Source organism: Vombatus ursinus, unplaced genomic scaffold (assembly GCF_900497805.2).
Source record: "Vombatus ursinus unplaced genomic scaffold, bare-nosed wombat genome assembly UNPS02014793.1, whole genome shotgun sequence".
NCBI classification, from domain to species: Eukaryota; Metazoa; Chordata; class Mammalia; order Diprotodontia; family Vombatidae; genus Vombatus; species Vombatus ursinus.
In genome coordinates this window covers 23872470-23944558 of record NW_020954571.1, presented here as the reverse complement: position 1 = coordinate 23944558, position 72089 = coordinate 23872470, and the positions used below count along the sequence as shown (strand labels likewise).

At 41.3% G+C, this 72089-nt stretch overlaps 2 protein-coding genes across 5 annotated transcripts in view; one reads left to right on the top strand and one right to left on the bottom strand.

The window, feature by feature from the left end:
- Positions 1-50898: 50898 nt before the first annotated feature.
- On the bottom strand, positions 50899-60416 carry SNX20 (sorting nexin 20). Of its 2 annotated transcripts, none has more exons than XM_027869537.1 (4): positions 60199-60416; positions 57464-57691; positions 54099-54250; positions 50899-52119 (listed from the first exon to the last, which is right to left on the bottom strand). In XM_027869537.1, the coding sequence occupies exons 2-4, from the start codon at positions 57603-57605 to the stop codon at positions 51451-51453; spliced, it is 963 nt and encodes a 320-aa protein (XP_027725338.1). In that variant the 5' UTR covers positions 57606-57691; positions 60199-60416; the 3' UTR covers positions 50899-51450. The 2 variants fall into 2 exon arrangements, with proteins under 2 accessions (XP_027725338.1, XP_027725339.1); XM_027869538.1 differs by having other exon boundaries at positions 57464-57617.
- Positions 60417-66269: 5853 nt separating this feature from the next.
- The window catches only part of NOD2 (nucleotide binding oligomerization domain containing 2), a 41135-nt gene continuing 35315 nt past the window's right edge, over positions 66270-72089 (top strand). For 2 of the 3 annotated variants that reach the window (XM_027869577.1, XM_027869575.1), the window contains exon 1: positions 66270-66324. The gene's annotated coding sequence lies outside the window, so the exon portion shown is untranslated. Of the gene's footprint in view, positions 66380-72089 lie in introns of all 3 variants that reach the window. The other variant, XM_027869576.1, reaches the window with a different exon arrangement.

Genomic DNA, 72089 nt, shown 5'->3' with positions numbered 1-72089 from the left:
TTTGAGATAAAATAGAAGAGGCGATTAAGTTAATGAAGGATAATTTTGCCAGTTTGAAAACTATAATTAATAGGAATTAATTGTATATTTAGAAGTTTAGTGCTGCGATGCTAAAAGCCCAGAATCAAACATAATGATGTTGTAAGCCTGTATAATGAAGAAATGATCCAGATGTTCATAAAAGCTTATAAAGGAAAAATAGAAAAGGGGGCTCCAAGAAGAGGCTCTAATGATAAAAAGATGCCACTTGCTGTTCTGCTCTTCCTTTAACTACATCCTTTCTGAAACGATCATTATCATTTGCACTTTCATCTTAAGTTAAATAGCATATGGCTTTGGCTGATTAAAGCCCCCTCCTGGTATTAATCAGCGTCTCCGGATCGGGTTGCTAATGGCGGCAGCAGTTGCCCTGCTGGTACCGTAAGCTTTTAAACAACATCTAAGTCTGTGGGTCGAGGCGGCTGGCGAGAAGCGGGGCTTTGAGCTTCCGATGTACAAGTGTAGTTACTTCCAGGTGCATTTTCTGGGAGCTGGTCTGATGGGAGCAGGTCCAAGTGCCTCTGCTGGGGTGGAAAACTGAGAAAGGGTGGTCTGTTTGCAAACGTGTGTGTGTGTGTGTGTGTGTGTGTGTGTGTGTGTGTGTGTCTGTGTCTGTGTGTGTGTGTCTGTGTGTGTCTGTGTTTGGGGTGGGGAGTCAGAAGGGACCCGGAAGGCACAAACCTTAGATTCAATCGTCAGAGTCAAGGGGGAGGCTACAAGAACTGGCTCTCTCTCTTATGGAGAAAGCTTAAAAGGGAAATTTAAGGAGAAAAGGATCCCCTAAATCCAATGGAGAACAATTGGCCAGTTACCTTCTCCCCCATGCTGCCCTTTATAGCTTACGAGTTCCCACTCTGTTCCTGTTTCCTCCTCCAGCACGGGTGGTCAGATACAATGATGCCAGATCAACTGAGGCAGGGAGTGGGGGTGAAGCAGAGCAATCTCTGGGTTCTGTAACCTCTCTCTCCTCCCTCTGCTGCCTCCTGCTTGCCCCACCCCCACCCCACTAGGTTGCCTGTTCAAAGAGATCCAAGCCCAAGTCCTTTTTTTATAGTCAGGCTGTGTTTTCCAGTCATCCCCAGGAAATGTGCTCCTAGTTTTTTTTAAAAAAAATTCTGGGCAACTGATTCTGTCTACATATGTGTGTGGGGGGCCCCCCTTTCTAATGTTGAGGAAATGCTTGTCTTATGGAACATTTGTATGGGTTAGACTGTAAGACCAGCTGGGGAACTGGAAGTAATCTATCTGGGAATGGAAGAGAACCAGCTCTAGGTTTCTAACCTCCAACAACTTATTGTTTCTCCTCCTATTCCCAGGCTTCCCTTCACGAGAAAATTGGGAATTCTAAAAAGAGAGCAAGAATCAGCTCTCAGGGCTGAGTCCCAGAATCACTGGACTAGACTAGAGATGGAAGAAGAAGGGGGAACAGGGAAGATTTGGTCTCTAAATGCTTGCTGCCTGAACTAAGTAAATTCCAATAGCCATACCTTTCAGCATGAATTTGCTTGTAAACAACATTTATAGATATGTCATAGTTATATATGTTTATGTCATTCCCCCTTAAGATCGGAAACTTCATGACAGGAACTACGTGTGGCCCTTCCCCATCTGTCTTTCACAAGGCCCCCAGAAAACTAACCCAATTTTGAGAAATCTCATGAGTCAGTATACACTCAAAACCAAGGTTCACGAGCCCCCATCAATGTGTCAACTTTTACTAGGCCAAGTAAAGGACAGATTAGTTCAAAGCAAAGGACATTTATTCACACAAGGTAGCAAAATAAGTGATAACAAAGGTTCTTCCCTACCATATATACAAAGCACATATTCTTCCATAGGTTATCCTACCAACAATGGGGAAAGGGATACATGAAGGTAATGTGTGTAACTAAAGAACATACGTAGAGGGGCACACATATAGGAAAAATGTATAGGCAGGGACTATGTGTGAAGGACATACGTAGGCAGCATGTGTGGCCAGGGCCTAAAAATGGTAATAATTCACACCTCTGATGTTCTAAAGTGCCAACATCCTCTGGCAACATCATCAGACAAGCTGGTTCCTTAGCTAGATTGGAGTCCTCTGCCGCCCTGCTTGCTCTGCTATGCATCTCTTTTCTCTGCTGGGTGCTCCACTGAGCTGCTCTGTACTGCTGTCTCCTGGATTGCAGCTGCTATCTGAATTCTTCCCCACCAGGGGAGACTCTCTTTGGTTTATAGTCCTAGTGCTATCCTTAGCTCTTTTGTGATGTAGACCCCAGACAGCTATCTTCAGCCAACTAGTTAGAGAAGTTCTTATGCATTTTGAAGCATGTCCTTTGAACTCTTTTGCTTCTTTCTGGACTCAGGCTCTCTGATCATAGCCTCCCATCTGACTTGGGATTATAAAATTCCTTTCAACTCCTGTCATATCCTTAGTTTAGTCAGCATCCTTTCAAAACATCTCAGGAAACCCAATTAGCAAAATTGCGAAGGAGCTGTGGGGAGCTGAGGTGACAAGGTTCTTTTCAACCCCCATAATGCTTTTGGTTGCCATGCAGATTAACTTGGGGCAAGACTAAAAGGTCCAGGTTGAACTCATGGAGCTGGAGACCTCTATTCTAGTTCCTTTGTCCTGTGTCCCTACCTTTGCAATTCATTCCCACCAGCAACAGAATGTACTGCTCTATGTGGAGAGAGATTGTGTCCCAAAAGTCTTGGTGCAGTTTTAGGCTATTAAAGCTTTTAAGGCTTAAAATTGCAACAAGACTTTTTGGAACATCTTGTATATGTGCAGATACATAGTTAGACATACCAGTGATTTTGTAATATATATTATATATGTGTATGTGTGCCTTATTTAGATTTTATATTATTTAGGCACCTCTCACAGAGTAGTATGTAGTAGGTTCTGAATAAATATTTTTTAAATAATGAAAGCTAAATATTATCTGCAAGTGGAAAGAGAGAGATAGAGACAGAGAAAAAGACAGAGAGGGAGAAAGAGACAGAGAGAGAGGCAGAGAGACAGAGAGAGAGGAAGAGAGAGACAGAGAGACACAGTGACACAGAGACAGAGAGGGAGAGAGATGAAATTGCATGATAAGAAGAATTCTGTCACTTCTCTATCCTCCTAGGGATTATGTAGACTAGCCTCTTGTCTCCAGAAAAATCCTTCATTTCCAATTCTTGGAGGTGTCTAGAATTAAAATTAAGTTAATTCAATAGGCATTTGCTGTTTGTCCTGTGCTAGCACTATTCTAGGCATCGTGGGAGATATGTGCAGTATGAGGCAAGATCTCATCCACTGTTAAATAACAAGTCGGGTCCTCCTTTGGGTCTGCTAATCTTTCAGGTCTTCTCTCCAACCTTAATTTTTCTTGCTCCACCCTGTATTTCAGGGCATAGTGCCAAAGAATATTGTTTTATGTCTTCGAATCCCTGATTTGGACAGTTTTGTTGACCTACAAGTGGAAGGGTGAGAGTTCAAAGCAGCAGTGTCATGCCAAAGGGAGGATTATTTTCTCAAAAGTCCAATAAAACATTCCTAGTCAAGCCATTGAACCCGTCTCCTTTAAGCTGAACCCTCCTGACTTCCCAACAGATCCCCATGTAATCCAAAACAAGTTCTAATCCAAAACCCTGCTCCCTGCCTGCTGCTGCTGCCAGGGAGGAAAGTTTGACAGCTTGGGTCCAGCTGTCCATCAAATTACCCCAATTTTGCACATAAAAAGAAACCAAATCTGGTGTGACTGGGAGGATAAGGTTGCGAACCCAAAGGCAAATGTACTACAGAAACATAACTCAGTCTTACAAAAACAAGCCTTGCTCACCTCCCCACCAGGGCAAATTCCTTGACCCAAGCCCCAAAATGTTTCTAATTGTTGTTTTTATTAAATGGCACAGAAGGTATCAGGTTCTCCCAGGGCCTGTTCTCCTACAGCTACCCCTTAACCATCACAAACCCTATGTCCAGATTTGGCTCAGAGATGGTTAGTGACCCAGGGTAGCTCCCTGTTAGGTTGGTTAGCCATGGTTTGGGGTCCCTGATGTTCAGGGTACTAATGTGGGGAATTATCCCATTATCACTGGGGATCAAGGGATAATTTTACTTTGGAAAATGCTTTTCAGAAATCTGCGTTTCCTATGACTCCTCTTGAGCCTGTCCTTTATTACTATTCTCAAACCATCTTAACCTCAGAAAACCTCTTCTCCAACTGGTAGGGAAGATTTTCAGCACAAGGTACAAGGAGTTTACAATGCAATAGGAATTATAGAGTTGGAAGGCACCTTAAATATCACCTGGTCCAATGCCTTGAATTTATGAAAGGAAAAAGTGAGGAGGCAATGAAATGTGTGGAAAGTAGGCTGGTTCTGGAATCAGACAACCTGGGTTCAAACTCCATCTCTGATGCTACCTGTGTGGCCTTGGGAAGGGATGCAGGCAACATGCATTTATTTTGTGCTTACTATGTGTCAGTCACTGTGCTAAGCTCTGGGGATGCAAATAAAAGCAAAAAGGAAGACAGGCTCCTGCTTGAAAACTTCTGACTGCAAGGAGCTTGTATTCTAATGGGAGGGAAGACAACACACAAAATGGAACTGAAAAGCAGGGGAGAGGGGAGGCATGGTGGAAGAGTCCAGAATTCCAGAAGCATGAATGGGAGGGGAAAAAAAGCTGGTTGGCCTAGGCACATTTCCACATCCCTCCTCGCCTGTCCACCAAAAGGCAGGTCATCACACCCCCTGGGTCTCTGTTTCCTTATCTATCAAATAAAGGTGTTGGTCTCACTGGCCAATGAATTATCTTCCAGTTCTAGCACTATGGTCCCAGAGAGAGGAAGGAGCTTTACATAACCTCAGAACTGGATGGTCATTAAATCCAACCCACACTTGACAGGAATCCCCTTGGGAATGTTTCTCACGAATGTTCCACAAATTCCATTTGAATATCTCCACGAAGCAGGAAACTATGACCTATCAAGGTAGCTTGTTCCATTTTGGACTAGCTCTAAACACGGGGGAATGTTCTCTCTCATTGACCCCAAACCCATCTGTAACAGTTGGCCATTAATCCTAGTTCCTCCCTCTGCAACAAAGGAATTGAGATCTAAACCCTCCTCCACATGACATACCTTCATAGATCTGGACAACTATCATATTCCTGCTGAGACTTTTTTCTCAAAGTTAAGCTTGCCCAAGGTTGAGAGTAAATACTACAGTTAAGATTTGAACCCAGGTCCTCTGACTCCAAATACATTATTTTTTTTACTCAACCATAATGACTCTCTGCAACAATCTATCTCCCTGACTCTATGTCCTTCTCCATGAGTTCTTAATCTAGGGTCTGTGAATTTGGATTTTTTTTACATTTCAATAACTGTATTTCAATATGATTAATAATCATATATATTTATTTTATAAAATTTAAAAACATTCTTCTGACTCCATAGACTCCACTAGACTGCCAAAAGAATCCATGATACAAATAAGTTTCATAACACCTGTTATGACAAGTTAAGTGTACTTAGCACCTCTTCCTATAAGTTTTAGCTCCATCCTAAGCTTTAGGACCCAAACTAACCTCGGCAGTGGTAGGCATAAGGAGATGGTTTAATGAGTTGTCTGGTTTAGCAATGAGCAAATATAGCTTCTGGGTCCACCCTGCTAGTCTCCTAGTACCTAAAGTCCTAATCTTGGGATCCAGTTTCCCATTTGCCAAGCCCCTAATCCTGGATGTTCTAGGTCCTAACCTAATCCTGGATGTTCTAGGTCCTAAGGTTTGGACCCTGCTTTTGGACCTCCCTAAAATTTGTAGTTTGACTTATGCAGCTCTGTTCTCCTGCCAGAGAGGCAACAAGGCATAGTAGAAACAGCACTGGACTTGGAGCGAAGGGCAGCCTGAGCTTTAATCCTGGTTCTGACATTTAATAGCTGTGTAGCAACCCTGAGCAATTCACTTAGTGCACTTTAACCACAGTTTCCTCGTGGGAATCAGAGGATCATACGTTGAGAGTTAGAAAGGGGAACCTTATTGACCACCTACTCCAATCCTGTCATTTTATAGATGAGAAAACCAATGCCTAAGAGCACGGACCAGAGTAACTGGGAGACTATTGGTACCCCTGACAGAAATTGGTGAGTTTGGGTTGGGGGATTGTTTGCTTTTTAGTAGAGGAGAGATGATTTCCATTTGGGTCATGCTGTGTTTTAGGACATGGTAGGACATCCAGTTGGAGATGTCTTGTGAGCCACTTGAGATTGAAAGCAGGAGCTTAGGTAAGAGGTCTGTTCTGGTGATGTGGCTTTGAGAGTTTTCTTCTTTCCTTCCCCCCCGACCTCAGTATCATCTTTACTCTCTTCAGCACCTGGGATGGGCAAACCTAAGCACTGCTTGGGGACTCAGAAGGCAAAGTTAGAAGATAAAGTGCTAAGATGATTATTTTCAGAGTTGCCACCTGCCTGTTAGTCTCTGAGGGTAGGAATGTCTCTCAAACTCTGAAATTTGTCAGAGGCTGGACCAGAGCCTAAAGTGGGAATCAGTGTCAGAGCCTCCCCCTGGGGAAGAACAAGAGGCCTTGAGCTCCATACTTCACTTTTTAGGAGGCCTGAGATTTCCAGTGGAGGAAGCCATGGCATAGGTCTCTTTGCCTTGTCTCACAAAACAGCCTTTGCTGTCCATCACTTCCAAACAGAACAGTTAATCCAAGGAAGGACGGGCATTGTAGGCAGCTCTCTGGCTATCTATGAATGTTTGTGTGGGAGAGATTTTTCTCCAGAGGTGTGGTAGGAACAACATCTGCCTTGTGTAGAACATCTTAGTTTCTCCCTCAAATGACGAGGAAACCATCTTGGAATCTTAATTAGCCCAGGGCACTAGGACTCAAATCATTGACATAACCTTCCAGGTCCATGAGGGATAAAAAGTCCAGTCTATAAGAAGTCTAATCCCCTCCCCCACTCCAGGCTTGATGCACTGTTTATTAAATACACTCCCCTTACCCACCATCTCCCCATGGAGATGAGGGGAGCTGGGTCCATCTTAACTGATGCTACATCCTTGTTGAGTAATCTTTCAATGTCCTGGCTAAGTAAACAAAACTTTTTTTGTTAAATATTATGTGGTCTTTCAGTATCCCATTTTGTTTCCCTCTGAAGCTTGTCCAGGGTAAGACGTCCAGGAGATTTCAGTTAGCTTATATGATAAAAGAACATGTCCTTAATGTATACCAGGGGAGAACTTGAACACACTTTGGAAAAGTACCATAAGATGCTACGCTGTGATCAGAGAATCATAACCTTACAGCTGGAAGTAACTTAGAGGCCTAGTCCAACCCTCTCATTTTACAGATGAGGAAACTGAGGCCCAGAGAAATTGAGTGACTTAACCAAGGTCACAAAGATAGCATGTGGCAGAGCTGGGATACAAACTTGTGTCTTGGAGCTCAACGGCAGGTCTCTCTCCATGACACCACATTGCCCACACATCAACCAAATCTTAATTGTTGTAGTTGCTAATGAGAATACTCCCTGACTTTTGTATAGTACTTTCAATCTTGGGGGAGCCCTTTCTCATCTGTTCTGTCATCCTCAGAAGCTTGGTGAAAGACTGCTGATTCCCTCTCTTGCCTTTTCAGTAAGCCAAGGAGGATACAAGTATGCATCTCCATCTGAGGGACTAGGACCAAGGCAATGTCTGAGGGATGCAAAAGTAAAAGCATTTCTCATCTTAACCATTAGGGGCTCTACGAGTCAAAATCAACTCTGAGTTTAGAGATGGTTAGGCCATAATGTGTCAAGTGGTACCTATGTCTGAGCTATTTATGAACATCATCATCATCTCTGCCTTACCCAGTGGGGTAGGAAAAGGGGACATTTTGGTTAATAGAAAGATACTGTCTTTGAATCACCAGTGTTCAGAGCATTAGAATGCAATAAAGTATGCTTGGCCCTAAACCAAGACAAATAGATTTAATACTCTCTTTAATTCCAGAGACCTTTGGATCATCTTTATGAACATCAAGTCTCATTGCCCAGCAGATATGCAAAAATCCTGGTAGGCAAAGTTCTGGTGGATAGAATTACTACATTCTGCTATCAATCTAGAAGGTTTTCCTAATGGAAGTCTGTCACATCACTAGGAAATTTGTCTTAAGATGAAGAACTCTAAATCAATACTGCCTGCACTGTTTCAACACATTTTTAAAAAATAGCTTAACTAGTCAAGAAAAATAAAATGTGAATAATAGTAATTTTTGGAAGTTGCTGTTTTCTTGAACTTTCTTTATGCCACACCAGCCCCCTCTGGGAGAATAGTTCATCCTTGCCTCTGAGGAATACTACTCAGTATGTCTTCATTATGTTTTCAAAGCACATACAGGACATTTAGTATGATATGTCAGATTTGGAAAAGTGTGTCAGATTTGGAATCAGAGGTCTGGGTTCAGATCTTGGCCTTGTTACTTATTATCTGTGTGACTTTGGGCAAATTGCTCAAACTCTCCAGCATCTTATTCCTCATCTGTACGATGGGATGGAGGAATGTTGGGCTATATGATTTTTAAAGTGCCTTCTAATTCTAAATCTATAATTCTATGAAGTAGCCACGGTCAGGAGTTTCTCAATCTGTTTTCAATATTTAATAATTTGCTCTCTTTTAAAAATATTCTAAAAATGTTTTATTTGGCATGAGGCGCTGAAGACCTTATGGACCCTATTAGTCTGGTTGCTCCATAGTCCGGATGTGGGTGTCCCTGGCTGCCTGGGTTCACTTCCCATGAGGACAAGGCTTTTGGAGTGAGAAGAGAACCAATGTTCTGTGGAAACAAGTGACTGTCCCCAAAAAAGGCTAGCTTGGTCTTTTCCTAAAGAAAAGTTCCAGAAGAACATCTGCAGGTGTAGGCCAACTACTAGTATTAATCTCTTTAATGGTTCCAGAGAGGTCTCTTGCCAAAGATTAGTGCCTCGAGCAATGTCGACAATCTCATTTAGACTGATGTTTCCACTGTGTTTAATATTTTTCTTCTTCTTTCTGTCCTGAGGAAGTTCCTTTAGGGCTTTAGTGATCAAGGCTGAGGCAGAAGGCACAACTTCAATCTGGGCCTATCTGTTCAGAATGGTAAGTTTCACTGTGATCCTTAGTCCTTTCTTCTAAACATGTTTTTTTTTTTTTTAACAATACAGTCATTTGCTGAATTCTCTGAATATCCACATTAGTATTTTTAGCCTGATCTCTTTTACTCTATCAGAATAATTTGTGTTTGTGTCTTCAGAATTTTACTTCTGAGCATTTTCTAACCCTCTTCATCCATTTTTCTCTGTTGAATTTTAGGCCATTAGAAGTCTATCTATCCTTTTTCTGAATAACTTGAAAATCCACCCTTACAAAGTTTAGGATGTATGTCAGACTCTGCTTTCCTTCCCTCCTCTGTCATGAATTCTAAAATGAAGTGATCACTTCCTCTGAAAATTGCTATCAGTCCTACTTCAATTATTAATTCCTCCTTAATGATCAGAATCAGGCCTGGAATAGTATTTCCCCTCGTTGCTTCCTCAACATTTTTGAGAATAAAATTTTCAAAGGAACACCAAGAATTTATCAACTGCTCTATTCTGCAGAGACAGGGCTCCAGAAAACAGATTGGATAGCTAAAATTTCCCTAGCATCACTGTATCATACCGCCAGACTGGATATGTGATTTATTTCTTAAATTTTTATTTGATTTCCTCCTTCTGGCTGGGTGGTCTGTAGTAGAACTCCATGCCAATATCATGTTCATTTTCTCCTTCCCCTAATGCTAACGAAAATCTTCTCCATCATGTTTCTAAAGAAGCTAGGTTTCTTACTAGGTTTTAGTGTTGGGGAATCATAGTTTAGGGGGTTTTGCTTTTATTTCCCCTAAGTCTCTGTTTTTTGTCACAGGTTGGTATGTGATTTTGTAAGCAGAAGATCAGCTTGCATTTTGATAGTATTTTTTTTAACCTAGGGCTAGAGGATTAAACAAATACATTTATAAAGCAAAGGAATGCTTAGATGACCTTCAAAGTGCCACCTAGTTTTGGCGTTCTATGGTCCAAGCTCCATTCTTCTTCTGCCATCATACTCAGTTCAACTCCACAAACATTTATTAAGCTCCAACTATTTGAAAGGCACTTATGTTAGACTTCTTGTGGTAATAAAGAACTGAAAACAAAGTCTATGCCAATCAGTTGGAGGATGATGTAACAAGTTGTGGTACATGAATGTAAGGGAATGATAAATATGAAGAATTCAGAGAAAGATGGGAACATATATGAACTGATGCAGAGTAAAGTAAGCAGGACCAGGAAAACTCAATGACTACAATGTAAATAGAAAGAACTGCAGCAGCAGCAGCAACAAAGTAATTGAATATTGTTTAATTATAATGACTGACCTTGGAACTGGACAGCCATTGAAAAATATACCTCTTTCCCTTCATTGTAGAGATAGAAGGAACTATAGGAATGGAATGTCAATTTTGCTTTCAGACATTGTTGATAGGCTGGCTAATTTTGCTGAATATTTTTTATCTTTCTCCTTTATTACAAGGGCTGGTTCCCTGAATAAGGGAGTGGGAAGGGATATACTGTATTCAGGAATTAATGTGATATAAAAACAGAAAATATCCTTAAAAATAAGATTTTTTAGAAGGTGTTATACTAGGTGCTAAGGATACAAAGACAAAAACAAAATATCTCCCTCAAGGAATTTAATTCTCTAGGGGAATACATATACAGTAATAAATAAATATAAGGCAACTTAAGAAGGGAGAAAGCACCAACTACCAGGGGTGTGGGAATAGGCTTTATTTAGAAAGAGGCATCTGAGCTTAGCCTTAAAGGAAGACAAGAATTCTGAAAAGCAGAGATGAAGAAGGAACTCATTTCAGGCATGGGGGTGGCCTATGCAAATACATGGAGGTGAAAGGTATCTTATCGAATTCACAGAATGACCAGTTTGGCTGAAATCTAAAGTGCATGAAGAATTGTAATATGAAATGGGTCTGGAAAAGTAGATTAAAGATAGACTTGGGAATGTCTTAAATGCCAAGTTTATCCTAGAAAAGGGCCTTCCTTTTTAGGAAGATCATTTTGTCAGCTGTATGTAAGGTGAATTAATGAAGAGAGAGACTAGACTCAGAGTCCAATTAGGAGTTTATTACAATAGTTAAGGCAAAAGGTAGTAGGTGCTTGAACTGGAATGGTAAGGATGGTAGCTATTGAGTATAGACAAGGAGACAGATGTGAGAAATGTTATAGGGATGGAATTGCTAGAACGTGGCAACTGAATGGATATGAAGGGTGTGGGAGAAAGAGGGCTCAAGGATAACTCTGTGGAAATGAACTTAAATGACTGGCAAAGTAGTGGTGTCCTCAATTGAAATCAAGAGTGACAGGCTTAGGGTGGAGGCTCAACTCTTGTGTTTTAGACATATCATCTGATACACTGTCAGGACATACAAAAGAAAAAATCTAGCAGGGAAATGACAATGGAGGCCTCAGCATAGAAATGATGACAGAACCCATAGAAACTGAGAAGTAAGAATGTAGAGATGGAAGAGAAGAAGGCCTCGGACAGCGCCATTAAAGGGGCAGGAGATGGATGAAAATCTAAGAAAACTAAGATCAATCACAGAAAAGGGTAACAAAGAGAGAGAGAGAGAGAGAGAGAACAATGTCACAGAAGGAAAGGAGGAGACAATATTAGGAAGTAGAGGGAATAGACAGTGTCAATAACCACAGAGAGGTGACAAAGGATGAATGCAGAAAAATTGCTACTGGATTTAGCAGTTAGGAAGTTGCTGGTAACCTTGAAGAGAGCAGTTTCAGTTGAGTGATGGGGTCAGAGGTTGAGAAGTGAATAAGAGGGAGAGAAGAAAGGCACCAAGTAAAGGTAACGTTTTTCCTTAGGAAGTTAGGTATGGAAGGGAGGACTGAGGATAATAATTAAGAGGAAGACTGTGTCAGAATGGTTTTTTAAGGATTGGGGGAAACTTGGAATATTTGTAAGCAGCAGGGAAGGTGCCAGTCAAATAGGGAGAGATTGAAGAAGGGAGAGGGAATGAATGATTACTTGGGTCAGGCTCCTAGAGGGGATGGGAATGATTGGGATTAAAGGTGCAAATAGAGCTATTAGCCTTGGAAATGAGAAAAGTTAACTGTTTTTAGAGACTTGGAAAAAAAAGGAAGAGAAAATAGGGGGCAACATAGAGGAGTTTTGAGGTGTGGAAGATAGGAAGAAGGTGGTAGAAGAGGGATACAGCTTGAAGAGATTTGGAGCAGCTGATATGGAGGCTGTGATAGTGAGTCAATCAAGGTAGAATAAAAGTTTTTCCCTGAAGCAATGAAGCAATAAAGAATTGGTTGAAATTAGTTAACATGAATTTGTAGTAGACCTAGACAGTATGATTATATGACATCCCACAAAAATATTAAGCACAATAGTAGTATGAGAAGTAAAGACAAGATGGTAGGATGGCCTAGGGTTCAGGATTAGCAGACCAGAACAGTAGTGGAATAAGGGCTTGAGGGTTCAGAAGAACATAGAGTTGAGCTGGTTAACTGTAGGGTCAAGTCTATGAAGAGAGGAAAGTAAGATCAGAGCAGGGCTAACAGTCTGAGAGAATAGTGAGGAGAAGGAATAATGGAGCTCATGATGGGGATAAAGAATATGTTTAGGAGGAATGAGGCAGAGCAAAACTGAAAAGGAAGGAGGTTATGATCAGAGAACAGAATTTCAAAGGTCAAGATTGTGGACGTGGCATAGTGATGGGTGATGGGTGATCAAAGGTATGACCATCTCAGAGGTTGGCTTAGGTGGAGTGGAATTGTTTAGGTCATGTGGGTTGGGAAGGTTGATGAACCGAGAGGCAAAGATGTTCACAGGGACATCAAGGTATGTATTGAAGTCCCCAAGCATGAAGGCAAGGGTTGGGATGGAAAGGAACACAATGAGTCACATGTTGAACTCTCCGAGAAAAACAGAATAACCTTGAAGCCAATAGACTATGGCAATAGCTACAGGATACTATGACTGTAAGCCATCAATGGCTGATGCATCAGGCCCTATCCCTGGCTTTCTCTGATTCCAGAGCAGACTTTTCCCTACCCTTTTCCTCACTCACAACATTGAATGAATGAATGAATGAATGAATGAATGAATGAGTGCATTTATGTTCTAAAGTATTTTCAAGTTTGATTTAGACTTATAATTTGTAAATAGCTGCTTCTCCAAGAAAATTTGGGGATCTGCATTCAGGGGGCAAGTAAAGGTCAGTTGGTTGGTATCCAATGCACTTAGCTGTCTATTGGAGAGTTTGATGAGCTTAATATGCTAAACAAGCCAGTCCCTCAGCCTGGTTCTTTTCTGTGTTCAGGGACCAATATTGTTGCTGAGACTATTCCCTGAGTGCCCTTTCTTGCTTCTGCTGCTCTTTGATGCCTTGAAACCTGTCAGGTAGGCTGTGGAAGTATGTAAATGATGCCTCTTTTGAGCCCCTAGCTTTTAGATGGGCCCTGGAGTTTCTTTCCATAAGCATGGCCCATTCACTGAAATGTTCTTCACTCCAGTCTGGCACGATTTATTTTTATTTCTATGTCCTTTTCATGTCGCCAGCGGTGAAGCACTAATAGATACTTTTTGTGGATCCTGAGTCAAGGAGACAATGAAGTGGAGTAGAAATGCAAATAAGTACCTTCTTCCTCTTAGCAGCTTGGCTCCCAGGCATCTGTAATGTGTAGGGAAGGCACCAGAGCTAAACAATCCCTTGTCATAAGGCAGAGAATTCACAGGCTCTTCCAAGCCCTTCCCCTACGCCAAAGCTAGAGTGCATCGTAGCTAGCACTGGCAGAGGGAGACCGAAGATCCCTCAACCAACCTGACTCTTTATTGAAGAGTAGAGAACCCGAGTATCCTTCTCACACTGAGAGAGGCATGTAGGGTGGGGATCATTGATTCTGAGGTTCTTGAGGAAAGACATGAATCTATCAACTGATCAACAACTATATAATGAGCGCTTACTATGTGCCTGTCTTGTCTAGGCTCAATGCAGGATATAAGGTGGTACCTGCCCTCAAGGAGCTTATGGTAGAATTGGAAATTAAGAGAAGCCCCATCTTTTTTTGAGCTGGGTGGGCTGGTCTATGTTATTTTCCCTTCTTTTCCAGCACCTTGGTGAGCACAATTTTCCTGGAGAAAAGCCTTTAGGAACTACCAAGAAAATTCTTGTGCTATTCTTTAGAAGGAGTGATGAGAAAAAAAAAAAAAAACCAGAGCCCTACAGATAAAAAAGACCCCAGTACTGAAATGCTCAGTGATAGCATCTGTGCCCTCTCAGAAATACAGGGCTCACCTATTCTAGGTATGAGTCAAAGGCAGGATGTAGGCTGAATCCATACATACTGTCAACTGGGATCCAGGGCATATGCAAAGTGTTAGCTTAAGAACAAAGTTCGTCTTCAAGAATAAGCTAGGTATTAGAACTTGTGATAGATGGCATGTGTGTTATCTCAAATCCAGCCAGGCTATGTTTAGAGTAGCTGGTTATTAGGCCAACACAGGCCAATGACTTTTTTTTTATAAAAAACTTTAGCAGTTCTTAAATACCATCTACAAGGTTAAAACACCAGAAGGATAAGGCACATCATATGATACAAAAATTTTATTATAATCTCACTTTTAAATAAAAATTTTCATTCTATCTCTATTTTCTTTACCTTATTGATTAAAAAAATGTATTGTGTCAATTGACACAAATTTTTTTTTTAGATATTCTTAAATTTTGGTCCTAATAAAAAAGGTTTTTCAATCTGTTAGAGTAATTATAGATTTTTGATGATCTAAAACAATCTTTTAAATAAACTTTTTTATTACCTAAAAAAAGAGTGAGCTAGATCGTTTAGATCTTTAGTGTTGGCTGTGAGAATACACAGAGAAAACCAGTGACGAATGTGAAGCTAGTCTCAGAGAACAGGAGAACAAGGGACTGTAAAAGAAAGGACAAGAAATGTGAGGGGAGAGAGACAGAGTGTGAAACAGCAGAGAGAAAGGACCTGGCGTCTAAAAAAGTAAGAAGAGAGAGACACATTTCCCATTCTTGGTTTCTGGCCACCCAATTCTTTTTTTTTTTTTTTTTTTGGTGAGGCAATTGGGGTTAAGTGACTTGCTCAGGGTCACACAGCTAGTGTCAAGTGTCTGAGGCTGGATTTGAACTTAGATCCTCCTGACTCCAGGGCCTGTACTCTATCCACTGCACCACTTAATTACTCCCACCCAATTTTTTACAGAAAGTGCATGGCCATCCGAGAACAATGCAAGCAGATGTAGAACATAGGAAACAAGTCCAAAACCATATGGAGAGAGAGAGGGAAAGAAAAGAAAGAGAAAGAGAAGAGATGAATCCAACAAAAATGTAGCTTTAGAGAAATGGTGAGAAAAGTTTAAAATAAAACAGGAAAAAAACAGAAAAAAAACTAAAAACAAGAAATAAACAGGAGAAAAAAAAGAAAATTGGAAGCATGAGAATGGAAGTAGAGAAATTATGTCCTTCATCAACACTTCCTTTGTTGTTTCATCCTGGTAGGACCTGTAGTTTTCTTTACTCCTTGTTGCTGCACATTTGCCTTCTTAAGGCTCCCCTGATTAGAGGAGAGGGAAGGTAATGGGGAGAAGGAAAGGTTGTGTTATGAAACAGTCCTTTAATCACTTAGCCTGAGAAGTCCACTCTCCATTAGAATTTATGATTTAGAGCTAGAATGGATCCTTAGAGATGATCTAGTCCAACCTCCACATTTTGCAAGTGAGAAAGCTGAGATCCAGAGAGGTGAAGAGAATGGCAGAGCAATTATTTGAACCCAGGTTCTTCTTATAACTCAATCAACAAATCTACAAATATTCATTAAGCATTTACTCTGTGCCAGGAACTATGCTAAGTGCTGAAGATACAAGGGCAACAAAATGGCACAATGAATACAGTGCCAGGGCTGGAGTCAGGAAGTCCTGAGTTCAAATCCAGCCCAAGACACTTACTAGCTGTGTGATCCTGGGCAAGTCACTTAACCTCTGTTTGTATCAGTTTCCTCCCCTGTAAAATGGGGATAATAATAGCATCTACCTCCTAGGGTTGTTGTGAAGATAGAATGAGGTAAAAATTGTAAAGCACTTAACACAGTGCCCGGTACATAGTTGGTCCTATATAAATGTTAGCTATTATTATTATTATTATAAAAGTATGGTTCCTGGCCTCAGGGATCTCACATTCTAATAGGAAAAACAACATGTAAATAACTATTTATATATAAGATATATATAATTTATATGTAAGATAAATATATATATTTATATATAAAAACTATTTCTATATAAGATAGATATAAGATACATAAGATAACTATATATAAGCATAGAATGTTATCTCAGGGAGAAGAGGGGGGCACAACCAGGAAAGGTCTCTTACAAAAGGTGGGATTTGAGCTGATTCTTTTTTTTTTTTTGGCAAGGCAATTGGGGTTAAGTGACTTGCCCAGGGTCACATTGCTAGTAAGTGTCAAGTGCCTGAGGCAGGATTTGCACTCAGGTCCTCCTGACTCCATGGGCTGGTGCTCTATTCACTTCTTGAGCTGATTCTTAAAGCAAGCCAAGGAAGCTGAGAGACAGAGGTGAGGAAAGAGAGCATTTCAGGGATGGGGAACAGCCAGTACAAAGGCGTGGAGATGGTAGATGGATTATCCCGTGTAATGAACAAGTAGGCCAGTGTAGCAGGATTGAGGGCAGCTAGGTGGCACAGTGGATAAAGTGTTGGGCCTGGAGTCAGGAAGCCTCATCTTCTTGAGTTCAAATCTGACCTCAGATGCTTACTAGCTGTGTGGGCAAGTCACTTAAGCCTGTTTGCCTCAGTTTTCTCATTTATAAAATGATCTGGAGAAGGAGATGGCAAGTCATTCCAATGTCTATGCCAAGAAAACCTCAAATGGGGCCATGAAGAGTCAGACACATCTGAACAACAACAACAAAAAGTAAGATTGTAGTGTGTAGAGAGGAATAAAGTGTAAAAGCACTCGAAAGATAGGAAAGGAGCCAAATTGTGAAAGATCAACTTTAAATGTTAAACAATGGACTTTACATTTGATCTTCCAAGTAACAGGGAGCCACTGGAGTTTATTGAGAAGGAGAGCGACGTGGTCCGATCTTCCTATTAGGAAAAATCACTTTAGCAGCTGAGTGAAGGACAGAGGGCCAGTATTTTTTCCATTACACTAAATCAGTTGCTTTCTGCAAAGATCTCTTTGATTTAAATAGGAATTACTGCCCTGTCCCCGCCCTTCCCTTTGGGGCTGATTATATTGAAAGGTTTGGGGGACTGATATAGATAGGCATCTTTATGCACATGGCAAATCAGTGTGTATGTCAGTACTTGTCTCAATAGCTAACATCTGCACTGAAGAAGAAATGAAATGTTTATGAATCATAGCATTTTTTTTTTAGGCAATTGGGGTTAAGTGACTTGCCCAGGGTCACAGAGCTAGTAAGTGTCAAGTGTTTGGTCTGAGGCCGGATTTGAACTCAGGCCCTCCTGACGTCAGGGCTGATGCTCTATCCACTGCGCCACCTAGCTGACCCATCATAGCACTTTTTAAAAAATTTATGTTGTCAAGGCTAATTATTTGTTAGCAAGTATGGTTTCATCTCCAGTTGCAGGTCACATTGCAGACTGTACTTGATGTCTTAGGAGACAAGCTTTAATAACCTGCAGCCTATGCAGGCCCCTAAAATTACAGTGTGTACTATAAAGCCTCACCACCTGCAGAAACAAAAGATTACCCTGACAATGCCCTGAGTCACTCCAACCTAGGGTCAAACTGGATGTGGGTAGCTGGTTCATCCAGCAGGTGGAGCTATAGAACAGAGGCTTACTGGGCGGCAGGTGGCGTTACAACAGGTGTGGACAGGTGGAACCAGGAGTCATACCAGGAATCAGTAATGGGCAGCCAGGGACTGTACTAGGTACAGAACTGAATATAAGAATGTTATAGCAAGAAGAAACCCCTTCATTTTACAGATAAGGAAAATAAAGTTAGTAGCTGAAATGATTTTTCTGAGTTCACACAAATATTAAATGACAGATGTCCTACTTCCACGGCCAGTGTTCTTTGCATGAAACTTGAAGGAAGGCAGAGGTTGGCAGAGGTAATTCTACAGCAAGGATGAAGGGTCAGGTGGGATAAATAGGCTGGAGTCAGCTAACATACCTTGAGGGTCAATTTTTTAAAAATAATATATTTTTTTAAAATTTAAGTTCTAAATTCTCTCCCTCCTTCCTGCCCTTCCCCATTCACTGAGAAAGCAAACAACATGATATAATTGATGTGTGTGAAATCATGCAAAACATTTCCATAGTAGCCATATCACACACATACACACAAAAAACCCCAAGAAAAATGAAGAAAGTGAAAAAAAAACTATACTTCAATTTGCACTCAGAGTTCATCAGTTCTTTCTTTGTAGGTGGACAATATTTTTCATCATGAGTCCTTTGGATTTTCTCAAATCATTGTATTGATTAAAGCAGCTAAGTCTTTCACAGTTGATCACCATTACAATATTGCTGTTACTATGTACAGTGATCTTGTGGTTTTGCTTATTTCACTTTGCATCAGTTCATAAATGTCTTTCCATGTTTTTCTGAAACCATCTTCCTTGTCATTTCTTAAAGCTCAACAGTATTCCAACTCAATCATATTCCACAACTTGTTCAGCGATTCCCCAATTGATGAGCATCCCTTCAATTTTCAATTCCTTGCCATCACAAAAAGAGCTGCTATAAATATTTTTGTACATATAGGTCCTCTTCCTTTTTCTTTGATCTCTTTGGGATACAGACTTAATAGTCTCAGCACCTAGGTCAAAGAGTATGCACAAAGAGTATGCCCTTTGGGCATAGCTCCAGATTGTTCTCCAGAATGATTGGACTGATTCACAACTCCACCAACAGCTCATTAGTGTACCTATTTTCCCTTATCCCTTCCAGCATTTGTCATTTCTGAAAGATGTGAGGTAGTACCTCAGAGTTGTTTTAATATGCATTTCTCTAATCAATAGGAATTTAAAGCATTTTTATGTGACTATAGATAGCTTTGATTTCTTCTTTTGAAAAAATATGTTGACAATTTATCAGCTGGGGAATGGGTCTAATTTTTTTTTTAGAATTTTGGCTCAGTTCTCTGTAAATTTGAGAAAAGAGGCCTTTATCAGAGAAATTTGCTGTAAAAATTTTTGGTATTGATTCATTATTTATAGTACCTTCTATTGAAATGTAGTTTCCATGATTATCTCTTTTAATTAGGTCTATTTTTGTTTTTGCTTTGTTTATGATCATGATTGCTAACCCTGTCATTTTTATGTCAGCTGAAGCATAATAGATTCTGCTCTATTTCCTTATTTTAACTCTCAGCATGTGCGTCTTTCTGTTTTGAGTGTCTCTCTTGTAAACAACATATTGATGTATTCTGGTTTCTAATCCATTCTGCTATCCACTTCCATTTTATGGGTCATTCCATTCACATTCACAATAATGATTACTGTGAATTACTCTCCATTCTATTTTCTTCTGTTTATCCTTCTCTCTCTCTCTTTTTATCCTGTCTCCCCTCTTATCCTGTCTCTCCTCAAAAGTTTGTTTTGCATCTGACTAGTGCCTCCTTTAATCTGCCCTTCCTTTTAGCATCCCTCTCCCTTTCTTTTATTCCTTTCCCTCCTATTTATCTTTTGGGTAAGATAGATTTCTATACCCAAATGAATACAAATATTTGTGTTCTTTGCATGAAACTTGAAGGAAGGCAGAGGTTGGCAGAGGTAATTCTAAAGCAAGGATGAAGGGTGAGGTGGGATAAATAGACTGGAGTCAGCTAACAGGCAAGCCTGTCTCAGCAAGATACCTTGGGGGTCAATTTTTTTGAAATAATATTTTTTTTTAAATTTAAGTTCTAAATTCTCTCCCTCCTTCCTGCCCTTCCCCATTCACTGAGAAAGCAAACAATATGATATAATTGATGTGTGTGAACACATCACACACGTGTGTGTGTATGTATATGTATATACAGCATATGTTTGTATACACATACACACATATTCTTCCTTTTTGGAACCAATTCTGATGAGTGATATTCAAGCATTGCCTGCCACTCCCCTCATTTCCCCTTCCACTGTGAAAGCTCTTTATTGTGTGACTCTTTTATCTGAGATAATTTTCCCCATTCTACTTCTCCCTTACTCCTTCTCCCAGTGCATCCCTCTTTCTTACCCCTTTATTTTATTATTTTTAAAGATCATTCCAACATAATCGACTCATACCCAAGCTCTCTATCTATATAGACTCCTTCTAAATGCCCTAATAATGATAAAGTTCCTAGGAATTATATGTATTATCTTTCTATACAGGAATATATTGAGATTTCTCTTTCATGTCTAACTTTTTATACTTCTCTTGAGTCTTGTGTTTGTATGTCAGATTTTCTATTCTTCTCTGGTCTTTTCATCAGGAATGCTTGAAAGTCCTTTATTTCATTAAATATCCATTTTCTCCCCTGAAGTATTATATTCAATTTTGCTGGATAGGTATTCTTGGTTGTAATTCTAGCTCCTTTGCCTTCTGGAATATCATATTCAAAGTCCTCCACTCCTGCATTGTGGAAGATGCTAAATCTTATGTGGTACTGCCTGTGGCTCCATGATACTTGAATTGTTTCTTTCCGGCTGCTTGCAATTTTTGTCCTTGACTTGGGAGCTCTGGAATTTGGCTATAGTATTCCTGAGAGTTTTAAATATTTCGCTCTCTTTTAGGAGGTGATCAGTAGATTCTTTCAATTTCTATTTTATCCTCTAGACCTGAAGTATCAGGGCAATTTTCCTTGATAATTTCTTGGAAGATGATGTCTAGGCTTTTTTTTTGATCATGGCTTTCAAGTGTCTAGTAATTCTTAAATTAATCTCTCCTCAATCTATTTTCCAAGTCAATTATTTTTCTGTTGAAATATTTCAAATTTTCCTTTTTTTAATTTTTGACTTTGTTTTATTATTTCTTGAAATTTCATGGAGTCATTAGCTTATACTTGCCCAATTTTAATTTTTAGGGTATTGTTTTCTTCAAATGAACTTTTGTAGAACTTTTCCAATTTGGTCTATTCTGCTTTTTAAGGAGTTTTTTTCTTCATTGAATTCTTGTGCTTCTTTTATCATTAGGCCATTTTTTTATGGTCAAGCACAGTTTTATTTAAAAAAAAATCTGAACTTAAAATTTATCTAAGTTCATTCCTACAAACTAAAGTGGTTTTCTGGAACAGAAGGCATCTAAACACTTCTAAACACTAAGTTCTTTCAACAGTCACCTCCTTACCTGAACTACTCCCTTCCCCTAACTAGTTGAACCCTCAACCTTCCCCTGTACTCCTAATAAACCCAAGTAACAAGCCTCTAGGCTGCTATTAAAACCACCAGGTACAGGGGCAGCTAGGTGGTGCAGTGGATAGAGCACCAGCCCTGAAGTCAGGAGGATCTGAGTTCAAATCCAGTCTCAGACCAAACACTTGACACTTACTAGCTGTGTGACCTTGGGCAAGTCCCTTAACCCCAATTGCCTAAAAATTAAAAAAAAAATTAATAAACTACCAGGTTCTAGGTAATAATAAACAAAAGAGAGTTCAAATTCAATGAAGACTACAATAGAGTAATGTATAAATGGGGCAATCCAAAGGGTAAGATAGATTTCCATACCCAATTGAGTGTGTATGGTATTCCCTCCTTAAGCCAAATCCTATGAGAATAAGATTCACTCATTCCCTCTCACCTTCCCCCATTTCCCTTCCACTGTAAAAGCCTTTTCTTGTCTATTTTATATGAGATAATTTACTCCATTCTACCACTCCATTTCTCCTTCTCCCAGTGTAATCTTCTCTCACCCCTTAATTTTATTCTCCAGATATCACCCATTCATCTTCAACTCACCCTGTGCTCTCTATCTATCTATCTATCTACCTATCTATCTATCTATCTATCTACACATACATATAATTTTTCCCCTCAAACTATCCTAATACTGACAAAGGTCTCATGAGTTACAACTATAATCTTTCCATGCAGGAATGTAAACAGTTCAACCTTAATAAGTCCCTTATGATTTCTCTTTCTTGTTTACCTCTTCGTGTTTCTCTTGAGTCTTGTATTTGAAAGTCAAATTTTCTATTCAGCTCTGGTCTTTTCATTAAGAATGCTTGAAAGTCCTCTATTTCACTGAATGTCCATTTTTTCCCCTGAAGGCTTATACTCAGTTTTGCTGGGTAGGTGATTCTTGGCTGTAATCCTATCTCCTTTGCCCTCTGGAATATTATATTCTAAGCCTTCTGGTCTCTTAATGTAGAAGCTGCTAAATCTTGTGTTATCCTGATTATGTTTCCACAATACTTGAATTGTTTCTTTCTGGCTGCTTGCAATATTTTCTCCTTGATTTGGGAACTCTGGAATTTGGCTACAATATTCCTAGGAGTTTTCCTTTGGGAAGCTCTTTCAGAAGGTGATCAGTGGATTCTTTCAATTTCTGTTTTAGCCTCTGGTTCTAAAATATCACAGCAGTTTCCCTTGATCATTTCTTGAAAGATGATGTCTAGGCTCTTTTTTTTATCATGGCTTTCAGATAGTCCAATAATTTTTAAATTATCTCTCCTGGAGCTATTTTCCAGGTCAGTTGTTTTTCTAATGAGATATTTCACATTGTTTTCTATTTTTTCATTCTTTTGGTTTTGTTTTACAATGTCTCAATTTCTCATAAAGTCACTAGCTTCCAATTGCTCCATTCTAATTTTTAAGGAAGTATTTTCTTCAGTGAACTTTTGGACTTCCTTTTGCATTTGGCCAATTCTGCTTTTTAAGGCATTCTTCTCCTCATTGGCTTTTTGGACCTCTTTTGCCATTTGGGTTAGGCTATTTTTTAAGGTGTTATTTTCTTTAGTATTTTTTTGGGTCTCCTTTAGCAAGCTGTTGACTAGTTTTTCATGATTTTCTTGCGTCACTCTCATTTCTCTTCCCAGTTTTTCCTCTACTTCTCTTGCTTGCTTCTCAAAATCCTTTTTGAGCTCCTCCATGGCCTGGGACTGATTCATATTTTTCTTGGAGGCTTTGGATGTAGGAACTTTGACTTTATTGTCTTCTTCTGGTTGTATGTTTTGATCTTCTTTGTCACCAAAGAAAGATTCTATGGCCTGATTTTTTTTGCACAGTTTGTTCATGATCCCAGCCAATTACTTGAGTTATAAACTCTTTGTTAAGGTAGTGGTCTGCTTCCAGTGTGAAGAATGCACTGTCCCAAGCTTTAGGGGTTTTGTGCAGCTGCTTTCAGAGATACTTCTAGGGACCTGTAAATTTTCAGTTCTTCCAAGGTGGTATGATCTAGGGTGAGGTGTTTACTCTTTTCCTGACCTGTGCTCTGGTCTATGAGTGATCACAAGCACTCTTTTCTGCCTTGGAACTGTGAAGAGGATTCCCTCTCCACTGGCACTACAAGCTCCACCGTGCCAGCACTCCTTCTCACCCCAGGACCACCACCCAGAACTGTGACCCAGATCCAAGCACAGGCAAAACAAGAGAATCCTGCCTCAGCACCAGCAAAGAGATCCCTGCAATCCCCCTCTGATCAGCCACTTGATTCCCCCTCTGTCTGTGGGCCAAGCTCTGGAAGCAGCCGCTGCCCTGGTGCTGGGCCAGGACTGGGGCTGGGACTGAGCTTCTCTCTCACTGGGGTCACAGACTTTTCCTACTGACCTTCTAAGTTCTCTTTGGCATTCCAGGGTTAAGAAGTCTGGAAACCACTGCAGCTGCCCGTGATTCAGTCCTCTGAGGCCTGCTCCAGGTTTGCTGAGGCCTGTTTTGCTTGTGCACCCATGCTGAACTGTGTTACTCTCCCAGCCTGTCACCATAGACCTTTCCAATCAACCATCCTGGTTGTCTTGGGCTGGAGATTTCTTTCACTCTGTCTTGTGGGTTCTGCTGCTTTAGAATTTATTTACAGCCATTTTTTACAGGTATTTGGAGGGGTTTGGGGGAGATCTCAAGCAAGTCACTGTTTTTACTCCACCATCGTGGCTCTGCCCCCCCCAATTTTGTTTTTTAAGGTACTATTTTCTTCAGTATTTTTTGTGCCTCTTTTACCAAGCTGTTAATTCTCCTTTCATAATTTCTCTTGCATCACTCTCATTTCTTTTCCCAATTTTTTTCTCTACTCTTAATCTTTTTCTTTAACTTTTCTAGGAATTCTTGTTGGGGTTCAGTTCAATGAGAAATTTTCTTTGAGGATTTGGTTGTAGCTGTTGTCACATTGCTATCTTCTTTTGAGTTTGTGTCTTGGTCACTAGTTTTTTATGGTGAAGTTATTTTTTTTTCCTTGTTTGCTCATTTTCCACCCTATTTCTTGACTTTGAGCTTTATGTTAAAATTTGGCTCTGCTCCCCTTGGGGTGGGAAGACAGTGTCCCAAGCTTTGGACTTTCTCATACACTGTTTTCAGAGCTAGTTCTGGGGGTCTGCAAGTTCTTGGTGCTTCCAAGGTGGTGTGATTCAGGGAGAGGTGTGGTCATTGCTCTCCTGGTTTGAGCTTTTGTATTTACTCAATAAGAGCGCCCGTTCCTCTGCAGATGCAAGCACTAGTGCTTTTCTTGACCCTGGAAACATGAGCAGGTTACCTTCTCTCCTGCAGCCACAAGTATTGTGCTGCCCTCTGCCTTGGAACTGCAACCAGGGCCCCTGATCTCTTGTGACCAACCACAAGAGTACCTCTCCAACCTGAACTGTGACCCAGAACTGTGTACAAGCATTAGAGTTGCCAATTAGTGCCAGCTACACCCAGTGCCAGCAAAAGTGTCTTCTGTAATCGCTTTTTGAGAAGGTGTTTGACTCCCTTACCTTGTCTGAGCTGAGAGCTCCTGAAGCTGCTCCTGCTATTGTCAGAGCCAAAGCCTACCACTGGTACTACCACATTGGTGTCACAGACCTCTCCTGCTGACTTCCTAAGTTATCTTAGACTGGAAAAACGTCTTACTCTGACCTTTTGTTGACTCTTGCTCCAAAATTCAATTGGACACCTTATTTTAAAGTTATTTGAAAAAAAAAATGAAAAAAAGTTATTTGGAGGAGAATTTTGGGGGAGTTTCGATGGGTCACTGCCTCTAATCCCCCATCTTGGCTCTGCCTCAGCTGTTTTTAAAAGGTAGCTAGAGATAACTCCACTCGGAGGGTTGATCCTGCCCTAAAAACATCTTTTTTTAACTGGGGCCAGTTGAAAGAAATAACCAAGGGTGGTTAGGAGTGGAGACTCCCAAGTCTAGACCTTCCTTATTGGAGGATTATGGGAGGTTGAGTAGGCTTCTTCAGGATTTAGAACTGCCCTTGTCATTGGTATTGTCTGAGGAATATGAGTGTTCTGGTTCCTGGGAAAGGGAAGTTGGAATTAGGTTGCTGGGAGGACAGGAAGTCACTCTGACCACTAACATTTATCTTAGGAAAAAGGAAAGAAGTAAAAGGGGAAGAGCTGTGTTTCAGATCCTGCAACTAGCAGGAAAAAAACCCAAGAACACCATAAATAATGAGAACTGTTGGTGAACACAAGACTACCCAGGCTGTTATCTTGGGGCATCACTATGACCTGTCCAGCTCAGATGTCTGACCTCTAAGTATTGTCCTCTCTCATCTCAGATCCAGAAGGTTAGGAATATATCCCAGCCATAGAATCATAGTTATATTCCATCTGTTCTTAATAGATATTATTAAGTGCCTGCTGTGTGCCAGGCACAGGATTAGTCACTGAGGCTGACACAAGATTTAGATAACATATAGTTTCTGCCCTTGAATTGCTGATAGTTCATCAGGGGATAAAATAAGGAGCTGGAGCAGAATCTATTATGCTTCAGCTGAAGTAAAAAAAAAAATCAAGGTTAGCAATGATGATCTAAGATAAAGAAAAAACAAAAATAGACCTAATTAAAAGAGATAATCAGGGAAACTACATTTTGATAAAAGGTACCATAGATAATGAAATAATATCAAAAATTTTTACTGCAAGTTTCTCTGTTGAAGGCCTCTTTTCTCATATATACAGGGAACTGATTCAAATTTTTAAAAATAAGATCCATTCCCCAATTGATGAATTGTCAAGGGTTATAAACTGCAATTTATAGTTTCATGAGAGAAAGTGTATTCCTTATTTTTACTGAAAACAGGATGGTGATAATCCTTTCATTTATCCAGACTCATCACCTTGGAATTATTCTTGTTTTTTTCCTTTTCCTTTACCTCACAGATGGAGCAGTGTAGATCACCACACCTGAAGTCAGGAGATCTAAATAGAAATTTAGCCTCAGACACTAGTAACTCTCTTCCTGTTTGAGTCACCTAACCACTGTCTGCCTCAGTTTCCTCATCTATAAAATGATCTGGAGAAGGAAATGGCAAACCATTCCAGTATCTTGCCAAGAAAACTCCAAGCAGGGTCACAAAGAGTCAGACGCTACTGAAAAATGACTGAACAACAATAACAACAAAAATGTATTGTGTATCAAAGAGGAGCAGAACAAAGCACAGTGTGAGGTCTGAGGAGGACAGTTCTAGCCACAGGGGGAGTAGGGGTGGCTTTATAGATTTGGGTTAGAGAAAGGGCCTTGGAGATGATTTATTTCAGGGTTTCTTTATCTTTTTTAATGTCATAGACCACTTCAACAGTCTGGTGAAGTCTACAGGACCCTTTTCAGAGTCATATTTTTAAACAATTGAAGGAAATGCTGAATTTCAGTTAGAAGTTGGTGAAAATGAAGATATAATTTTTTTCCTGTTCAAGTTCATGGACTCTCTGAAATCTGTCTGTGGACCCCAGGCTAAGAACCACTCCTCGTTTTGCAGGTGAAAGGGAATAAGCTTATGCTGTGTCTATTATGTGCCAGGCACTGTGTTAAGTGCTTCACAAATATCATCTTATTTGACCCTCATAAAAACCCTGAAAGATAGGCACTGTTTTTATCTTCATTTTACAGTTGAGGAAATGTAGGCAAGTAGGCAAACAGATTTGCCCAAGGTCGCACAGTTGGTGAGGTATCGGAAGCTAGCTTTGAACTCAGCCCCGGCCCAGGGCTCTATTTATTGCACCACCTATCTACCCTACAAATGAGGAAACAGACTCAGAAAGGGAACGTGACTTAGGATCATAAGACCATAGGAACAGAACTGAAAGGGAGTTCCTGGATCATTTGTCCAACTTTCTTATTTTATAGGTGAGGAAACTGAGGATCAGGGAATTAAAGCATCTTGCATAAGGTCACATAGGTAGTTGTTTCAGTAATGACACATTAGGGATACATCTGTCCACTAACGTCTTCTCTTAGTGCCTCATCAAGGTATGGCAGCGGCCTTGGGCTCTCAAAGCTCTGCCAGTGGAGTACAGGGTCCTACCAAGCTGAAAAAAGCTCTAAGTACAGACATAGCAACTGCCTGCATCTGGAGACCAAGAGCCAGCCTAATTGAGGGCAGAGACCCCTCCCCAGGGAACTGGCTACCAGATGTTGATTTGGGGGAAGGAGGAGGCAGCTCAGCAACTCAGGTAAACCCTTTGCTAAGGCTTGTAGGGGTCACAATCTGCATAGATGGAGGGAGTACCCAGATGAATCCAATCACTTTTTTGAAACACAGCAGAAAGTATGGCTGCATCCTTAATCTGTGAATATATCTCTCAGTCCCAGAAGGCTTGTCTTTCAAAAAGAGAAAAGAGAACAGGAAACGTTAGTTAGGTTCCACAGAAGCCTCCAGACCGGGGTCAGGTCCTCGAAGCATTGAAGGAACTCTGGGTTGGGGGGTTATCACCCTTCATCTCCGGTCTAGGGCTAATGAGGGGAGACCAGGGGATGATACCTGATGACACTCCCAATTCAGTTGCTTCTGTTTCTCTGTGGGAGTTAGATGACTAAGCCCCTGTTTTGCTGCCTTTGTAAAGGCTGTTTTCCCTCCCGCCCACACTCCCCCTCCTCCCAGATCCCCCTTCCCAGGCCTTTGTGTCTAATACTCCCTTCCTTGTTTCCTAAAAGGCTAGCAGGTCTCAGGCTACCCTATGATTTTCTTTTCTATAGGGCTGTGTGAAGGGAGCAGAATGCAGCTCTCATTAGTCTCTCTGACACCTTTTGTCACTTATCAGAGGAACAAGCAAACGGAGAGCAATTCCTTTGATCATAGAAAGAGTAGAAAGAGTATTAAAAACCCTATGAAGATTTGCTAAGTAGAAAGTAGCAAAGACAGTCTGTGGCAGTTTTCAAAGCACTAACATGATTTAAAGTTGCCAGATTTGCTTGTATGTATTTAAGAATTGTTAATGATGATACCTTCTACAAGCATCCTTGGATTTTTAACCGGGCTTACAGGAGTCTTAGGTGAGAGGAGGAGGGGGTGAGAATCTGGGGAACCTCACGAAGGGGGAAGCTGTGATGGAAAATAACAACTGATTGATTCCACTTTTTGCATTCACAGGTGGCACACACACCATGAGGCCAGCATGTGCTCTGAGGTGTTTGTCCATAAGTCAGGATGAAGTGATCCATCCAAGCTCTCTCCTTCCCCCAGGCTCCTTTGTGACAGGTACTTGCAAGGAAACTGACTGGGAAAAGGTTAAGGACCCCACCTTTGAATCCTCTGATCTTTTGACCTGTGGCCATGCCAGAGGACCTCAGAGGTCATGAAGGAAACACCTGGCTCACTTAAGAATTCAACCCATAACCTGGAGAACAATCTGGTGACCAGACATTTCATTGCTCTAACATTCTAGGACAACGTGAAGCTAACTGCAGTCTCTTCTTTAAAGGCCACTGTGGGGAAGAGAGCTCTAAACTCGTAGTCAGAAGTCCTGGGTTTGAATATGGACTCTGTAATGGGGACATTAGTCTCTCTGACACCTTTTGTCATATGTCAGTGGAACTACTTATCAGGAGACCATCTAACCTCTCTGAGCTTCAGTTTTCTCATCTCTAAAATGAAGAAGTTGAACTGAATAATCTCTAACATGAACCCATTAACAAACATTTATTAAGTGCCTGCTGTGTGTGAAGCACTGTACTAGAAGCTAAGTACAAGAATGTGTTCTGGACTTGAGACTTCATTCACATCAAGAACTTCTGGATGACGTAACTCCTACCAGTGAAAGTAGTGGGGCTCTTCATGGGGTAGAGGCGAAGAGGGAAGAAGTTCCAGACATGAGGGACAGCCGGGGTAAAGGCATGGGGATGAGTGTTGGAGGGCCATGTGTTAGGAATAGAGAAGGCCAATCAAGTCCTTTGTTCCATAGCTTTCCATGTTTTATGTATGTATTTGGGGAATGGGATTGCATCTGGGGCTTCAAGATGCTCTTCCTTTTGGAGGCGGTGATGGTGAGGTGATTGTGTGGGATGGGTAGGTGGGTAGCAAACATCAGATTCATCCTAATCATTCCTAGCCCCCCTGCCATCTTATACCTGATTCTGAGAAGGAAGTCAGAAATCCTAGGCAGAGGAAGAGGGCAGACATCAAATTCAGAGATAGCCCCCGACACACCCTTACTGGATGCTATTGGATCCTCTGAAACCTGTCTTTTTTTTAATGTTATATTGATGAACTTCTAAAATTTCACTCATTGCCCAATAGCACCTCTTTCTACAGATCTTCCCTTAAAACAAAAAGAGTTAAGCAAAACAAACTAAAACATCAATCATAACAAGTTGTGGTATATGATTGTGATGGAATACTGTTGTACTGTAAGAACTGATGAGTAGGATGCTCTCAGAAAAATATGGAAAAACTTACACAAACTGATGCAAAGTAAAGTGAGCAGAATCAGAACATTGTACACAGTAACAGCAATATTGTATGGAAATCAACTATGAAAGACTTGGCTATTTTCAGCAATATAATGATTCAAGACAATTCCAAAGGACTCATGTTAAAAAAAATGCTATCCACCTCCAGAGAAGGAACTGGTAGGATCTGACTGCAGATCAAAATGTATTTTTTTAACTTTATTTTTTTCCGTATCTTTTTTTTTGTCTGTTTTTTTTCTCACAACAGGACTAATACGGAAATATGTTTTGCATGACTGGACATGTATAACCTATACAAAAATACTTTAAAAACAAAAAAAATCAATCCTATTTGATGTGTATGTAGTATTCTGTACTCTACCATTTCAACTGAGAGGACAGAAGTATGTTTTATTATTAGCCCTCATGAGAGTTTCTTGAGTGACCTCTCCTACTGCCAGTTCTAGACCTAAAGGCTTGTTTGGAGTTTTTTCATTCGGATTTGTTTATCTCCATGCCTAGCACAATTTCTTATCCACAAATCTCTTAATGAGATAATTAATTTATACATTCATTATTCATTCAACAAAGACATTAAATACTAGTTGTATAGTTGTTTGATCACTCACCCTCTGGCTACAAATAGTGAAACTCTGAGGGCCCTCAATTAACTGGAATGGTTTGGGATACTGAGGTTGGGGACTTGAGGTTTAGTTAATTGAATTTTCCAGAACACTGAAAGTGAACCCTCATCTCCTTTTTGTTTCAGCCCTTGCTGTTAGAAACCTCCTTAGAGGGTCTCTGTCATGTTCCTGCTTTCATAAATAGGCCTGATGGCCGTCATAGCATCTCTTCCTGATGTTCTTGCAGTGTTTCTGGGTTACCACACTCTCCTTTTCTAGTGACTCCTCTGCTCTCTACAAACATGCTTAAGTCTCCTCCATTTTTCAAAAATCTTCACTATCTTTCCTTTCTTCCAGAACCAAAAGCCTGGACAAAGCCTTCTATACTTCTTGCCTCTATGCGTTCACCTTGAATGGGATGTTTTGACTCTATCATTCAACTGACACCGCCCTCTCTAAAGTTACCAATGATTATTTAATTGCTAAATCCAATGGCTTTTTCCCAATCCTCATCTTCCTCAACTTCTCTTTAAGGTTTAATACTACCAATCATCCCGTCCTCTTGTATATTCTCTACTCCCTGAGTTTTTGTGACCCTACACTATCTTCTTGCCTGTCCGATTATTCTTTCTGAGTCTCCTTTGCAGTATCATCTTCCACATCCTTATGCCTATGTGTGGGTGTACCTGTAGGCTCTCTTCTGGGCCCTTTCCTCTTCTTTCTCTATATCCTTTCTCTTGGTGAACTCAATAGCTCCCATGTGAAAGCTCCCACTTTCACTCTTTGCAAATGACTCCCAAATCTCCATATCCAGCCCTAATCTCTCACTTGATTTTTTAATCCTGTGTCTCCAACTGCTTTACTTGGCTCTGCCATCTAGATATCATGGGAATATCTTAAACTCAATATATCTGAACATACATATGTATTTATGTATATACACATATATGTATTGTGTCTATGTATGTGTGTCTATATCTATCTATCTATCTATCTATCTATCTATCTATCTATCTATCTATCTTCCAATTCTGTCTCAGACATTTATTAGCTTTGTGACCCTGGACAAGACGTTTAGTCTCTTTCAGCCCCAGTTTCCTCATTTATAAAATGGGGATAATAATAGTACCTACCTCATAGTGTTGTGAGGATCGAATGAAATAATGCATGTAAAGCTCTTTGCAAACCTCAAAGTACTATACAAATACCAGCTGTATGTGTTTCCTTCCTCTTAATCCCCCTACTTGTTGTCAACAGCACAACAATCCATCCAGATGCCCAGGTTTGCAAACTTGGAGCCAATTTCTGCTCTTCATTCTCCCTCCCTCCCTGGAATCTATCTATCAGTTGCAGAATCTTGTGGATTCTTTATCACATCTCTTATATCTACCCACTTCTTTTCCTTTACATTCCCAGTACCCCAGTGCAAGCTCTCATCATCATGCCCCTGCACTTTTCCTGGAATGGTTTCCCTGGCTTCACTCTCCCATTTCTCCATTCCACCCTCCACAAAGTATTCATCCTATCCATAGCATAGGTCTTACCATGTCATTTCCTCACCCAAGAAGCTCCTTGGCTCCCTGTTATTGCCTCTAGCATAAAATGCAAACTCTGGTGTTTAGCATAGAAAGTTCTTCATGATCTAGCTTCAACCTGCCTTGCCAGGTTTATTCACATTACTTCTCACAAACTCTATGTTCCAGTCAAATTGTTCTATTTGTTGTTCCACAATAATGACTTTCCATCTCCTGCCTACATATCTTTGCGTAGGTCATGTGCCTGGAATTCTCTCTCTCTCGCTTCCACCACTTGGAATCTGACTCCCTTTAAGGATCAACTCAAGTGTTACTTTCTTTCTTTCTTTCTTTTTTTTTTTTTTAGGCAATTGGGGTTAAATGACTTGCCCAGGGTCATACAGCTAGTAAGTGTCAAGTGTTTGGTCTGAGGCTGGATTTGAGCTCAGGTCCTCCTGACTTCAGGGCCGGTGCTCTATGCATTGCATCACCTAGCTGCCCCCAAGTGTTATCTTCTATAAAAGGCCTTTCCTAATACTCTCTGCTGTCAATGCTTCATCCACTCCCAAATTACTTTGTATTAATTTTGAATGTATTTTATATTTATCCATCCATCCATCCATCCAACCATTCTTTCTTTCTTTCTTCCTTCCTTCTTCCTTCCTTCCTTCCTTCCTTCCTTCCTTCCTTCCTTCCTTCCTTTCTTTCTTTCTTTCTTTCTTTCTTTCTTTCTTTCTTTCTTTCTTACTTTCTTTCTTTCTTTCTTCCTTCCTTCCTTCCTTCCTTCCTTCCTATCTGCTGCTTCTCTCTAATAGATTATAAGCAGGGTTTGAGGGCAGAGTTTGTTTCACTTTTGTATCCTGAGCACCCAGCAAGATACTTGACACCTCATAGGTAGTAATAGATAATTGTTGAAAGTAAAGGAAGTGAGGCCGAATGTGGTCTGAGAACAGACCCTGAAAGTTGCTTTGGGGATAAAATTCCTGTTTGTTTTCTAGAGATTTGTCTTTCTCCTAAAAGCCCAGGAGCACATCCCAGATAATACGGACAGTGCTGCCTATAGTGATAAGAGGAATAAATAGTTATCTCTTTCGTGTTTCAGAGGTCCACGGAGGTCTGCCCTAGTTTTCTCTAAACACTTTACACACTGGTTCATGGACTCTGAAATTCTATCATTAGAGATGCATTCCTTTGGCAGTATAGTATAGTATATAGAGTTCTGGAAGTAGAGTCACAATATGTGGGTTAAAATCCTGGCTTTGACACCTGCTAGCTGCGTGATTTGGGATGAGTCACTTGACCACTTTTAGCTTTGGTTCCTTTACCTGCAAAATTGTATCACTTTCAATACAGAAGATAATATGTAATAGGCATACATAGTTATATATTAATAATTCACATTCAAATATATCATTTGAAGATTGTATATATGTATATATACAATATACATATAATTAATAATTATTCTTTTCAAAAGGTCTTTGAATATTAATGTCATGGAGGACATAAACTAGGTAGATTGCTTGCCAAAGTGGTTAATCAGTGTCATGAAGGATGTCTTGTGCAGGGCCCAAATGGACAAAGAACATGCCATAGATGGTTAGGTCCATAGAAACTCCTATTTGCAGAGAACATTGCATTGATTGCATCAAGCCCCAGATCTTTACAGAACCTCCTCAGTGAGGGCCATGATTACTTAGGAGAGATCAATTTAATAATACATACATGAAAATAATTAATATTGTGGATGATAATGATGACAATGACAGTGATGATGGTAATGATGATAATGGTGGTGGCGGTGACTATGATGATGCTGATGATGATGGTAGTGGTGGTGGTGGTGGTGATGATGATAATGATGATTATGGTGGTGCTGGTGATGATGATGGACTATGATGGTGATGGTGATGATGATGGTGATAAAGTCCCTAAGGAATTGTTGTTGTTTGTGTTTGTTGTTGTTTGTCCTTTGTTCTTGAAGAGGACAAATGACATCATAAGGGTGATGTCTTAATTTGCAAATGGATTGGATTTAAGTGAGGCAGAGCTATGCAAAGTCATCAGCCTCACTCTCTCCTCCAGAGTCATCTGACTCTAGTCCAAAAACATAGGTCAAGGCAACTGGTGATGGCCCCCCAGGAAATGGTAACACATTAAGCCCTACCAGTTATCAGGAAGCAGCTATGGTGGAGTTGAAAGAGGCCTAGATTAAGAGTCAAGAGATCTGTGTCCTAGCATTTGCTCTTCTATTAACTTGTGCAATTTTGGATAAATAATTTCCTCTCTCTGGGCCTCCATATTTTCTTCTGTAAAATGAGGGAGTTTGACCAGATAATAGGGTGAGTATGAGCCTCGCGTGCCACCTCACGAAGGCTCAATGAGCTCTAAGACTCCATTTAGCTCTGGGGTCAATAGTCAGAAAGGCCCTTGACCTCTGGGGTCGCCCCATCTTCTTGTCTTCCCCTCTTTGGTGCCTCTCTTGATCAGGGTAGCCAGAACCCATCCAGGCTTGCTTAACTGATCACATAGCATGTATGAGATTGGGAGTCATCAATTCTAATTCTTCCCGTAAGAGGAAAATCACCAGACCTTGCTGTATGCCCTGTGATTGCCTCCTAAGACTTTCCAGGCTTTACCTTTACACCAGGGCCTACCGCCTGTTTTTGTACACTTGGAAGCTCAGAAAGGTTTTTATATTTTTGTTTTTGTTTTTTGGTTGGGTAATGGGGGTTATGTGAATTGCCCAGGGTCACACAGCTAGTAAGTGTTATGTGTCTGAAGCCTGATTTAAACTCAGGTCTTCCTGAATCCAGGGCTGGTACTCTTATCTATTGTGCCACCTAACTGCTCCCAGGTTTTTACATTTTTAAATAAAGTTTTATTGTATTTAAAAATGCAAAAATGATTCAGAGCTCTCTAGGAATTCAGAGCTCTGGTTTTATGCAGCATGCTGACCTCCTGCTCTCAATCCTCAGAACTGCTATCTGATCAATTAAAGTAACCTAAGAACCCCTGGCTCTTGACATTGACCCTTATGATTTCTGGGCCTTCCCATAGGAACTTAAGCTGAACTTTCTTTTATGGCCTGTCTCCCACATTTAGAGTGTAAACTCTTTGAGGGCAGGGCTTATCTCCCTTTTGCTACTTGTAGCCCCAGAGCTTAGCACAGTTCTTGGTACATAGTAAACATGCAATAAATGCTTTTCACTCACTCATTCATTCATTTTATGATTTCATGACTTTCATCTCATTATGAATGAGTTTATTGAGTCCTTTCTTAGAAAAGAAGTTTTGAGAGGGATGTTTAAGGTAAAAGGGAGAATCATAACTTTAGAACTGAAATGGACCTCAGAGACTGCTGCATCACCCTCTCTATGTCACAGGCACAGGGAGGTTAATTGCCTTGACCAAATTCCTACTACTCGGGTAGCGAGGGGGAGAACCGAGATTCCTAGTCATCTCTTCCCACTACACCAGGTTCCAGAGGGAGCCACAGCAGGGAAAGGGGGCAGGAAGAAAAGACAGACTTTGCTGACATAAGTTGGAGGAGGGCCGGGATCACCAACTGGCCAATATTTAGCTCATTTGGCCAGCATTTAACCACAGAAGTCAATTGCTGTTCCCTAAAGTGTCCACTTACAGCTGGTTTTGAGATTTTTGTTTTCTTCCTTGGGTCTTCCTTTTTTTTTTTTTGTAATTTAAGGATTAGTAATAATTTTTAGGGCTGATCTGAGTTCTGTTCAGTTGAATTCCAGCCAATAGAAATGTTCTGTAGATTAGTCTCCCCAATACAGGCTTGTTCCTGTCATAACTGGCTCATGGGAGGGATGTTGGAATGGGCCAGCTATGGAACAGGTTGAGTTTACTCAGGCACCGCTAGAGGATGCCTTCTGTGTTTCTATTGCATATGTGGATGTAACTTCTGCTCAGCCCTTCAAGACTCTGCTCCATCTGGCTAAAATTAGACTGGGTACATTTCCAAAGTGATTATGTCAAGGGGGCAATTAGGGGAATCTAAATGGTCATGCCTGAGTGGCTCTTGGGACACTCACCCATCTAGATGAGAAAGCACAGCATGAGGCTCTTAATCTCAGGGTCATGAGGTCAAGCTCCATAGTGGGCTCCACTGTGTCTATTTATAGGAAGCTAAATAGTGTTTTGGAAAGAACACTGGATTTGGGGGTCAGAGGATCTGGGTTCAAATCCTTGATCTATGTGATCTGGGTCAAGCCACTTCACATCTGTGGGCCTCAGTTCCTTCACCTGTTAAAATAGATGTTTAGACTGGCCTATCGCTAAAGTTTTTTCCAACTTGAAATGTAAGACACTAAGAATCATCACATTTCACAGGCTCTGGGACAAAAAGTCAAAGAAAATGATCAGAAGGCAGCGGGGTCCAGGGTTGAGATGAACCCAGATGAAGGGGTACCCAAACCCTGTCAATCCCTTTGCACAATTGACCACTTGGGAGTGTAAGGGTTATCATCTAATCTCAAATGATCCCTCATGGATGTTGTCAAGGAGTTTCTTGGTCAGGTATGAGATGGACTTGCTTCAGGACCTCATTTCCTCTCACTTCAATTATTGCAACAGCCTCCTAATTGGTCTCCCTTCCTCAAGTCTTGAAATGGATGACATCTCAAATCTTGAAGCCATTTTGCTTATTATTGTTTTGAAAGCCATTTTCCTTAAGAGGAGAGCTGAACATATGAATCCCCTATTCAATAAACTTCAGTGACTTCCTACTGCCTTGAGGATAAAATATAACTACTCTGTTTAGCTCTTAAAATCCTTCTCAACCTGACTCCCACCTATTTTTCTAGCCTTATTGGACATTACTTCTCCTCCTGTATTCTGTGATCCAGTTCAACTGGTCTTCTCACTCATCTCCCATCTCCACACCTTTGCACTGTCCCTATCTTCCATGCACTTTCTCTCTGCCTTTTGCTTCTTCCTTCAAGACACAGATTAAGTACCATTTTCTGCAAAGAAAACTTTCTTGATCCTCCTCCCACCTGCTAGTGACTTTTCTCCCAAACTACCTCGTATGCATTTGTATTCATTCATTTTATATTATGCTGCATCCATTTTATATCTTCTTGTACGTATCAAATATGTTGCATCCACTTTATATCTTCTTATATATATATAAAATATGCTGCATTTTTCATATGTACTTCTTGTCTCCCCCATTGTCATGTAGGTCCCTTGTGGGTACGAATTGCTCCATCCTTTGCTTTTGGATCCCCAGTGCCTATCACAGTACTTGGAATATAGTAGACACTTAATAAATACTTGCCGAATAGTTGATGATATGGCAGCTGTGGTCCCTTCTACCTGTGAGATTGTGTGATTCTGGTTCATGTTGATTCCTTTATTCTTCACTGATTAAAGCCTTTCTCATCTTTCCCACAACAGGTATTCCAAACCTCTTTTCTCCCCAAAGCTTCCTACAACACTCCTCCCCTGTTGTTGTTAGTCCTTCATTCTCAAAGAGGATAAATGACATCAGGAGGTGATGTCTTGACTTGCTAGTGAATTGGATTTAAATGAGGCAGGGCTGCACAAAGTCATAAACCTCACTCTCTCCTCCAGTCATTCGGAGTCCTGGGGCAAGACATAAGTGAAGATAATGGCAATGGCCCAGGATGCAGTGGGAGACCTTGGCCTTTTTAAGGTAAGGTCTTTCCCAGGTCTCAGTTTGTCTGAGGCAACACCCAGTCAGTGATTAAGGACTAGGTAAGAATTGAGACAAAAGATGGCCTCATTTGCCTACTCAAAAGAATCAATCTGGGGCCTGTCCCCTCCCCTCTCAATGGAGAAACTCATCTACTCTAAGGAGAAAAGAGCCCAAATATTGTGAGTTTCTTCTGCTTCCCTGTTGTATACCTTAAGAACATTTTACATCTCCTCAACTTTGCTCTAGCCCCTGACAAAGAGTCTGCCCTTGTCTTTGCCAGGGGTAACCCCTCTGCTTGTGCCCTCAACTTCATCCCCTTCTCTCTCCTCCAGAAATCCCCTCTTTCCCCTTCAATCTTCTTTTCTCTCCTGGCTCCTTTCTGCCTGCTGGCCATGCTCAGATCTTTCTCATTCTATCCCCTCCAGCTAGCATTCTTTCTCTTCCCTTCATTTCACAGCCAACTCCTAGAAAAAGACTTCTTGTTTCCGTTCCCTCACCTCCCACTCATCTCTCAAACTCTTACAAAATAGCTTCTGATTCCGTCACTCAAAACTAAAACTGCTCTCTTCAAAGTCACAAAATTATCTCAATTCTTAATCTTATATTTTTTTCTAGGTCCTTAGTATTTTTTTTTTACCCTCTTCAGGGTTTGACATTCCACACCATCTCCCCCTCTTGAATGCTCTTTCCTCCATAGGTTTCCATGACATTACTCTCACCTGGATTGCCTCCTTCCTTTGCGGCCACTCTATCTCAGACTTTTTCAAATGATCATCTTGCTAACACCAAGTCCCCTACATGGACCCTTGGTACCACTCCCTCCCATGCTCTCCAGCAGATCACTCCCTCTATCATCCTCCTTATTTGTTCCATCTGTGCTACCTATAAACATGTCTGGTTCTCTCCCATTCTTAAAAACCCCTTCCCAGATCTTGCCATCCTTGCTATCTATCATTCTATATCTCATTTTCACTTCTCCATTAAATTCCTCGAAAAAGGTGTCTACAAATTGGAAATTGAGGGGATGCCCATCAATTGGGGAATGGCTGAACAAGTTGTGATCATGATGGAATACTATTGTTCCATAAGAAATGGTGAGCAGGTAGATTTCAGAAAAATCTGGAAAGACTTGCATGAACTGATGCTGAGTGAAGTAAGAAGAACCAGGAGAACATTATAACGAGTAACAGCAACATTGTGCGATGATCAACTATGATAAACTTAACTCTTCTCAGCAATAAAATGATTTAAGACAATTCCAAAAGACTCATGGTGGAAAATTCCATCCACATCCAGATAAAGAACTATGGGGTTTGAATGCAGATCAAAGCATACTGTTTTCTCCTTTTTTTTTGTTTTTTTCTTTCTTGTGGTTTTCCCTTTTTGCTCCAATTCTTCTTTCACAACACGACTAATGTGGAAATATGTTTAAAATGATTGTACACGTATAGTCCATATCAAGTTATATGCCTTCTTGGGGAGAGGGAAAATTTAGAACTAAAAATCTTATAAAAATGAATGTTGAAAACTAAAAATTAATTAATTAAAAAAAATCTTCAACTGATTAAAGAGAGAGAGAAAAGAAGAGAAAGGTATCTACTCAGTGCCTCCACTTCCTCTTTTCTAGTTCTCTTCTAAACCCTCTGCAATCTGGCCTCTGAACTTCTAAGTCCAAAGTGATCTCTGAATTGTTCCTTCTCATGGCTATTATTTCAACCTCATCTTTTTTGACTTCTCTGCTGCATTTGGCACTTTTGACCACCTTTGCCTCTTTGATATTCTCTCCTATCTTGGTGTTTGTGACACTGCTCTCTCTTGGATCACTTCTCACCTATCTGACCTCTCCTTCTTGTCTCCTTTGTGGATTTTCATCCGTGGTATGCCTACCACCTGTATGTGTACCCCAGGCTTCTGTCCTGGGCCCTCTAATCTTTTCTCTCTATGCTCTCCCACTTGGTGACCTCGTCAATTACATCAGTTTAATTATTATCTCTGTAATCTTCAGTTCTATAGAGCAAGCCCTAGTCAGTCAACTAGCATTTATTAAATGCCTACTATGTGCCAGGTGCTTTTTATTCCTTTGTAAAGAAAGGCAAAGAAAAGCAAAACAAACAGACAAACCAAAAACTCCAAATGGTTCCTGTCTCAAGAAGCTCATATCCTAATGGGGGAGACAACATGCAAACAGGTATGTACAGGACAAATTGGGGGGTAGTATCAGAAGGAAGGTGCTAAGATTAAGGCTTCTTGCAGGAGATGGAAGTGGAGGGGAGACTTGAAGGAAGACAGGGAAGCCTCCCACAAGCTCCAGTTCTTCTGCGTCACTAACTGCCTATTGGAAATTTCAAAGTGGATAACATCTCAAATCCACCATGTTTAAAACAGAATTCACTATTTTTTCCCCCAAACCTGCCTCTTTCCCAGACTTCCCTATTCCTGTGAAGGACACCATCAGCCAGGTTAATAACCTCAGTATTGTCCTTAGCTCCTCACTTCTACTCATCACTCCTATCCAATCAGTTGTCAAATAGTATCATTTCCACCACCACAACATCTCTAACATATGTCTCCTTTGTAGTCACACAACCACTGTTCTAATCCATCAAATCTTTTCTGGACAGATAGCAAGCATCCTAAATGTTCTATTGGCTTCGAGTTTCTTCTCGCTTCAATCAATCCTCCACACAGCTGCTGAGCTGATTTTCTTAAAGGGCAAGTCTGACTATGTCACCTCCCACCAGTAAACTAAACCAGTAAATTCAAGTGGAACCATAAATTCTCAAAGATCAAATATAAACTCCTCCATTTGGCATTTAAAGCTCTTCACAAACTGGGCCCTTTCTATCTTCTTCAGCCTTCTTATAAGTTACTCCCCCACACTCCATGGTGCAGACGTAGTAGGCTATTTGCTGTTCCTCACATAGGACCCTCCATCTCTCTCTCTCTCACTTTTTTTTCTTTTTGGAGACATTCAGGGTTAAGTGACTTGCCCAGGGCCGTATAGCTAGTAAGTGTCTGAGGCAGGATTTGAAGGCAGGTCCTCCTGACTCCAGGGCCAATGCTCAATTCACTGTGCCACTTAGCTGTCCCAATCCATCTCTATGTCTTTGAACTGGTTGTTCTCCTCAAACCTGAAATACTCTTTCTCTTCATGTCTGCCTCTTAGAATTCATGTTTTCCTTCACATTTAAGATTCAACACGACTACAACAGAAGTTGTTTCTGTATTGCTCCCCACCATCACCTCCCCTGCCCCATAAACAATTTTTTGCCTTCTCCAAACCTCCCTGGTCCTGTTGAGGTTTTGAAGATCTCCCCATCCTTTCAGTCCCTTGGCATCACAACCTGGGAGCAATCCTCAAGGCTTCAGTCTCTTTTACCCTAGCAAAGTGAATCAATTTCCAAGTCTTGCCAGTTATACATCCATAGCATCTGTCTCCCCTTCTCTCCATTCACAGACTCATCTAGTTTCAGTTCCATGTCCTGCTTGGACTTGCAGGGCTGTGTAGTACGGTGGAAGATGCACTGAATCTGGAGTCAAAGGTGTTGGGTTCAAATCTGTGGTCTAATATCACTATATAAGTGACCTTGGAGAAGTCACTTAACTTCTAGGGGTTTCAGTTTGTGTAAAATGAGCAGCTTTGATGAGATGACCTTTAAGGTCTCTCCCAGCTCCAAATCTACAATTTTTCTATTTTATCAGCCTCCACATTGGGCTCCTGCTTCCAGTTGCTCCCATCTCTAAACCATCCTCTGCACAGCTACCAAAATCATCCTCCTAAGGCACAAGTCTGCCTCTGCCTCTTCCCTGATCCAGATGCTTCAGGGACTCTCTTTTCCCTTCAGGATAAAATGCGAACTCCACAGCTTAGCCTTTAAAGCCCTGCACAGTCTGTCTCCAGTCTACTTTTCCAGACATTTCACAATGCTTCCCTTCATGATCTCTCTGTTACAGTCAGACTGATCTCATTGCTGTTCTCCAAATATGGCATTCCCTCTTGCCCCTTCTCATCTTTACACTAGCTGTCCCATATATCTGGCTCCTCACCTCTACCTTCCAGGCTTATTTATCTCAGGGCTCACTTTGCACGAGAAGCATTTCCTGATCTCCTTAGTTATCCATGGTATCTCCCTCAAATTATTTTTTATTTAAACTTCCCTGAATAAATAGTGTGTTCTCCCAGTGGACTGTATGCTCCTGCAATATAGGGACTTTTGTCCCCCTCTTTGTAGCTCCAATGTCTAACACGGTACCATACACATAGTAGGTGCTTAATAAATGTTTATTGACTTGAATAAGGTTTGCTTGTTGAAAGGAATTGTAGACATCATCTAGTCCAACCCCTTCATTTTACAGATGAGGAACCTGAGTCCCTGAGAGAGAAAGTGATTTACCCAAGGTCACACAGAGAGTAAGTAGCACTCAGATCTCTTGACTTCCAGGTCAGAGTCCTTTCCACTGAGCCACAGACGTCTGTCACTTTTCTCAACAACCAGAAGGATTTAATTAAGAGTATTGTCACTACAGTTACAGGGGACACCAGACTAGACCAGTCATCAGGCTTTTGAAACCATAATTCCACTATTCCAGTGGGCCCATGAACTCATTGGGTATTTCCAATACCCAATGCAACAATGCAGATCTGAATCACTTCATGCCTCCCCATCCTGGGTGATTCTCATCTATGTCTTCCCATAGTTCATCCTTTATCTCTCTATTACAGTGAGATGGTATAGTAGATAGAGTGCTGGGCCTAGAGTCAGGAAGATCAGAGTTCAAATTCAGATACTCACTATATCACCTTAGGCAAGTCACTTACCTCTGTCTGGTTCAGTCTTCTTCCCAGGGCTGTTGTGAGGATCAAATGAGATAATATCTGTGAAGTGCTTGGCACTTAGTAGCTGCATTAATAAATGCTGGTTTTCTTCTTTTCTTTTTTTTCCCCTAATAGTTCTAATGACATAGAGACAGAATGTGACTTGCCCAAGGTCACACAGCTAGTAAGTGGCATAGCTGCGATTCTGATCCAGATTTTCTAACTCCAAATCATGAGCTCTTTCCACTACATTATGTTACTCTCCTTTCCCTTCCAACATTTTTCCAGAATGCTCTTTCCATCTGGTAATTCACCTATTGCATGCTGGGGAACAGGAGAACACTGCAAGGGTAGGATTGGAAAAGGGAGACAGCCATGAAAGTCTTGTTCTAAATTCATTCGGTTCAAGATACATAGAAATGTATTCAGAAGCATGATACTGGATTCTAAGTCCTATTCCAAACTCCAGCGTAGGAGTCTCCCCAACCCTTTTCAATTCAATTTGATTCTATAAACATTAAGTGCCTCTTATATACAAGGTGCTGCATTAGGAAGTGGAGATACAAAAATAAAAGAGGAAATCATTGTTATCCTCAAGGAACTTACATTCCACAAGGGAGCCTGACATACACACAAGTGAGTGGATCTGAGATCTCCCTGTTGTAGGCGTTCCCCACAAGAAGGCAGACCACAACCCATCCATACCTGTTTCTCTTGTGCAGCCTTTGCCCATGTCTTCCCATAAGGTCACTAGAGGGGGTCCAGCCAACATGCCGGAAGCCTTCCTTGACTTCTCTTGATCTTTTGCAGACACCACTGGTTGTCTCTATCCATCACTACATCACCGGGCCATCTTTCCCCTTCAGATATCTCTGTGATGACATCCCTTCTACTCCTGCTCCTTCATGATTCCATGTCATTGGTGTGTTGTAGGCTGCTCATGTCCACCGTACCCCTGGCCACTGCCCTTTGTATGATCCTCTATTTTAACTCTTCAGTAACTAATGTTCCGTGACTAACAGTCATCCAATAACACTAGAAGAATACTGATATTAAAGAGATGGACCTCTATTCCTGGGCCAAGATTATACAAATAAATAAATAGAAAGTTAATATAAAATATAAATATAAAAGAATAATATAAATAATGCTATAAATATATTAGTATTAATAATTAATAAAGAATAAAAATATAAAAGAAAGTTGAGGAGGGTAGCATTAATACCTTGGAGCTTCAAGGAGTAAACAGAATCTGAGTTGAGCCTTGGAGAAAGACAAAGATTCTGATGGGGGAGGATAAGGAGGGAGCCTATTTCAGGTCTAGGAATCACTTGGGGGAAGCTGATCCTCCTACAGGAAGACTAATTTGGAGAATACTATTAAAATAGGCCAGGAAAAAGCTGCAAAGGAGTTGTACTGTTGTGCAGTTGTTTCAGTCACGTTCAACTCTTTATGACCCCATTTGAAGTTTTCTTGGCAAAGATACTGGAGTGGTTCTCCATTTCCTTCTCTACCTCATTTGATAGATGAGGAAACTCATGCAAGCAGGGTTAAGTGACTTGCTCAGGGTCACTTAGCTGGTAAACGTCTGAGACCAGATTTGAACTCAAGAAGATGAGTGTTCCTGACTCCAGTGCTGACACTCGATCTACTGTACCACCTAACTGCTCCTGGTGATTTTACTATATGGCCTTGAACCTCTCTTCCAGTTCTAAATTCTAGGAGGCTTGAGCTAAGGTTGTGACTGTGTGAGTAGAAAGATGGGCACACTTGTGACAGATGTTCTGTGGATAGAGATGATAAGACCTCATCTTATTTCTGTGCCTCTCATCCACTCTGAACATCCATTTTCCCAGAGTGCCTAGAATAGAGGTGGCTACTGACAGCTACTAAAGTGCTGTTCCATGGCCATTTGCAGGTGTGGACCGCAGAGCATAGGTCCTCAACTTTTTTGTTGTCATGGACCCTTTGGGCAGTTTGGTGAAGCCTATGGGATCCCTTCCCAGAAGAATGTGTGAATACATAAAATAAAATACAAAGGAAGTCAATTATATTAAAACACAGTTATCAAATTATTAAGAGAAAAAAATAAGCTCACAGACCTCAGGTTAAGAACCCCTGCTTTCATCAACAGGCCCAACCCCTTTCCTGGAAGGCATTTGGAGGATGTGGATGGGAAAGGGTGGAAAATTCCAGTTAAAGTAAATTTTGTTCTCAAAGAACTTGATCAAAACCCCATCCACTTCTCCCTCCTCCTCCCCCCACAACGCTGACCTGCTAAAAATGTTCAAACGAGGTAATGGTGCTTCCAGCTCCCCCAGCCCTGTTCCGAATGCATTACATGCTCATTTATTTTTACTGTTTGGCCCATTATTTGATAGTTCTTTTAAGAGTTACCAGTTTTACTTGGGTCCTTTTGATCAGTGGGAAAAGGTACAGGAGGCCGGGAGGTGGTGCAGTGACTGTGCCTTTGAACTCTCCAGGCCTTAAAGCCTGTAAGAATATTTTCTCTCTCAGCTCTCCCGGGCTCCTGGCTGCCTGAGAAAGGGAGATGAGAAATTGCCCAAAGGACAAATGGAAACCAAAGGCGCCACCATCTGAAACTCACAATCCAATTGATTTGGGGGGAAGGAGGGAGATTTTAAAAAGGCATTAAATATTTAAATGCCGGGGCTTCCTAATCAAAATTCTTTATTTCTAATATTATTTTATATCTTTTGTGTTTTTAATTTCCCTCCCCTTTTCTTCTAGATCATTATTTATAGGAGACCACTTGGACTCTTTTGAAACCAGCAGATGCGACACCGCCATCTAGTGGTTCCTGGGTTTATTGCAAAGGCAAAAGAACAACCTGTATTTCCTACGCCAGGGTCTCCATTTCCCCAGACTCTTCCAAAGCACTACCTTGGCCAGTCGCAGAGGAGGTACACTGCTTGAATGCAGAATCTAGGCTTAGTGATAGTGGTGGCAACGTTCATAGATTATAGGATCGTAGATTTAGAGTAGGAAACGACCTTAGAGGTCAAAATCAACCCAACAACAGCCCCGCAAAGGGGTCATCCACCTTTAAATTTAAGTTGTCCAGTGATAGGGAGCTTGCTACCTCCTGAAGCAGCACATTTCACTTCTGTTTAGCTCAAATCGTTATGAGGTTTTTTCCTTATATTGAACCCTAAACCTGAAACTTCCACCCATTGTTTCTAGGTTTGCTAGTAGGGGACAAGTACGACGAACCCTAAGGTCTTAAGCTAACTCCAACCTTTTCAGAGATCATTCCCCAGATGCAGAAACCAGTCTTTCTGACAAAAATGTCAACAGAGGCTAAGCAACTGCAGAGAAAAGCTTAGGTTGGGGGTTCAAAAAAGAAAATGTTCTTTATAGCATTCCTTCTACAGTACTCAAAGCAAGTGGCTTCAAAAGAATAAAGCTAATTTTAAAATGAAATCCCTTTTAAAAATGAGATTATACTTTTATTCATTCAATAGATATTTTTTGAGATCCTGTTATGTATTTAGCTGTATTAGGCCTTGGTTGGGGGAGTGGGAGTAGAGAAAGATGAATAAGACAGTTCCTGCCTTCAAGGTGCTTACAATCAATCTGTCTGGGGAAATAAAACTGGTAAGCATTAAGAGTTTAACAAAGATACAGGGTACTGTAGATTATGGTGTAGACAGTATGTATATATATATATGTGTATATATATATATACACACTCAACATATATATGCAATACATATATGTAGACTGGATATATAAACTGTATGTAAAAACTATGTGTATATATATATTTATATATACATATACATACACACTATATATATATACATATATATGTATATGTATGTATGTATATGCATTCCTGGCAGGAATTAAAGTGTTTTTTGGAGAAGGGTAAGAAGAGAAGAGTCTGTTTTGCCTTCTTTGAGTGACAACCGCTTGTTCTACAGGGACCCTCACAACATGTGAGGACCTTACTGCATATGTAGCCTTTTTATGCTACTAAGACTTTCATAGATTTTAAAGGATTAACATTGTTTTATTAAATATTTTTTAAAATGTCACCCCATCAGCTTCTGGACTCTGCTACAAGTTAATTGGTTTGGTGGTATCTTTTTTTGGCAGTACTCTTCTAGATATAGCCCAAGAGACAAGGGGTTACAGGTATATTGCTTTTAATTCATTATTTTGAAAGGACTGTGAGACTAGATAATCTCTAAAATCTCTTCTAGCTCTTATATTCTAGGAGTCTGTGAAGCAAGCCTCTCATAGGATCATAGACTTTAGCATTTGAAGCAATCTTGGAAGCTGATTATTCCAAAACTCTCACATTTTACAAATGAGGAAATTGAGGGCCAGAGATATTTGTAACAGTAAGGTCTAACAGCTAAGGCTGCAGCACTTATAATTTGTTTCACAGGTTTGGATCTGTACCCACAAAGACATGTTCACACTTTTCCTAACTTATAAATGATTTAATAATGGCAATAATCATAAACATACATGAACATAAATATGATTACATATGACTATACAATCTTAGAAGCAAAGACTGTTAACAGAAAGATAGAGAGATAAAGAGGAAGAAATACATCACCAATCTGAGGAAGTACCAACTCCTGAACATCTGGTTTGGGGAGTCCTGTATCACAGACATTAGGGTCTCGGTTGGGAAAGTCCCTATGGCAGAGCATCCTCTCCGAGGGGGACTCCCAAAGTCACTTTCCCAAGAAACACCCTTTTTATCATCCCTACACAAAGAAGGCAGGGAGCCAAGGAATAGGTGATTAATCCTAAGGACCTGAGAGTTTCGGCCAAAATTCTCCTTCTTCAAGAACAATCTTTGTTATGTCAAAAAATGTCTCGGATCAATACCCAGGGACTGGCCAAGTCCCTGGATGTTTACCTCAAGACTTGTTTTTTTAAGGAATAGTGCCTCAAGGTGGGTCTGGGTTGAAACAAATCCCAGAACAATACTTTTGGGAAGTTCCTTGTCCCTTGGCTTGGGCTGTGGGTAGGGAAGATATTATACATTAACCCTTCAATATTAAATAGCTAAATTATAGGATCCTAGGATAATAGACCTAGAGTTGGAAGGGATCTTGAAGACCATCTAATTCAGCCCCATTTTACAAATGAGGAAATTGAGGCCCAGGGAGATTAAGTGTCTTGCCCAAGAAGCAAAGCTTAGATTCAGTTCCATATTCTCTGACTCTTTGGCTCTTTCCATGGCACCATGCTTCTTCCTATCAGCCCTTATGTGAAAGGGTCCATTTCTGCATGTGGGCCATGGGTTTTAGTTTACAGTCTAAAGTCTGAGTCCATCAATTGGCCTGTCTTCTCAATAAAGTAGGGGGTGAGTGAGGTCATCTGCTAAGATTCATGGGTAAAGGGACAGACTTTGGATCTGGCTGGAAGAGTTTTGGATTAGTCACTGTGTGGGAATGTGGGAAGGAGTCAAAAAGATAAAAGAATTCTAATGGAAAAATAAGGCCTATGAGTCTATGTGGTATATTTTCATGTGGTCTCTTCAATACTTCCATTCAGGAAGCTCTGCGAGCAACAGTCAGAGAAGATAAACCAGGCCTCATTTGGAGGGTGTCCAGCTCCAAGTGTGTGAACTGCATTTCTTTTTTATCCCTAATCCGAGGCCTCTAGGCCCAAAGATCCTTTACAAAATTTACTACTCAAGAGTATGAGGGACACATACATATGGGTCGTGAGGAGAAATGGGTAAATGAGGCTGGAGCAGAAAAGCTAATTGTGAGATGGCAAAGGGATGGGGCCATGAGCAAGATGGGAGCCTTCGCCGGCCCTTGGAGAACTCTGTGCCTCCCATAAGAACTCCAGCTGGTTTTACCCCAAGACCTGTCAGAGAACATACTACCTGATCCAGTTGAAAGCAAACTGGAATTGGAAGTAGAGCATCTGAGTTCAGATTCTGGCTCTGCTACTTACTACTTACGGGATGTGGCCAAGTCACTGCCATTCCTTGACTCAGTTTCTCCATCTGTAAAATGAAGGGGCTGGTCTCAGTGACCTCTGAGGTCGCTTCTAGCTCCAAGTCCATGATCTTAGCTAGAACACTCCACACATCTATGGGTAGAGGCTGGAAGGATTTTGAAGGCCCTTATTCCTCCCCTGAGAAATGTTCTTTTCCTCTCTCTACATAAACAAACTCATTTTGCTTTATTTGTTTAGTGGGGGAAATGGTTCCCTGTCATCCTCTGGTGGGATGGTAGTTCACAAGAATTAATAATTATTGTATGATGTGGAAGATCACAGGATTCCCTGTAAACAAGCCATCACCGTTCAGAGAGAAGGAACATCTTGCTTGCATATGTTTCATTAGTAACAAGGCATTCCTCATGGGCTTCTCTCCTTGCTTCAAGAAATGAGATGCACCGAATTAGCTTCCTAATGGCCCAAGTGGTAACAAGATGAGATGGAATGGAGCCAAAGTTCAATGGATTCCAGTATGGTGATCCCTTTGAGGATGTTTTTTGGTCTCGTGCTATTTACATTTGTCTTAGGTTAAGGTTGCATCGCCATGTTGGGGAGGTGAGGGCCCCGGACGATCTAACCTGGGTGTATTCCAGTCTTGGAGGCACCTCCAGCTTCCTTCCTATGCTGTTGGCAAGAGGGTGGGGGCAGGTGTCTCAACGCAATTCCCCTCAAATTCCATTCAGGTCAAGAAGTGTTTGTTGAATTCCTTCTTCGCATCCAGCTCTATAACAGGTGCTGTGGGGAATACAGGAGAAGGCCTGTATTCCCTGTCACTAAGTGCAGAAGTAGAGGGCTGGTGAGGTCAGGGAAGGCTTCCCGGAAGAAGCAGGACTTAAACCAGTGGTTTTACAGATTTATTTAGGTAACGAAAGGAGAAGGGTACAAAACTGAAGGAGTGATGAGGAGCAATAAGAAACAGGAGGGAAATAATCAGAGATGGTATCACTAATATGAATGCAGAAGAGGTGTTTGCCGATGGATTTGCAAGAACATACTGACATATCAGCCTGCATCTGGCAGTAACTCGATGAAAGATGCTCTAAGAAACACCGATGGGGGTGCGGGGGGAAGGATTGAGTGTTTTCAATAGCTCCTGCAGGCCAGAAGCCAGGACACTTTGAGTTCAGTTTCCTGAAGCTGTCTTTTGAAGTTGGTCCCTTTTCTCAGAGCCCTGAATAATTCTATTAACTATGCACTGTGGGGTCTGGTTATTTGGTGGCTGTGCTTTTGGGGAGAGAGGAAGGAAAGCTGTGAAAAAGAGAAGGTATTGACAAGGTGAAGCTGGGAGGTGGCAATCTCTTTAAAAAAAACAACAAAATCACTTTTTTTTCTTTTTGGTGAGGCAATGGGGGTTAAGTGACTTGCCCAGAGTCACACAGTTACTGAGTGTTATGTGTGGGAGATCAAATTTGAACGCCGGTCCTCCTGCCTCCAGGACCACTAGCACCACCTAGCTGCTCCCCCAAATCACCTTTTAACAAGTTGTTTGTGTCATCATTCAAAAGGAAAAGGATAATAATTTCCACACGCAGAGGCCCTTCACAAAATCCCACTTGCTGTCCTCTCTTGAGGCTCACTGAGCCTCAGACTTGGAGTCCAAAGATTTGGTTTGAGCAGTCTATGCCTGTCAAAGGAATTTGAGTTTCGTCTGAAGTATCAATCTACTTAAATTCAAACTGGGAATTTGGAGGCAGACAGATAGACATCTGGTTGCTAGTTCCTCCTTTACACTTCATACTATAGATGTCGACATAGCCCTGGACACCTGGCATACTCTGTTTTCCACAGCTGGCCACAGCCTGCCTGCATCAGGAACTGAGTGGGACTAAAGGACATGATTGATGGTTCATTTTAGGGGTTCTTAACTTTTTTGGATAGTCTGGTAAAGACTATGAAATTCTCAAAATCATGTGGTTAAATCAATAAAATAAAATTCATAGGAAACCAATTATAGTGAAATAGTCATTAAAAAAAAAGTTCACGAACTCCAGGTTAAGAACCTCTAATATGATGGAAAGGGCATGGTATTCAAAAGACCTGAGTTCAAGTTCTCACCCCAAGAAAGAGACATTGGGCAAGTTATCCCACTTTTCTGAGTCTGTTTCCTCATCTATTAAATGTAGATAATAACATTTATACCTCCTCATTGTTGTTATTCAGTCATTTCAGTCATGTCCAACTCTTTGTTACCACATTTGGGGTGTTCTTGGCAGGGATATTGGAGTGGTTTGCCATTTCTTTCTTCAGTTCATTTTACAGATGAGGAAACTGAGGTAAACAGAGTTAAGTGACTTGCCCAGGGTCACACAGCTAGTAAGTGTCTGAGGCCAGATTGGAGCTCAGGAATATGAGTCTCCCTGACTCTAGGCCAGGTGTTCTTTCCACTGTGCTACCTAGCTGCCCCAACTACCTCACAGGTCTGTTGTAAAATTTAAAAAAAAAAGAGTTTTTAAAGTTGCCTTCCTGTCTTCTTACCTCTTATTCTCCATGACACTCTTTTCTAGCAACAGTGGCCTTGAGTATGACAGTCAATGTCCTCTCTCCATGCTTTGTAGTAGCTGTACCCCTTGCTGGAATGCTCACCTTTGCCTCTTAGTTTTCTCTTACTATCTTCAAGGCCCAACTCAAATCCCACTTACTCTGGGAGTCCTCAGTCCCTCCAGCTGTTACTGCCTTACCCTCTCAGTGTCTTATATCTCTCTGTCTATATCTTCAGTCTACCTCCCTGTTATTTACCTACATGGTTCTATGTCGTCTCCCCTACCAAAATGGGAACTCTTTCTGAATAAAGATAGTTTTTACCTGTCTTTGTATCCCCAGTGCTTAATATGGCTCCTGGCACATCGTAAGAGTTTGATAAATCCTTGTTGACTTGACCTGACTTGGCTGCAAAGCCATACAGAAATGGGAGCTATTATTATTATCATTGCATTTAGTGTAGGTACTCTCGGACAGCGAGTTCTTTCAAGGTGATGCCTTTGGCTGGGGCCTTCTGGAGTTGGCTTTCTTCCAGCTTCTCCTGCAAAGATACAAAGTCCTTCCCCAGCATGTAGGCCAGGTGGATCATAGCCTCCAGTAATGGGTCATAGTACTTATGGCTAGAGCGGGTCTGTAAGTTAAGAAGAGCCTTCTCCCCAACCTCAAAGGCCTCTGCAGGGCGCTCCAGGTCTCGGTGGCATACTAGCATGGCACACAGGGAAGGGATCACCAGAGTGGGGCAGTGGCAGGTGAGTTTCTCCTGCAGAGGCACCACCTGGATAAAAATATCCAAGGCCTTGACGTACTGTCCTGCCCTGAGGCAGCCATAGGCCTCCTTCAGCTCTGCTCCGGTAAGAAAGTCGATGAACTCCCTGGAGCGGCGGACACACTTGATGGAATACAGAAGGCTCAGGTACTCCTTGAAGGCGAGCTTTCTCTCACTGATCATCTCCTCTGTGAAGTTGCCTGTCAGATATTTCTTGGGAAAGGTGATATCTTCAATTTCTTCACTGAAATTCTTCAGGAGGTTTTTGTGGAGCACCTCAAAGTCTGAGTACCGCCTCTCCAAGATGGCTTTGTTGCTGTCAAAACTCCCTGTCTGGATGACAATGATTTTGTACATCTAAGATCAAAAAAAAAAAAACAAAAAAGGAAAGAAAAGACAAAAGTATTTAACTGTGCTCTAAATCCAGTGTTAACCAGGAGTTCTCAACCTTTCTGGCACCATGGACCCCTTTGGCAGTGTGGTAAGGCCTATTGACCGCTTCTCAGAATAACGTATTTAGATGCATAAAACAAGATGTATATGATTATGAAGAAAACCAACTGCACTTAGGTACAGCTATCAAAATTGAATAAATGAGCTGAATTAAGCACATTTTTAAGAAAGTCCATGAACCTCAGGTTAAGAACCCCTGCTATACTGACACTTGACATGGAAATACTGGTTTCCTAATGGTTGTAATAATTAATTTCATTGCGCACTCTCAATGATCTGAGCTGGTCCCTGACACAAAAACCCATCTTTTCAGCACCAGAATCGTTTTAGTAGTTCTATATGGCTGCATATTATACAATACCCCAATCTTCAAAGAATCAAACTCTGTGGGGAGCCCCAAGGGCAACAGAAGTACACATTTTAATTATAAAGAGGTTGCAGTTTGTTACCAATGATGGCTTCTTGCTGTTGTTCAGTCGTGCCTGTCTGTTTGTGACCCTTTTTGGGGTTTTCTTGGCAAAGATACTAAAGGTTTGTCATTTCTTTCTCTAGCTCATTTTACAGATGAGGAAACTGAGCAAATAGGGTTAAGTGACTTGCCTAGGGTTATACAGCTATTAAGTGTCTGAGGCCAGATTGAATCTCAGGAGGTTGAGTCTTCCTGACACCAGGCCAGGAACTCTATCCACTGCACCACCTAGCTGCCCAATGATGACTTGCTAATGAGAAATGGCACAAAAGGCATCTTCAAGGGCATGCATGACTGGAAAGGGAGATGGGCTGGCTATGGAGGGAGACTAAGGGATAATAGCTGCATAACCTCCTGGTGCCTATGATATGGGGAAGGAAAAAAAAATAACTGTTGAATAGATCCTTCATAGAGGATTTGTGGAAGTCATGGCAAGAATTTCATAGAATGAGAGGGTCTTGATGGGTTGCAATCTCTACCTACAGATGAAACGCCCATAAGGAGGAAATCACAGTTCTACTGAAGAAGGGAAGCATTTGATTGGAACCTTCTGTTCTATGCATGGGACATTTTATTCCCTTATCCATCTGTCTGCTTTTGCAGACATGACTAGAATGTATTTCTTCCTCTTCTCACCTCTGTCTTTCAAAATCCTGCATTTCCTTAACGTCTCAGCTGAGCTACCACCTCCGATAGGAAGTTTTGTCTGATCCTGTAGTTGTTAGTGCTTCCTCCTATTAATTTGTATATATTCTGTGTTTAGATATTTATGTAAATGTCATTTCCTGCCAATCAGAGGTAAGCTCCTTGAGTATATATGTTTTTGGTCTTTGAATCTCTGATGCCTACCATAATGCCTGGGACATTGTAAATACTTTAAAAATACTTTCTGAATAAAATTTTAATTTAATAGTTAAATTCTATGTAATGAAAGCGAAAATAAATACAAAAGTGCTTTGTAAACCTTCAAGTGTTAATATGTCTGTGTACAATCATTATTGTTTGGGGTGGTATAGCAGAAAGAGCATTTTCTTTGGGTATTCTCTCTGGCTGTTCCCCAGTGGCACACAGTAAGGGCCTAAGAAATGTTTATTGATTGACTGAAAGGATGTTTAATTACCCATTGCACTGGATTCTTTACTATTATGTATAGGACTTATCTCCCTAACTAGATTATAAACTCTGTAAAGGCAGGACAAGGATACCTTTTCTTAATATGGGACTTTATAATCTGAAAAAAAAAGGACATTCATATATATCCCATAGGACATAACCACGCTGAGAGGTAAGTGGAACAGTATTGTTTCCACTTTAAGGTAAAGAATTTGGGGCCCAGTGAGTTGCCCACAGGGAGTGGTAGAATCAAGGCTAGGAGCTGGTAGAGGGCAGTAGACACTTCTGTAGGTCAGCTTACCACATATTTGGAAGAATATTTTTTTGCAATTCTGGTGGATGCTATTTCAAAGAGTAGTTTGACTGGTTTCCAGCGGCATTTCTCATTCTTCCAATATTCCTGGAGCTCCTTCGTGGTCATGGAAGAGTTGGAGCTTGGGTCATTGCTGAAATCTGGAAGGACGGCATTATTTTTGGTAAGTGCTTCTGGGAGAAGAATGACCCTTGCCCTGTGGATGTGAGAAGATGGTGGGACCTCTGTCCTGGGGGAATCTCACAAGTGTTACGAGAAGTTATTCATCAGTGAACTGACATATCTATCCTCTATTTTTATTGAATCACAGGAAGAGCTGATAGGGCACTTAAGAGAACCTCTAGTTCACCCCCTTGATTTTACATAGAAAGAAACTAGATCCCAGCGAAGCAAAGACACTTGGCCAAGATTACACAGCTAGTTAGTGGCAGTCCCAGGACTAGAGCCAGGATCTCCTCCCTCCTAGGCCAGTAATCTATTATATTCTGCTACCTCAGAGATCTACCTGTTTCACTTTCTACTAAAATCGCATGTTCCCTCTATAATAATCCACCCCCCCCAAATCGTCATTCAGCCTCTGCTTGAAAACTTCTACCAACGGGAAACTTATTATTCTTTAAAGCAGCTCATTTACTTTTTGACCAGTTCTAATATTTAGGAAATTTTCCCTTATCCTAAACTATAACCTGCTTTCCTCGTTGGAGATGGTCCCCAATGGTCTAATCCAGTCCTTCATTTGGTGAGTGAGCAAATTATGTTTCAGAGTGGTTTAGTCCTTTGCCCAAGGTTCCACAATTAGGTGGAGAGAGGTCTGAAGCAGGGAAATCAACAAGGCAATTGTGGGCAATACCAGTGCCCCAGTCATTTTTGGATTTAGATGCTTCTCAAAAAAGACAACTCTTGGAGTGGTTAGGTGGTGCAGCGGATAGAGCTCCAGCCTTAGAGTCAAGAGGATCTGAGTTCAACTTCACCCTCAGACACTTACTAGCTGTGTGGCTCTGGGCAAGTCACTTAACCCCGATTGCCTCCAAAAAAAGCAAAAAAAGGGGGGGGGGGGGGAGTTAGGTGGCACAGTGGATAGAGCGCTGGCCTTGGAGTCAGGAGGATCTGAGTTCAAACCTGGCCTCAGACACTTCACATTTACTATCTGTGTGACCCTGGGCAAGTCATTTAACCCCATTGTCTACCCAAAAAAAAAAAGACAACTCTTTTTTGTCCACACTAATGCTAATAATTTCTGCAAAGTTATCCATAAAGAAGGGGCAAAAGAAAGGAAGCAGTACCATAGATAGCCTAGATTAGCATATAATGCAAAATTATTTTGCATTTATCTTTCAAATGCAGTATGGTATATATAATTCATAATATACACGTGTGTATATATATGTATGGTGTACTAATGTGACATCTTTTTATATGTACATGTATACATACAAAGATCTATAGCATATATGTAGGTGTATATGTGTGTGTGTGTGTGTGTGTGTGTGTGTATTCACAATAGATTTGACTTCATAATTTTCGGTCACATTAAGTTAGTCAATCAATAAACATGTATTAAGCAACTATTATGTGCCAGGCACCATGCTAAGTACTGGGAGGACAAAGAAGGGCAAAAGACAGCCTCTGTCCTTGAGGAGCTCACAATCTAACAGATTGAAGAGATCACAATCTAACAATGCAAACAACTCTGTATAAGCAAGTTATATACAGGATAAATAGGGAAAAATCAACAGAGGGAAGAATGAAGGGGAATCAGGAAAGGTTTTCTGTAGAAGGGGGATTTTAGCTGGGACTCAAAGGAATCCAGGGAAGCCAGAGGTAGAGATGAGGAGAGAGCGCATTCCACGAATGAGAGCTAGTCAGTGCAAATGTTCTGAGTCAGGAGATGAGAGTGTCTTATATGAGGAATAGAAAGGAAGCCAGTGTCTCTGGATCAGAGAGTTTGTGGAGGCTGGGAGTGGGGTTTGGAAGGGCTTTGAACACCAAATGGAAGATTATACATTTGATCCTGGAGGTGCTAGGGAGCCAGTGGAATTTATTGAGTAAGGGGATGACATGGATGGACCTATGCTTTAGGAAAATCACTTTGGTGGCTAAGTGGAGGATGGACTGGAGTGGGGAGAGACTGAAGGCAGGCAACCCAACAAACAGGCTTCTGAAATAGTACAGGCCTGAGGTGAGGAGAGTCTACATTAAGGTACTGTCATATCAAAAGAGACAAGGGGGTGTTGTCAGGAACTAACAGGCAACAGATTGCATATGTCAGGGTGAGAGAGAAGGAGCTGAGGATGACATCTAAATTTTGAGCCTGGGGGGCTGGGAGGATAGTGGTGCCCTTGACAGCAATAGGGGAGGGTGTAAAGGAGGGAGTGTTTGGAGGGAAAGATAATAAGTTCAGTTTTGGACATGTTGATTAAGATGTCTACAGGACATCCAGTTTGAGATGTCTAATAGGTAGTTGGACTTGTGAAACTAGAGGTCTGCAGAGACGTTAGGGCAGGAGAAAGAGATTTGAGAATCATCAGCATAGAGATGATAATTGAACCATTGGGAGCTGATGAGATCCCAAAGTAAAATAGTATAGAGGGAAAAGAGAAGAGGGTCCAAGACAGAGCAGCCCTGTGGAACACCACTGGTGAGCGAGTCCAGTAAAAGAAACTGAGAAATGGTCAGATAGATTGGAGGAGACTCAGGAGAGAACAGTCATGAAAACCTAGATAGAAGACAGATCAAAGAGAAAAGGGCGACCAACAGTGTAAAAGACCTCAGAGAGGTCAAGAAGGATGAGGATGAAGAAAAGGCCCGTTGGGTCGGGAGCCATGGTAATTTTGGAGTGAGAAGTTTTGTTTGAATGCTAAGATCAGAAGCCAGGCTACAGTAAGATAAGAATGAGAGGAGAGGAGGGGAAGTGGAAGCAGCTTTCTGAATGAGTTTAACCGCAAAAGACAGGAGAGAAATGGAACGATAGTTAGCAGACACGACTGAGATCCAGTGACGGTTTTTGAGGATGGTGGAAATATGGACATGCTTGTAGGGAGCAGTGAAGCAGCCAGTAGACAGGGAGAGATCGAAGAGAAGTGAGAGAGTGGAGATAAAAACGGGGTCAATCTGCTGGAGTCCTTAAACACACTCCAGCAGATAGCAGGGGAAGATGGGGAGGAATGCATTGGGCGCCAGGACGGGCCGGCTCTGGAAGAATCCTTCTGCCGCACAGGGTCCCTCGTTTACAACAGGAAGTTGTTTTCCCTTCAGAGGGGTCCAAGGTTAATAAGATGTGGAGAGAGAAGGAAGAATCTTTGGGTTTCTCCAATCTCCTGCCTCTTCTGGGAGGTTTATAGGGAGTAACCTACTCAAGTCTTTCTCTGGTCTTGGGCTGAAGGTATCAGGATGGAGTGGGGCTGCAGCTCCTGCTTCAGTGTCCGTTTTCTCTCTGTGCTGGGCATCGAGATGCCCGTTCCAGCCTGAACTTCCAGGGTGCTGGTCATTCTCCATATTTTGTAGCTGCTGTGGGCACAAGAGACAGACAATGGGGACACATCGGCTAGAAGAGAAGAACTGAGGTTTCCAGAGTCAGAGACCTATAGGAAAGTAGGCATAATCAGTGTCACATTCATATGATGCTTTAAGACTGACAACCATTTTTATACGTTATCTCATTTAATGTCTCACAACAAAACTGTGAGTTAGGTAGGTAGGTGGTGGTAGAGGTGGGGGTAGTAGTAGTAGTAGTAGTAGTAGTGATAGTAGTAGTAGTAATAGAAATAATAGTAGGGTTATTAGACCCATTTTATAGATGAGGAAATTGTGGCTGAGAGGCTAAGTGACTTCTCAGGATCACATAGCTAGTAAATGTCTGAGGTAGAATTCAAAACCAGGACTTCCTGATTCCAAGTCCATCTGTCTGTACACTATACCACCCACTGGTTTCTCCTAGTTCAGGCGGTAGGTGCCTATTGGGTGTGGCATCTTCCTCATTCTTGGTGGGGATGTATTCTAGGGTCCAGATCCAAACATTATTATCCCTTGAAAAGGTGTTGCCTAGAGGCTCCCAGGACCCTAATGGGAGGATTCATATTTTTGTTTTGAAAGCTAGAAACTTTCTTAAAGGGCAAAAAGAAGATATGCAATAATACTCTGTATCCTCCTGCCATGTCTTGCTAGAGTCATTATTTCCAAAAATCTTTCACAACCATGTTCATATTATCTTTACATCTTCCTCTAATATCCTTACAACCTTATAATAATATCTAATATTTATATAGTACATTGTGGTTTGCAATACACTTTACATCTAGCATTTCATTTGATACTCACAACAACCCAATGAAGTAGGTTCTATTATGACCCCACTGAGGGTGAAATAGGTGAAATGAATTGTCCAGGGTCACACAGCTAGCAAGTATGAAAGGCAGGCATCACTAAGGTCTTCTGACTGCAGGTCAAGAGCTTTATCCATTATTGCCACTTGGCAGAATCATTCTCCCTATTTTTCTTTACCTTGGCCAGTCATTTATTCTTTTTTTACAATTTAATTTAATTTATTTTTCTGTCAAATTTTAAGTTCTGAACTGTCTCCCTCCCTCCTTCCCCACCCCATACTAGAGAAGTCTACTATTTGACACACACACATACACACATACATATGTAAAACCATACTATGCATACTTTTATTTATCAGTCCTTTCTCTGGAGGTGGATAGTGTTTTCCTTCATAGGTCCTTTCTAGTTGATTTGAGTATTTATAGAACTCAGAATAATTTAGTCGTTCACCGTTTTTCTTTGAACAATATTGCTGCTACTGTTTTATAATGTTCTCTTGGTTCTGCCCATTACATTCTTCGTTATTTCATGTAAGTCTTTCCATGTTTTTCTAAAATCAAGCAGCTCATCACTTTTTTTTAAAGCACAGTAGTATTCCATCACAATCATACGCCACAACTTGTTTAGTCATTTCCCAACTGATGGGCATCCCCTCCATTTCTCCCTATTTTTCAGGTAGGGAATCCAGATAAGACAAACAACCTACCAGAGGTGAAATGTTACATATGGTTACGTAGTATCTTTTCTCCTGCTCCTTAGAAGGTACAGGATGCCCTGTTCTCTTGCCAGTCCCATGGAGGCCATTTAGAGAGGTATCTCATAATATCAGAACCATAGTCTGACCCAAATCTTTCTGAAGACTGTTGGTTCTTCCAGCCATGCTCATGAAATCAAGGGGTCTGGTTAAGTCAGCCAGGCAACTATGCCAACAGATACTCAGCTAGCCTCTGGTCCATATCTTGGTATTCATCTACTGGGGATTCTCTCCCCTGGGCCCCAGAAGCTATAGTTACCATTTGGCAGAGGCAAGAACTGAATCCAGGTCCCCTGGCTCCAAATCCAATATTCTTTCCTTTGCACCACATGGTATCTGACACCCGCCTTCTCTCTAGCTTTGGAAGAAAGGTAGGTATAATAAAAAGCATTCCTTATACTGGGGCAGCTAGGTGGTGGAGTGGATTGAGTGCCAGGCTTGGAGTCAGGAAGACTCATCTTCCTGAATTCCAATCTGGCCTCAGACACTTACTAGCTGTGCAACCCTGAGCAAGTCACTTAACCCTGTTTGCCTCAGTTTCTTCATCTGTAAAATAAGATGGAGAAGGACAAGAAAACCCCAAATACAGTCACAGAGAGTCTGGAATGATTGAAACAACTCAACAATGGCAACAATATTCTTTATATTAACAAGTTTATAAAAGCAAAAGGTTTCAGAAGGAATGGGGGGATGGGAGAGAACAATAGCAACACACCCATTCTTGGAACTCGATGTTACTCCCTGTCTCCACCAAAAGGTTTCACCACACGCCTCTACTTACTAATCAGTTAGCAATCTTTCTCTTACCAGCTTCCCCAGATGTTCAGCCTGTCTAAGAAGTCCTTTCTCCATGAGTGTAGAAGAAGGGTCTGGGTTTTGTTTTAGGTCCCACAGGGTAGTCAGAGTCAGAAGCCAAGAGAAGGTTTCAAAGGAACTACTGTACTTAAAAGCAGGCATACTTTTGTAGGAAAATCAATGACCAGCTAGCAAACCATGTCAAAAAATACTGACCTGAGGCCTCTGGGGATAAGGTCTGTGTGTGTCCACGGTCAGGAGAGACGCTGTTGGATTTCACATCATTTCCTAGTCTTTCTGAAGTACAGTTGTGTTCTTTTTCTGCTTTTCTCTGACTTCCTTATTCTACAAGTAGGAAATAGGCTGTGTATTTGCTGAGATCCCCTTAGTTTGATTGGCTGGCAGGCTGGGGAGGGTACAGAGCCTGGACTCAAAGTGAAAGGTTCTGCCCATAGCCATTTCTCCTGACTGGAGACACAGTAACTCTGTGAGCCAAGGATTTCTGTTGGTTTGTTTTTTCTAGTGTGTATTCTTATCTAAAAGCTGCATATTTTTCTCTCATTCCAGAAACCAATCTTCCTGTTTGTTAGGCCCCCTTCTATGTTAATACTGGAAAGCATGGGCCGTCCTGAGTGTTGCTTAGCCTCTGTTTCCTCATTTGTAAAATGAAGATAATAACAGCACCCATCTTACAGCATTATTGTAAGATCAAATGAAATAATATATGTACCATGTTTTACAAGCCTTAAAGCACTTTATAAAGTCATTTCTAGCATTTCTAAGTTCTATGAGTTGTCTCTATACCCTAGGGATCTTTATAGCTGAGGTTCTAGACAAAAAATGGGTTTGCTGCCTTTGGGTTCAGCTCAATCATAAGTCGTAGATGGCTAGGTAACACACCCAGATAGAGTGTTGGAGTTGGAATCAGAAAGGCCTGAGTTTGAATCCTGCCTCTGATGCTTAGTAGCTGTGTGACCCTGGGCAAGTTATTCTCAGTTTCTTTATCTGTAAAATGAGGATAATAATAGCACCTACATTCTAGGGTTGTTGTGAGAATCAAATGAAATAATATTCCTAAAGCTAATATTATAAGGATCAAATTAGCTAATATTTCTAATATTTCTGTGCTCACCACATAGTAGGCTCTTTAATAATGAATGCATATTACTGGGAAATAAGATATACAGACAATGGGGTATAGAAATCTATCTTGCCCTACTGGAAAATAGAAGGGGAAGGGAATAAGAGAAAGGGGGATGATAGAAGGGAGGGCAGATTGGGGGAAGGGGTAATCAGAATGCACGCGGTCTGGGGGGGGGGGGGGGGGGGGAATAGAGAGATGAGTAGAAAATTTGGAACTCAAAATCTTGTGGAAGTGTATGTTGAAAACAAAAAAATAAGTTAATTAATTAATAAAAAGAAGAAGAAGAAAATAAATGCACATTGCTACTGCTGTCTCCATGGATGGTTAGTTATTCTTCCTCCTGTTAAATGTGATTGAATACTCAAGAAAATAATAATGGCTCACATTTATATAGTATTTAAAGGTTTTCAGAGTGCTTACAAACGTTATTTCATTTCATAAGTCTTGTGAGGTAGGTGCTGTAAGTATCCTCATGTCCATTCTATAGGGAAGGAAAATTGAGATTCAAAAGGGTTACAAGGTCACATGACTAGTAAGTGTAGGAGCCTGGGATCTGAACAGAGCTCTCTCCTGACTCCAAGTTCAGTACTCTTTCCAACATTGGTCCCAACTTTGTGTTTTTTTTATTCAGCCTCTTTCTCACTCGTCATAATATGGCTTCAATTATCACCTGTTTGCTGATACTACTGAAATTATATCTCCAAATCTAACCCCTCAGCCCTTCTCCAGTCCCAAATTTCAAGCTGTCTTCAACGCATTTGAGTACTTTGCAAAACAGAGAGCACTACCTTGTTGTCGTTCAGTTCTTTCAGTCTTGTACAACTCTTTGTGACTCCATTTGGGGTTTTCTTGGCAAAGATACTGGGGTGGTTTGCCATTTCCTTCTCCAGCTCATTTTACAGATGAAGAAACTGAAGCAAACAGGATTATGTGACTTGCCCAGGGTCACACAGCTAGTAAGTGTCTGAGGATAGATTTGAACTCAGGAAGAGGAGTCTTTCTGGCTTCAGGACTGGCATTCTACCCACTGTGTGCATAGAGCACTACATAAGTTATATTATCATTATTATTATTATTATTGTTGTTATGCTAGGCAAGGTTTTTGGATTACAGTACACAAAGCCTTTTTCATTGGAAAAAGCACTGGATTAAAAACTAGAAAACCTGACCTGAGTTTCAGTCTTGGCTCTACTATAAACTAGGTATACGAGCAAATCATTAGACTTCTCTGGGCCTTAGTTTCCCTATCTGTAAGATAAGAGTGTTGGACTAAATGTTCTCTTAGGTCCACACCTTTCAGTTCTCATAGTCTATGTGATTCTATGAGTCTACAGTAGTTACCAATATAGAAAGAAAGCTTACTGAAAGGACTGATGACTGATCATTTGTATCAAGATGGTCTGCATAAGCTAATAACTCAGAAGGTGTTACTTCAAATGAAGAAGACCACATATTGTAACCCAACAACCTTGTCAATGAAGAAGGCTGTGTATTGTAACCCAACAATCTTGCCCAAGACCAAGCTGAACCCAAAGGCAGAACATTTCCTGTCTAGGACCTCAGTTATACAGATCCCTAGGGTGCAGCAACAATTCACAGAGCTTAGAAATGCTAATAACCAAGGCCCAGGATCTCAGCGACTTAGGACATTGATGCTGTTATCTTTAATGAGATCACAGAGATTTTGAAAGATCTTGGAAAGGTAGAGAATCCTCCAGCAGAGACTGTTAACTAGAATTCTGAGAGCTCAAGTTGTTTGGGAAAAGCTGTTTATTTGGGAATTCTAGGAGCCTTGAGGAAAGGACTTTTGTTCAAACTTTAGGGCATCATGCATGGAGGCAGAAAGGTAAGACTAAGGCTAAAGTAGATGATCCTGTGAACACACCAGAGAGGAAGAAAAAAAAAATAAGACAGCTGTGGGGCAGAGGAGTGGACCAGAGCTGATACGAGGCTGAATCTGCAGTTGTGACGGTATTGAGAACAGAGTTCAGTTAGAAACTCTTCTTTCATCTGCTTTCCCAGACCACAGAAGCAATGCTGCCTTTGAACCTCATCACAGCTGCTATGTTTTGCTTAAATGTTTATTTATTACTTGATTCTTCTGGTAAAATACCTAGACTTTAACAGTGATTGTTTTTGTTTGTTTGTTTGTTGTTTTGTTTGTTTGATTTTTTTTTTTAAGTCTAAAAGTATGTGGTTTGAAATTGAGAAAGGGAAAATTAGCGCATAGGAGAAGATATTTCCTCTATTTATTGTGGGGTGGGAGCTGAGCAATTAGAAAGAGAATCTTTGCAATTTTGGTAACTTCTGACCTAGTAGGCTACTTTTGAACTTGGATAGAGCACATTTATAAAGAAATGATCTAGTACCAGACTGGAATACTGATGCTGTTATCTTTAAGGGGATCACAGAGATTTTGAAAAGATCTTCTTGGAAGAGTAGAGAATCCTTGACCTGAGACTGTTAACTAGAATTCTAAGAGCTCAAGTTGTGTGTGTGTGTGTGTGTGTGTGTGTGTGTATGTGTGTGTGTGTGTGTATATGTGAGAGAGTCAGAGAGAGAGAGAGAGAGAGACAGACAGAGACAGAGAGACAGAGAGAGAAGTGCCAGAGATACAAAGGAAAAAACAGAGTCCCTGCCTTCAAGAAGCACACCTTCTAATATGGGAGACAACAAGTACATACAAGATAAATACAGTGTAGATGGGAGATAATCACAAGTTAAATGGATTGTTGTTTGCTGTGTGGAGCAGGGGCTGGAGGACCCAGAAAGGTTTCCTGCAGAAAGGAGAACTTGAGTTGGGTTATTGAGACAAGCCAGGAGGTGGTGGTGAGCAGGAAGATCATTTCATGCATGGGGCATTTCAAGCCAGGAAGACATAGGTTCAAATTCAGCCTCTGACACATATTGGCTATGTGACCCTGAGCAAATCACTTACATAATACAAAGGCATGGAGTCAGTAAATGAAGTGTCCTGTATGAGAAATAGCAAGTTTAGCTGGAAGGGAATAATGAAAAGAAAACTGAATAGACAGGAAGGAGCTAAAGGAAGTAAAGGAAGTGTAGAAAGTTGCCCAGCTTGAACTTGGAGGTCTTGGCCTCAGGGGGTCTGCCCACCACCCATCTAGTTAATTAGAGCTCTTCTAGTTGACTTCATTTTCTCACCCTTTTGCAGATATCCTGAAGGAAAGCCTGCTAGACCTGAAGAGAGTAAACTTGTCAGTCCACCTTGCTCCCCCAGAGAAAATGTTTTGGCTTTATCTTTAAAGCTATGTTTGAGCCTTTATTTTTTTCTCTTTAAAAGGGTAGGGGGAACTACCTGAGGTGTAAGCATGGCAGAACCCCAAAGAAGGAAAGTAACTTCCTCAAGGTCTGATGGTTAGAAAGTAGAAAGGTTGGGGTTTAAACCCAAGTCCTCTGAGTGCAGATCTCCTGCTCTTTCCACGAGGTCACCCTGCCTCTGAAGTCCAAACTCTGGTTCACAATTGTAGACCCTTCTGCATTCTTCTTTTCAGGTGTAAGACCTACCCCATTAGTGAGAGAGTTAACTCAAAGATGGCAGGGACTCTCTATCTTCCTTCTTCAGTCCCCTGTAGCTAACTCCCTGCCAGGCATAAAGTCTAGAAGAACAGAGAGAAAGGATCCCTAGCAGTTATTTCCTTCAACCCCCTCATTATATATAGGAGAGGAAACTGAAGCCCAAAGGGAGGGGGGATTAACTTGTTGGGTGAAAGAGCTAAATAATGACTAGTGAGTGGCAGAGATGGGCCATAATGACTTGGTAATTCTTAGGAAGATTCTTCTTTTGTTTACCATACTCTCATTAAGTCCACTGTAGATTTATTTATTTTTGGCCAGGATTTAAAAAATAAAAAGCCATTTTCAGCCACCTAGCATGTAACAAATTTCAATAAATATTTGATGAATGAAACTCATAAATTACCTAAACATAATTCTAATAGAGAGATAAATACCATAGTGTATGGGCTGACAAAAGGAGTTTTTGTGAGAAGAAATCCAGGTTTCAATAATGATAAATATTCCTTCATTTAAGTTACCAACCTTCAGTTGGATAAATAGTAACTGTAAGCCTTTTGGAGAAATGGTTATTCTGGGTTATTTAATTATCTCTGAAAGAAATAGCTCATCCAGTTGTTTTAATCAACTTTCTGGACATATCTGCTTAAAACATTGTGTGAACTGTAAAATTCAAAACTCATCTCTTCAAAAAACTCTTTTCCAGCATTTAGAAAACCTATCAAAAACACAAGGTGATCAGTTTTCAATGTTTTCAATTTTGATGTGCTTTTGCCAAATGTGTTATAATGAAAAAGAAAGGCAGCTACGACACTTCTACTCCCTCCAAAAACACAATGTTCTTTCAGTGTGGTAAAGTCGAACTGAATAAAACCTCAGATGAACATTTAGAGCAAGAAGAAACCTCAGAGATCACCTGAACCAACCTCTCTCCCCCTTTTACAACTAAGGAAGACAATAGTAGCAGAAACGAAGTTGGTTTTACAACCAGAGGATTGCAATCTGCCTTTATGAACGTGGTCAAATTAACTTTTCCGGGTTTCACTTTCTTCAGTTGTAAAAATGAGAGTACTGGATTAATGACCTTTGAGGTCCCAACTACATCTACGTTCCTAAGAGCTGGGGCCCGGAAGTTTAAATGACTCGCCCAACGTCACGTATTGGGCTGCCTTGAACTGAATTTCTCTCTTGGATTTTCTCCAAACCAGATGACCTCAGCTCTATATACGGAGAATTCAGAATACTGTGGCCTGCCTGTGGGCAACGATCACTTGGGAGGTTTGGTACCAAATATCATTCTGATCTGAGTTTACCCGGGGAAAGGCCATCGCACGTTTCCCGTGGACTCTGAAAATCAAGTTATAAAACATAGACGAAACTGCTGCTCGTCCCTGGCCCCCACACGTCCTAGGTACCAGTCTGAGAACACGGCTGGGTCTGACTTCCAGTGTGTGTGCATGGGTGGGGGTGCCTTATCCCCAGACAGGAAGCTGCGAGGGCGGGGAAGTTCCCAGCCCGGGCCGACCCGCCCCAAGCAGCCCGGGGTTGAGGGGTGGGAGTAGCAGGGATGGGGCGGAGCTGGCGCGCCCGAGCTCAGTTCTCAGAGCCCGGGTAGTAGGAGGCAGACGGCAGCAGGCGGAGTCAATCTGGCGATCTGGCAGGTGTGTGCGCGCTGGGAGTGGAGGGCTCTGGGGGACTGTCAACTCCTGGTCTCGGGTAGGGAGATGTCCCCCTCTCCCCCAACTCACTTCGGATCTCCCTTTTCTTCATTGCCCTGGGTGGCTCAGGGTGGGAGGAGCATGGAGCAGTCCTGGGAACCAGGACCCCCGGCTCCTCCTCGTCACAACTTAGGATGTGGCTGCCTTAATGGGTTGTGACCGCACCGTGGACAGTTCCGCCTGTGGAAGGGGCAGGGAATGTGAGGAACATTTGCGAGACCCCCAGGTCACATTCCGGCTGCATTGTACTTCTGCCGAGGCGGGAACTGTGGGGCACAGCCACGGTGTGAAAAATGATTGGATTAATCAATCAACAAGGGTGTATTAAGTGCATACTGTGTGCTAGACTTCGAGCTAGGCCCTGGGGATGCAAATGCAAAGACTGAAACAATTCCTGATCTTACAAAAGGAAAATAGGCATTTCTTGGAGTGGGGGCGGCGGGGGGGGGCGGTGATTTTAGTAGGGAAGAAGCTTACGAGGCGCCGCTTTGCTCATAGCCCAAGTGCTCCAGTGTGAAAGTTGGGTTGTTGTTATTTAGTCGTTTTTCAGTCGTGTCTGGCTCTTGACTCATTTTGGGAGTTTTCCATTTCCTTTTTCAGTTTTTTTTTACAGATGAGGAAACTGAGGCATACGAGGTTAAGGGAATTGCCTAGAGTCGAACACAGCTAATCAACGTCTGAGCTCCGATTTGAGTTCAGGTTTTCCTCCCTCTAGGCCCAGCACTCTTATTAGCTGCCCCACAGAGCTTTATCTTATATTTGCCGGATCACCCTGATCCCTTCCACCAGGCTAGCAGCAAGGAATGGCTGGCCCTCCATCCTGGGAAGAACGCTTCTTCCCCACAGTATTGATGGAGCTGACAGGAAGTTGTAAGTGCCATAGGACAAGCTGAAGGCCTCCAGGTTCTGCCCCGCAATGGAAAGGGTGAGTGGGATTCAGGAACTATTTGAGGATTGGAGGCATGACCCTTAGGTACCATTTTTAGGTCTTACCCTCTCCTGCATTATCCATGGTGCCCTTAAGCTCCAACCTGCTCTGGATTTCAGTGAGCAGTACCTGTATCTCCTGTGTAGAGGGAGAAAAGCTCATTTGGTCCTTTGGATATTTTCATTATCACATTCTTGCTGCTCAGGGCTCTTGGATATTTCTCTTCCACTGTCTATTTTGCTCTGGTTGGCATGGATTGCTGGAGATCATTTACTTCATAGGTTATTGTCTGCAGATAGGAATTGTAGGATAAAACCTTAGAAGTCATCTGTCCACCTCCCATCCAGGGAAGCAACTACCTCAGCAGCATCCCTGAAAGTGGTTCTTGCAACCTCTGCTGGAATATCTTTAGAGTTGGGAGTGCCCTCCTTTTCAAGGAAGCCCATTTTTCTCGATTGTTGGACAGCTCTCATTGTTGTACAAATTATTTTTTATATTGAATTGAAAGCTGTCCCAACCTACCTCTCTTGAATTATATATAATAAATCTAATCCCCCTTCCATATGACAGCATCAGATATCTGAAGCTATGGGTGTGTTTTTCTCTGTTTTAGACTAAATTGCCCCAGTTCCTCCTGTGATGAAATTTTGTGTTCTTTCATCATCTTAGTCATTGTTCTAGGGACGTGTTCAAATTTTTCAGTGTTCCTAACAAAATGTGTTACCCAGAACTGGACACAATAATTCAAATGTGATTTGTCCTCTTTAGCATCTCTAGAACACACCCTTTTCTCATACCACCACCAGTGTAGTTTAGGGCCTCCATCACTTCTAGTCTCTCCCCTCTCCAATCCCTTCTCCACACCACTGCCAAAGTGATATTCCTGGAGCGTGGCTCTGAACATGTCAGTCCTGTGCTTAGTTATTTGTATGCCATTTCCTTCATTAGAACATGAGCAGCTTGAGAGCAGGAACTGTTCTTGCCTTTTTTGTATTTCTGGTGTTATTATCATAGTGCCTGGCACATAGTAATCATTTAATAAATGTTTATTGGCTTGACTTCAGGGCAGGAACTGTCTTGAAATTTTGTATTTGTATTGTCGAACTTATCACAGTGCCAGGCAAAGAGCAGGTGCTTAATAAATGCTTGTTTGATTGTTTTAGACACTGTGCTTATAATAATGCAACCGAAGATGGTGTTAACTGCCTTTCCTAGTCTTCAGGTACTGGGCATCTGTAGAGAGGTGGCATGAGAACTCAGAGGAAATAATGATGGTAGAGTCCTTAGAGATCATCTAGTTTAAGTGTGTCATTTTAAAGAGGAGAAAAATGAAGTCCAGCAAGAGGAAATGATTATTAATAGTATTTATGGAATAAGGGCATACACCTGGACATGTTTGTGTTGGTGGGGAATTGTAGGAGTGAGAGCAGTTTTCAGATCTCTGGACTGCTAGGAGCTTTGGATTTGCCCTCTGGTCTCTGTCCCCAACCCATTACTTGAAATGGGTTCACCTTGACTATCCAATATGAGAGGTAGCTCCATGTAGAAGTGTGGTAGAAGGAGAGATGATCAAAGACAATAGTTGGCTCACTTGTGACAAAATGCTGTAAGGCAGGGGTGGGGAACCTGTGACCTGGAGGTTACATGTGACCTTCTAGGTCCTCAGGTGCAGCCTTTTGACTGAGTCCAAGTTTTATGGAACAAATCCTTTTATTAAGGGGATTTGTTCTGTGAAGTTTGGATTCAATCAAAGGTCCGAACTTGAGGACCTACAAGGCTACATATGTCCTCAAGGCTAGAGGTTCCTCACTCCTGTCCTAGATATTTTTTTCTTCTTCACCTAATTTGGATTTCTTAGCCAGTCAGTTTTTCTCCTTCTCCCTCCTAGGAGTTTCTGGTTAAGGGCGAAGCTTGTCATCAGCCAGGTCCAGACATGATGAGAATGAGACAGCTACCTTGAGAATCTAGTTTAAGGTTTGGCTTCCTGTGGCATGTATGCTAAAGGAAGCATATGCAGACTATGGAGAATCAGAAATGCAAATCACTGGGCCCACGCCATAGGGAAAAAATCAGGTACACCTGGATGTTACCGAAATTGAAGCCGTGCAGGATGTCAGCAGCAGAGTGGGGTTGTGGAATGACCAATCCTCTTTGTTTAATCTTCTGGTTTCTTTAAGGAAATGACTCCTTATGGCTCTTCCCTCTGAATTTCATGTGCTGACGTTAAATTGAAACTGAATTGAAGAATTTTGTTTCTTCATCTCTGAGGCATGTTCCTTCTCTTGTGATTCAAAGGGACAGAAAAATAAGCTAATAAAACAAGGTAAAAACAAATAGAGGATTTAGTCAGGAAAAGGCCAACAGCAAGTGGGTAAGGGCAAGGGTAGCAGGGGCAGTGTCTTCAAATATGTGAAGAGTTTTTGCAATGAATATGAATGATCATGTCTATTTTTTTCCATCATGGAGGAATGAACTTTAATTGCAGAAGAAATTGAAGTTCAATGAAAGAATCATAAGATCATAGTTTTAGAGCTAGGAGGACTTTAGATGATGATGAGTCCAACCTTTTGAGGAAACTGAGGCATAGAGATGTTAAGTTTCCCAGGAGTCATAGCTTATAAGTATCTGAGATAGGGTTTGAACTTCCTGACTCCAAGTTCAGAACTCTTAAGAACTCCCTGACAGTGTTACCAGGGACTGAAATAAGCCAGATTTTAAGATAGATTCGATATGGCTTTACTGGATGGTGGGAGGCTGGATGAGCTCATCCCTAGATCTTTGTCTGAGACCTGAAGTTCTTGGACAGGTGTTGGAGAGGCAGTGAGACTTCCCCATTGCTAGAAGGCAGGGCTCACATCCCATGGAACCAGCCTGACTGCCTCTTATGTGGGACACGTGGCTGCCTTGTGACAGAGTCTGGAGAGCTGTGGTCTCATCCTGGAGGGTGTGACCTTAATGGGCCCTCCCATCCTGTAATGGGCTTTGAAAAATGAAATAATGTTTATCCCCTATATCTTCTATGTGTGTCTGGTAGGTTTCTTGTGAGTATCTTTCCTATCTGTGTCTGTATTTCTTAGTATGTCTCTGCATCTGGGTGTGCTTGTTACATGTTTGTATCTCTGTGAATCTTGTATGTACCTGTTTGCCTCTGCCTATCTAGTGTGTCTGGGATTCTGGGCAAGGGATAACTCAGAGCGTGGATAAAAATGGCCTAGAATTTTCTATTTTTATTCCTTTTGTCTGGATATCAGGGCCTGGGGATGGGGTAATACCTGTGGGAGTGTGCTGGTTCATTCCTGGGCTGTTTCCTGAGATAGATGAGGACCTGTGATGACACTGTAGTGAAAGGAACAATATTCAAGTTCTTTCTTAAGTTTTTTATTTTATGTCTCCCCTTTGTGACTGTGAATCACTCTAGAATACCTTTCACTAATCTACCTACCTATCTTCCTACCCTTCCTGCTGCTTATCCTGCCACCTTCTGCCTGCTAGGGACGGTAGGGTATTAATGCTGGCAGAGGAAGAGTTTCCCTGGGAGGAAGAAAGAACTGACTAGAAGAAGTGAAAGGGAGAGAGAAAGAGAAAGAGAGAGACATACACAGAGAGACAAAGAGAGACAGACAGAGAGAGATAGGGTCAGGGACAATGTGCTGGATATGGAGTCAGAAAACTTGGGTTTAAATCCTGGCTTTACTGCTTATTATGCGACCTTGAATAAGTCACTTTTCTTTGGCCCTCAATTTCTTCTCTTAAATAAAAGATTTGGATTAGATAATTTCTAAGATGCTTTTTATTATCTTATGATCTTGTATGGGCTGGCAACCTGGTACAAGGGAAGCAGCACTAGTAGGGAGTTGGGAAACCTAAGTTCTTCTCATGGTACAATGGAAAGAACACAGCCACTGGAGTCATAGGATGTGGGTTCAAATCCTCTCTCTGATGCCTGTTATCTGTGTGGCCTTGAGTAAATTGTTCAAACTTTCCATGCTTCAGTTTCCTCATCTTTAAAATGAGGGGGTTGGACTCTGAAGTCCCCTATAGCTCTAAATCTGTGACCCTATGAGCCTTCTACTTCTGCCACTAACCAACTGTGTGATCTCTTGCAAGTCACCTCCCAGCTCTATGCCTCAGTTTCCCCATCTGTCACATGAGGATTTTTGACCAGATAAGGTCCATTCTGTGGTTTCCTGATTCCCATACAGTTCTATGCTTCCATGACCATGTTATTTTGTATTTTTGTTAGCATCTTTTGTTTTTATTAAAATACATTCACTTCTGAATATATTCAGAATATGTATATTCTTCCCGTGTGCTCCAATGAACCATCCCTTTAAACTCCAACAGCAATAAAAAATCCAACCAACTCATCACCACAGTATAATTTCATAATCTCCCATCTCTGCAGAGCCAGGAGAGAGGTGTATTTTCTCACCTCTTCTTCAGGCCTGACTTTCTTGATCATTATAATTACACAGTTTAAGGTTTCCCCCCAATTTCTATTATTATAAATATTGTATGTATTGTTTTCTTGGTTCTACTTAGTGCACACTACATTGGTCCATATAAGCCTTTCCATGTTTCTCTGAATTCTTCATGTTCACATTCCTCTACCACAGTTTGTTTTTCTCTAAATTTCTACCTCTAAAATCTACTTACTTTTTTTTTGCTACCCACAAAAAGTACTGCTATAGGTATTTTTGATGTATATTCCCTTATAATTTTAAAGGAAGTTCAAGTCTAAGGGCCCTTCTAAGGAAAGAGACTGTACTTCAGGTGGGAG

Excerpts from the sequence above, each read along its gene's own strand:
- SNX20 (XM_027869537.1), bottom strand. The coding sequence starts at position 57,605 with ATGGAGAATGACCAGCACCCTGGAAGTTCAGGCTGGAACGGGCATCTC. Across the intron at positions 54,251-57,463 it reads AAGACCAGAGAAAGACTTGA|ATTTCAGCAATGACCCAAGC; the intron begins GTAGGTTACTCC and ends CCGTCCTTCCAG. Across the intron at positions 52,120-54,098 it reads AATATTCTTCCAAATATGTG|ATGTACAAAATCATTGTCAT; the intron begins GTAAGCTGACCT and ends TTTTGATCTTAG.